Source organism: Phyllostomus discolor, chromosome X (assembly GCF_004126475.2).
Source record: "Phyllostomus discolor isolate MPI-MPIP mPhyDis1 chromosome X, mPhyDis1.pri.v3, whole genome shotgun sequence".
Classification (NCBI taxonomy): Eukaryota; Metazoa; Chordata; class Mammalia; order Chiroptera; family Phyllostomidae; genus Phyllostomus; species Phyllostomus discolor.
This window is the reverse complement of record NC_050198.1, coordinates 101,044,796-101,116,646: the sequence shown is the minus strand read 5'-3', so window position 1 is coordinate 101,116,646 and position 71,851 is coordinate 101,044,796. Positions and strand designations below refer to the sequence as shown.

The 71,851-nt window shown below is 37.8% G+C and overlaps 1 pseudogene; it reads left to right on the top strand.

The window, feature by feature from the left end:
• The first annotated feature begins 11,115 nt into the window (after nt 1–11,115).
• On the top strand, nt 11,116–60,846 carry LOC114504911 (annotated as a pseudogene).
• Nucleotides 60,847–71,851: the final 11,005 nt, after the last annotated feature.

Genomic DNA, 71,851 nt, shown 5'->3' with positions numbered 1-71,851 from the left:
TCTCTCTCTCTCTCTCAATAAATATATCTTCAGGTGAGAATAAAAAAATAAAATGAAATTTCTCCAAAATGGCTCATAAAATTCCATATCATCTCTGGTAAAATTGGGCTAGGTAAGCTTACACATTAGCATTATTGTTAGAAAACATGAAGGGAACAGGTGTTTAACCTATAGGAGACAAAGTTGTAGATTGAGAAGACCTGATGAGAACTGGACAGTCTACAAAGGTGATGTCTGGGGAATTTCATATCTTCAAAACTTGGCTAAGGCACAATCATCACCAATTAGGAGCTAGACAAATCCTCCTGATTCTGGACTGGTGAAACTCAGTACAGTTCTCAGGAACTCCAAGACAAGAATAAGGAAGATGTCCATAAAGAATTCTGAGCCCTGGTGGATGTGAATCAGTGAATTGAGTGCCAGACTGTGAACCAAAAGACTGTGGTTGGATTCCCCATCAGCACACGTGCCTGAGTTGCAGGCTGGGTCCCTGGTTGTGGCTTGTGAGAGGCAACCAACTGATGGTTCTCTCACACATTGATGTTTCTCTCCTTCTCTTTCTCCCTCCCTTCCCCTCTCTCTAAAAAAAAAATAAATAAAACTTTTTTTAATTAATTTTGAAATGGTGACTGTGGTGGACAGAACCTAAGATGACACCCAATGATCTCCCCTTAAGTGTGGGTGCATTTGTTACCTGCATCTAGTCAACAGCATATAATATAACTAAAGGGACTTGGAAGATGTAATTAAAATCTCAGATCAGTTCATTTTGAGTTAATCGAAAGGGATTACACTAGCTACACTTGTCTTAAGCAGTTGAAAGCTCTTAAAAAGCCATCTGGGTCCTTCCCCAAGTGAGAAACTCTCCTTTCAGGCTGGATGAAATAAGATGTCCATATAGCAAGGTAGTCTCGAAGAACTTCAGGCCAACAGGAAGAAAAATATCAAACAAACAAAGACTTCAGTCCTTCCAATGCAAGGAGATAGATTGCCAACAACCTGAGCTATACTGAAGGCAATCCTTCCTCAGTTGAGCCTCTGGTAAGATCAGAGACCTGGCTGACATTTGGATTACAGCTTGATATAACCCTGAAGCAGAGTACCTGGTTTCAGCATTTTCAGACTTCTGACTGATCGAAGTTGTGAGATAATAAATGAGTATTGTTTTAAGCTGATAAGTTTGCCATACTTTGTTACATAGCATTAAAAACTACCTAAAATCCTGAAACACCAATCCAAAAGAACCTATGCACCTCAATGTTCATAGCAGCACAATTTACAATAGACAAGTGCTAGAAACAACCTTAGTGCCCATCAGTAAATGAATGGATCAAAATACTGTGGTACTTTTACACAATGGAATTCTATGCAGCAGAAAGAAAGAAGGAGTTCCTACCATGTGTGACAGTATGGATGGAACTGGAGAGAATTATGCTGAGTGAAATAAGCCAAGCGGTGAAAGACAAATACCATATGATCTCACATATAAGTAGAACCTAATCAACAAAACAAACAAGCAAACAAAATATAACCAGAGACATTGAAATGAAGAACAAAGTGACAGTAACCAGAGGGGAGGGGGAGAGGGATAAGGGGGGAAAGAAAGGAAAGAGTTGTCAAGACACATGTATGAAGGACACATGGACAAAGCCAAAGGGGATAGAATTGAGGGTAGGAGGTGGGAATGGGTAGGGTGGCAGGCCGTGGTAGGGCAAAAATGAAGACAACTGTACTTGAACAACAATAAAAAAAACTAATACAACCCTTGCTGGCATAGCTCAGTGGATTGAGCACGGGCTGTGAACCAAAGTGTCGCAGGTTCAATTCCCAGTCAGGGCACATGCCTGGGTTGCAGGCCATGACCCCCAGCAACCGCATATTGATGTCTCTCTCTCTCTCTCTTTCTCCCTCCCTTCCCTCTCTAAAAATAAATAAATAAAATCTTTAAAAAATAAAAAATAAAATCAGAGTAGTTTAAAAAAAATAAACTAATACATAGTCTTGAGGCAAAATTTGTCCAAAGGATACCATTTTGAGGAGACATTCTGAATTTCTGAGCTCCTGGGGCCAACTTAAGAATGAACTTATAGAACATACCCGTCAATTCTCCACATAGACTTTTCCACTTAGAGAAAACACTCAAGATAGTAGACAAATAAACAGATCATGGAAGCAAATGTCAGAAAGCAGAAAACAATTTCACCAAGGAACGACACAAATCTGATGAGATTACTATAAACATTCCAAGGGACCTCATTTCTAGGAATATAATAACTCAATGCTGAAGGGACCAAAGAAGATATCAGAACCCAATTCAGCATGAACTTACCTCTTAGCTAAGGGCTGGTGGCTATTGAATAGGAAGAGATACAATGGGTCTCAAGTATGTGCACTAGATTTGAGGGTCCTAGTCTAAGTCAGTGAGGACTTTAACTGAAACTCAGTACATCTTCTATTTCTGTCAATTTCCTTCAGTCAAAGACAGCTAGGAACACACCTGTAGTTCAAAGAGTTTGAGTTTATTACTAGGTACAGCAAAAGAGAACAAGCATCATGGGACACTTCATGGTATCTCAGAGGCTATTTAGAAAGGACTAATAAGCCCTGGCTAGCGTAGCTCAGTGGATTGAGCATGGGCTGTGAACCAAAGTGTCCCAGGTTCGATTCCCAGTCAGGGCACATGCCTGGGTTGCAGGCCACAGCCCCCAGCAACCGCACATTGATGTTTCTCCCTCTCTCTCTCTCTCTCTCTCTCTCTCTCTCTCTCTCTCTCTCTCTCTTTCCCCCTCCCTTCCTTCTCTAAAAATAAATAAATAAAATATTTTTTAAAAAAGAAAGGACTAATAAAATGTGGAATGGTGTTACAAGATTTTGTTGATATTTTAAGGAAGCAGGACTTCTCTTTGGATTGGATGATGTCAGAAAGTGATGCATCCATCATTTCTGTGTTTAGGTGTCTTAGTAAATCTTATCTAGAATTAAAATGACAAGAGTAAGACTAAATGTGTAATTGGTAAAGGAACATTAGTCTCTCATATCACTGAGATGGGAATATGACCATGAAGTGGTCATGTTTTTGACTTGGTCCATATGGTGAGTGGCCTTATGTATATCAGTGTTCTATGACATTATTTATTATAAAAGTAACATATGCTCTAGATGAGAGTACCAGTTCAGCTCCAGGATGTCAGGGAATGCTTTTCTGTTTCTGAGAACTATACCAGTGGTAACCTCCTTATCAAGTTGAGGTTCAAGTCTTTGCTGTTTCTAGAGTAGACTTACTTAACACATTCCGTACTGCTCACAAGTTTTCTTGTGTTTCCCGCGCCATCTGTTAAGGACCGCTCATGAGTTTTCTAGTGTTTCTCGTGCCTCAATCCACAAGCAAAAATGAAGTATAAACAGTTTCTGCTATCAGAAGAGTCTCACAAGCCATGGGAAGACGAAGAAACAATTCCCAAATGAAAGGAAAGGAGTAAGCCTCAGAAAGAATGCTAAATGAAATAGAGGCAACTCAACTATCAGATACTGAGTTCAAAGCAATGATTGTCAGGAAGCTCAACGAGCACACAATGAGCTACCAGAAACTAGAGGGAAGCTACAGTGAGCTCACTGCAAACGATATCAACATGAAAAAGGAAACAGAAACTATCAACAAGGGCCAAGAGGAAATGAAGAACAGTTTCTGCTATCGGTGGCGAGAGACTGGATAATGGATGACAATAATGAAGGCTCCCTGGAACCAGAGACAAATCTGTCCAGCCCTTCCTCTGGGGGTGCAAGGAGAGCACCTTGTGAAGATCCACCCAAAAGGTTGTCAGGTGATACGAAGCAGCATGAACCTACGTGTATTCCAGCGAGTGGAAAGAAAAAATTTCCTACGAGAGCCTGCAAAGTTTGCGCCACCCATGGAAAAAGGAGCGAATCTAGATACTTATGTAAATTTTGTTTGATCCCTCTTCATAGAGGAAAATGTTTTACGCAGTACCATATGTTAAAAAAGTACTAGGAACTTTAATTGTTTAATTAGTTGTTTAATTGTTTTTGTAAATAAAAATGTTATAATTATTGAAAAACAACACCTAAAGTGCATTATGATCTGTAGTTATGATGATTTAAATAACATGCAGTTTGCCCCAAAACGTGCGGTCCCTGGCGTATGTCTTAGAGATTTCTACGTGGTACACAATGTGTTAAGATTGATGTTTTTTGCTGTGACAGATGAAAATATATGAAGAAAATGTTTGTCCATTAGTCTAGTCAAAAGTAAAGGCAACAGCCCTGGCTGGTATGGCTCAGTGGAGCGGGCACTGGCCTCTGAACCAAAAGGTCACCTATCCAATTCTCAGTCAGGGGACATGCCGGAGTTGCAGGCCAGTCCCCTGCGAGGGGCATGCAAGAGGCAGCTAATCAATGTTTTCCTCACACATTGGTGTTTTTCTCCTTCTCCTTCTCCCTCCCTTCCCCTCTCTCTATAAATAAATAAATAAATAAATAAATAAATGCAACAGTTTAATGCTGAAGAAGAGAAAACAAAAAGTTGATTATCAGTTATCCACTATCAACTTTCAGCAGCAAAGCACTACTACTACCTTTCTTACTCTTTTGTGTTCCACTTAATTACTTCACACTTTCACATAATAATAAAAAATTGCCTGAGCAGCAATCAGAATTCAACATTTTTTAATTTACTTCATTGAGTGGATGTTGAAAATAAAGTTTAACTTACTTCTGTAGTTATTGTTTACATATTTGAATACACCATTTTCATATGTTCAATCCATGTGTGTATGTTGTCTCTAATAAGAGTACTTTTACTTGTAAAAGTAAACTCTCATCATTTTATTATATTACTGTTTCAAACTTAGAAGACGTTTTTGATGGCAACTGGAGTCAAAAGATAAAAGTTCTGAGTTCCTCCTAAGCGTTTTGTAATTGTACTATAATACTTTCTTATTTTGTAGTCAAATTACACTAAACCTAGTTTTACCAAAGGTTTCCTCTCTCTATCTAGGGGAAGGACAAGAGATAAATAAGATGAGCTCCAGTTCCGCCTCTGCTATAAAATATGAATAATAATGCTTGCCTCTGAAGATTGTTGCAAGAATAAAGGCCGAGAATACTAGTGAAGCAATGGCTGTGAAAGAGAGCAAAGCAAGGCATTGAAGTTAACTATTGCTAGACACTTCACTGATCTTCCATAAAAATATTAGATCATTATAACCTATTAAAGGCCATACTTACATTAAGTCATATGAAATTGTTATTTATCTTTTTGGGTTGTAGAAAAATGTATATATAGATCCCAGAGCAGTTGATCTAGTCAAGTCACCTTAGCAACCAAATAATAAACAAGAGTAAGCAATTTAGTTACAAAGTGATTAACCTGCCAAAAATCAGTCTGGCTTGTAAATCTGAAATCAGGTTTATTCCAAGTGTTTTCTCTAGCTCTTTGCATTTCAGCCTAATGACATTTTAGAGTATACAGAAACAGGAAGCCAGTAATGCTTATGCTGAGATCATCTTTGGTTCTTTTCCTTGATCAGATCTCTTACAGCTGTGGGGTAACTTATACCAGATTCTCATGGGGAGAAAAATGCTTACTGATTCAAGAAGTTACCATAGAATCTGGCAGCTTCCAATTGTTTTCCAGTAATTCAATCATTTATCTCATCACCCCAGTGTGAATTAGGCTTGGTGCGGAAAATGTAGAGATTTTCACATTTATGCAGAATCCTTGAAAGTTATAGAGAGGACAAAGATGCTGCCACTTCATATTACTTGTATGCAGATATTATTTTAAGGTACTGAAATGTTATTCAAGAAAAATGTTTCCTAACACTAAAATATTCAATATATCCCAAATCAGCTATTTCTTTTTTTATTATTATTTAATTTTATAGAGGGGGAAGAAAGGGAGAAAGAGAGGGAGAGAAACATCGATGTGTAGTTGCCTCTTGCACATCCCCTACTGGGGACCTGGCTGGCAGCCCAGGCATGTGCTCTGACTGGGAATTGTAGCAGCAACCCTTTGGTTTGCAGACCCACACTCAATCCACTGAGCCACACCAGGCAGGGCCAAAACCAGCCATTTCTAATATATGATCTATTCAGGCTTCAGCATTGAAACTTCATCCAGTCACATTCTTAATAAAGAGGCATTACTTCAGCAAAATTCTATCCTCATTACCAGAAATGTTGGTGAATTTCATGGATTTTAATATATAGGCAAGATATCAGATCACCAAAGATCATATTGATAATATCCAGTGTTGGTGAGGATGTGGGAATAAGCTATTTGGACAATGTTTTGAAAAACAATTGGCAGTATCTGGAAACATTTTCAATGCATATGCCCATTGACCCATTTCCACTTTTAGAAAATGCTCACTTAAGGGTTTGTGAGTATAAGGATGCAAAGAAACTCAACAAGATAGTTCTTCATTGTTGCAAAACAATCCTAGGGCAATTGCTGCTACCTTAAATTAAGGCAGCAGGCAAATTAACAGGACCCTAATTCAATAAAACTACTGACTTAGCACCATCAGCTATTTGAAGCCCTTTACATCTAATGTATGTGAACCTAGCAACTACCTGATCATGTGGAAAGCACAATTAGAAATAGCTGCCCTTTTTCTTTTAGTTTCTCCTTGTTTACTGATGAAGAAACAAATATCCAAAGTGTTGTAATTTGTCCATGTGAATTCCTGAAAGACCTGAGTTTCTTCTCCCCTCACCCTCCACGTTGCACTCTATATATAGACAAGAGAGTCTCTGGAATATAATCAACTATACACAGAAAACCAGAGATGTTGAGAATACTAACATATATATTTTATTACATAAAATGTTCATTATACACTAAATATTCTCAAATCCATGTACCCAAAAGCTTTTTCCTAAACTTCAAATTCATATTTCACAAGTACCTGCTTAACAACTTTACTTGAATATTTCACACAAACTCAAATTCAGTATGTTGGAAGTTGAACTTAACATCTTCTCTCCAAACTCTCTTTTCTGGTGATCAATGGCACTACCATATAATATGGTTGCTCAACTCAGAAACCTGAACATTATCCTTGATTTCTCTATTTTCCCCAATGAATCATCAATTTTTGATAATTATATCACCCAAAAGTCTCTTAAATTCATCCACTTTTCTCCATTCCCACTAACATCACTCTACCTCAGGTTGCCATCACTCACCACATCCCAACTGCCTCCAGAGAGACCCCATCACAAAAGACTGATTCTTTCACCATCTCCCCAGCTCCTGACCTTTCAGTGGTTCCCAGTAGCTTTTAGGACAAACACATATTTCCTCATATGGTTTGTAAGTTCCTGCATGACTTAGACCAATCTTTTGTGTTCAGTTTCATCTCTCATGAATTTGCATCTCGGACTCTCATCTCTGGCTATAGTAGAGATCTTTTTCCAGCTCTTAGGCTTGATTATATGTATCTCCGTGCCCCTCTGACAGCTTGACTCTTCCCAGTACAATACTTATACTACTATTTTTGAAAATATCTGTTTGCTGTTGTGTGTTTACCACTATAATGCACAGATAAATTCAGAACAGCAGGAACCACATTATCCTTGCTATATCCAGCATGTAGCCTGATACATAACAGATAATTGATAAATAGTTGTTTAACTAATGAATAAATTCACTTCGATTTTTGGTGTCTGAACCTAACATAAAGTTAATGGATTTTCAGTTCAAGACCCAATTAACGCTTTCATTCATCTTCTGCTCAGAAAAATAATTATCTCTGAAAAAAAAATGAATATCCTTCCCCCACCTTTGTTTTTGACCTAGTAGGCTTGGGTTGTGGGTATAACTGTTTAAGGGTGGAAAGACTGATAAAAAATGTATTTCATAGAAACTGTGAGCTCAAAAGAAACTGTTAATTTGGGGTGATCAACTGGCAAATTTACTGCAGATAAATTCAAACTGTTTCTTCCTTTCCCTTGATTCAAGCCAGAGAACTTTTGTGCATTTCTTTCTGAAGTGTTTGTGTCTGAGGAGACTCTTTCTGCCTTAAAATAAGGCAACATGTCTCTTCTCAGGGTGTCTCACGTTTCTTCCATTTTCTTGTAGCCCCAGTTCTTTCAGAGCAGATGCCCTTAATTTGGGGACAAATTTAGACTGTACATGTCTAAAAACATATTTGGCTCAGAGGCAGGTTTTCCAACATTCAAAGGACACCTTTAAGTAGTCACCTAGGGAGGATAAAAAAATACATTTTCATCAGTCTTGAAAGATATGGAAACCAATTTCTTCTAAAAGTCAGTTGTGCATAAAATTTTATTTCTCTTTTCTCTTCAAACAGGCAAATTTACCAGGGGCTTCATAAATATTTTTGTAAAAAAAATATTACTGAAAATAATGAATACAGAGCACAAATAAGCCAATTTTACTGACTACAGAACTTGGGCAAATCACTTAGTGTCTTTGAATCTCAGTTTATTCATACGTAATGTACAGAAGAAAATAAATATCTACTTTAAAGCTTATGGAAATTAAATGAAAAATGAATGTACCTGGTACATAGTAGATTCACCATATATCACGATCATTATGATCATCCAGCCATATATATCAGAAATCCTAGAGTTGTCTTTAATGCTTCCACCTTTATTATTCACCATACCAAAGCAAGCTCCAAGTCCTGTTGACTTCATCTTCAAAATATCTCTCAGATTCATCTCTTCTCTACTTCTACTATTACAATATATGTTCACCCTCTTCTCCTTTCTTTATATTGCAACAGCCCTGGAAATGTTTGCTTTCCTCCTTCAATGCTACCAAATTCATCTTCCTCTAATGCAAGCCTAATTGAGTTTTTCCCCCACTTAAAAATCGAGTAGTCCCCCCTACTTTTAGTAGTTTCTCATTTGCTACTAACTCAGATTCAATATTAAGCTGATCTTTAATGTCCTTCATATTCTTTCTCTCTTCTAACTTTCCAATTTCATCTTAGCCTAACTTTCCCTCTGCAATGAAAGAACACAGGTCAACATATCTCTGGGCCATGGTTCAAAGGATATATGGTAGGGGTTCCATGTTTAATTCAAACAAAAAGCAGGTAGTCTGAACCACAAAGATGTATTTTACAAGTCATAAATACAAATTTCCTAAAACTCAATTGCTATGGTATAGAAAAGATGTTTGCAAGAATGATATTTTAAGTTTTGGGGTTATGCTTTCCCCTCAATTTTGAATGCTCCTCCTCCTGTCTGTTTTTCATCTTTTCATTTTGAGCTTATCTGAATTTCATATTTAAAAATCTAGAACAAAGGCTATTTCTTCTGTGAAGCATTCCTAAATCTTTCAGAATAATTAATCAACCCTGAGAAACCTGGTTACTAAATCCAATATGGGCCTCTCCAAGTGTGCTTTGTATTAAAGTTCACGTGTATGTTGTTTCTTAAACTGCAAAATCCTTAATGGTATGGATAACGTGGAGCTCCAAGAGAAATCTAAAGTCTATCCTTTTCTTTTTTTTAAAGATTTTATTTTTTATCTTTTATTTATGTTTTTAGAGAGGGAAGGGAGGGAGAGAGAGAGAGAGAAACATCAATGTGCAGTTGCTGGGGGTCATGGCCTGCAACCCAGGCATGTGCCCTGACTGGGAATCGAACCTGCGACACTTTGGTTCGCAGCCCACGCTCAATCCACTGAGCTATGCCAGCCAGGGCTGAGTCTATCCTTTTCTAGAACTAATAAGAATGGCTTCTCTCCCCAACACACACAGACAGGGTATATATGAATGGATTGATATACACAAAAACTTTTTTTGTTTGACTCAGAACTGGAGAAGTATTTCTGCAGTAGGCTTGCAGGAAAAAAAAAGTCATAGAACTTTAGTATTACATCAGCATTGGAAAAGGGCCCTGAAAAAATCCTGTTGGGAGTTTGGCTAACAAATTTCTAGTTCCCATACCAGATGCTATATACTCTTACATGACTTCTGTTAAGCTTTGGTGATGATGCCTGTATTCATGATATGGTAGCCCAAAGCAGGTAGCTTGTGAAGTTTGAAGTCTGGACTGATTGTCACAATCATTTCATCTGTATCTTTCTATCACAGACAAAAACCCTACTAACTCCAAGCAGGCTATGGATACTCAGCTTGAGAAAACAATAGGGTTCCTGAGTCATTGTGTCTTTCCATTTTGGTCTAGTAGCATCCCATTTCTTTCTTTCACACTGGTTATATGCTGGGCTTTAGTCTCAGAGGCCAGTCTGAGAACAATAGAGGCTGTAGATTTAGCAATGTTGTATCACTATGAATCAGTAGCTGGAAATGGAGAATCAGTTCACTGGGAAATAGAGAAACAGTTTACAGGAGTTTTGCATACTGAACCATAAGATCATCTCCCAGAGCTAAGCCTTTGGGTGCTTTCCAAAGTACAAATAAATGTCAGGCCAGTGTGGAAGAGTTTCTCAGCAGGGACTCCAGATAATAAATGACTGCTTAATGAAGGTCAGGTGCTAGGCTAGGCAGTGAGGGGAATCATTTCTCCAGAAGGGTCAAAGCCAAGTGACCAATCCAATGCTAGCATGAAGAGGAAGAAGTCAGATGGAGGTCACTAAACTGCCATCAAAGACTTAGGTAGGCCAGAGAAAAGCATCTCAGGGCAAGATGTTATAGAATCAGTTGACAAGAATAAGTTTATGAGCTGTATGCCCTCTTTAACTAAACAATATTGCTCTCTTATCTCAGATACCAGGTATTGGTTGCTTTACAAAATCCTTGGTGCTTTAGATTTTTTTCAGCCCTTCTGTTAGAAACAGAGTTTTATGTTTTATTGTTCTCAACCACAGCGGTGGTTCCTCATAACTGATGTGAACAAGTTACAGAAGGGATGTCCACAATCTTTAACCAAAGTGAGGACACTATACCACAATCCCAGGGGTGCAAATAGTACACAAAAGAGAAAACAAAAACTAGTGCTATAACACCATCTACTGGAAAATAAAAGAAAGTACCCTACCTATTACCTGCTGAATTGTTCAGAGCAAATAGTCTCTAAATAAGAAAAGAGTTTGCTACCTCAAATGTTCAGGCAAAAAATTCATCAAATAACATGAACAAGCTAGGAAACATGGAAGCACATAAACAAAATGAAAAGTCTCCAGAAATCAAACTGACAGTCATGGAAGACTGCAATTTAAATGACAGAGATATTGAGAATGCAGTTATGAAGATGCTTAAAAGGATACAAGAGATCTCAGACAGGCAGTTTAATGAGTTCAGGTATAAAGTCATTTAATAAAAGAAGTACTTCACCAAAGAGATTGAAACTATAAAAAAGAACCAAACACAATCTCTGGAGATGAAGAAGTTAATAAATAGGATGAGAAATGCATTAGAAAGCATTGGGAACAGAACAGACCAGATGGAAGAGAGAATTAGTAAGTTCGAAGAAAGAAATGTAGAAATGGCCCAGGGGGAGGAAGAGAGAGAACTAAGAGTTTTTTTAAAAAAGGAGTTCTGTGATAATTATCTAAATCCATTAGAAAGAGCAACATAAAAATATTAGGCATCCCAGAAGAAGAGATGGAGAAGGGGACAGGAATTGATGAAAACACCCCAAGCCTATGGAGAGAGCTGTACTTAAGAATAGAGGAAGCTAACACCTAATTATACCAATACAAGAAGACCTTTTCCAAGACACATTTTATTCAAACTGGCATAAAGTAATGACAAAGAATGTTCAAGGTAGCCAGGGGAAACTATAATCTACCACAGAAATGCCATTTGATTATTATCAAATTATTCAGTAGAAACATTAGAGAGATGCAAGATGGAGGAGGAGTGAGCGGAGGCTACACTCACCTTTTCCCAGGACCAATCTGGAATTATAACTAAATTGTGGGAAAATCATCCAGAATAAACAACTGAGCAATAGCAGGAGAGAAGCCTTATAACCATGGACAGACAGAAGAAACAACTTCACCACAATGTGACTGGTACAGAGTGCAGAGGAGACCCAAGAGGGCTGGGTGGGCTCTCAGGGGTGGCAGCTGAAGGGCTGGAGGGATATTTTAGGGACTACATGTTTCTCATTGAGAAGTGTGGGGTCTGAACCCCAAGCTGGGCTCCCCAGCCTACAGCACCAGAGCCCAAAAAGTACCCAGATAACATCCAGCTATGAAAAGAAGCAGGGTTTCTCTCTGCCAGGGACAGATGGCTGGAGACACAGAGAGTCTTTTAAAGGGACAACCCATAAATTTTAATTTGTAGTCACTTACCCTGGGCTCCAGCAAAGGAAGGACAGAGTGGACTAGAGACGCTTGAGGAGAGACCAGGGATGGAGGCTTTGGGGAGAGAACTGATGGAGAAGCCACCAGGATCCTGATGCTGAGTCATCCCCTATACTGCAGGAGCCATCTTGCTCAGGGTGAGCACTCCCCCGAGTGGCATCAGCTTGAGGGGAAGCAATAGCCACACCTGCAGGAATTACTCTGGTCCACCCTGTGGTGTTTACCTGACTGCTGACTACAGAGTGACTAGATTAACAACTGAAGGAGTCAGCCACAGATGGTGGATCCTTGGTAGTCACAAACAGGCTGCCTAAGGCCAGACTGGGACACTACCTGACATCACCAGAGGCAAATCCAGAAAGAAAAAAACAGTGGTAAATATTAGAGGCTACCGAGACAAAATCCACCATGGTCTTCTTCATGATTTGTGGTATTTTATCTCCTACATAGTATTTTAACATTCATTTCTTGTACTTCAAGTTTGTGCATATTAAGTCACTAGATTTTGTGTTAGTTTATTTAAAATCCCCTGTTTTGCTCCTCCTTTCCTTTACTCCATTTCACCATCTTCTTTCCTCTTATTTTTGTTTTAAATTTTGTTTTCTCTCTTGCTACAACTTGTTTCCATTCTGCACTCTATTTCTTCCCTTTCCAGTCCCTCAAAACCATTTTTCTTGTCATTGGTCATCTCACATTCTTTTTCCACTCTTAAAATACCTACATTCTCTCTCCACCTTTATTAATATTTGCTCATTGGTTGTGGATAGGGTGGTTGTTGTTACATTTCTTCAATTTTACCTATAGATCTTCACTATTTTGGTATTTCAAATCTAAAATTTTACCATTCCCTTCTTCTATTCCATTCTGCCTCTCTCCTGCCCTTTCTTTCTTCATCTCAAATGTTAATTTTTCCCTGTCTTAGCCTGGTTTTTGTTCTTTATTCTTAATACTCCTCCCTCTATCATCTCAAAATCTCTTCCCTTTTCATTAGACATCTCAAACTTTTCTTTATTTTTCCCCACTTACTTCCATCATACCTATATTAATCTTAGCTCATTTGTTGTTGATAGTGCTGTGGTGGATCTTTTTCTCTAATTTGGTTCCTTTTTTATTTATTTACTTATTTTTTCCTTTTTCTTTCTCTATATCACTTTATTTTTTAAAATTTCTCTTTAAACCTTATAGTATATGTTTCCCTTCTCCATTCCTCCTTCTTCATTGCTTCATTTACAATGTAAATTTTACTTTCTTTCTCTCTTTGCCTAGCTCCAATTCCTTACTCTTATTATTGTTCCTCCCTCTGCCATCTCAAAATCATTTCTCCTTCAGTTAATCATCTCATATTCATTTCTCCTGTTTTATAATAGTCTTAATCTCTTCACACCCTTATTACTACTGGCTCATTTGCTGTTGATAGTTTGAATGTGGGTGGGTTATTTTTGTGGCTGTGGGTTTGCTTCCTGGGCTGTGTAGTTTTGTTCCACCAGCACCTGCACAGCAGCAATCAAGATATGGTGGGTGGAGAGACTCTCAGTCAGCCAACCAGAGGGAAGGACCCACCAAAAAATAACCCAATAACAACCAAAACCCAATTACAACCACAGAGCCCACATAAATGGCATAAAAGGTCAATCCCAGGAGCATCAAGTTCAGGAGATCAAGGAGAGAGACTACACCACTGAATCTCACAGCTCTCCTACCACAGAAGTTCACCCACAAAGACAGGGAGTCAAAGCACATCATTTTAAGAAGCAGAACAAAAAAGAAGAGTCTCCCCTAAAATAGGGAGACAAGTAGACAACCCCCAATTGAAGGGGAAGGGGGGATTCTCAGAAAGAGTGCTAAATGAAATAGAGGCAAGTAAACTATCAGGCACTGAGTTCAAAACAATGGTTATAAGGAAGCTCAATGAAGTCAGTAAGAACTACAAAGAACTACAGGGAAGCTACCAGGAACTTACATAAGCATGCAAAAGGACATAAAAACTATCAATAAGAGCCATAGGAAATTAGGAATACAATTTCTGAATTGAATAATACAGTAGAAGGAATTAAAAGCAGGCTAGATGAAGTAGAGGATAGAATCAGTGAGGTGGAGGACAAGGTAGAAAAAAGTCCCAGAAAGAGGAAGAAAAGGAAAAAAGACTCAAAAAGAACAAAGAATGGTTAAGGGGAATGAAGGAAAACATGAAACATAATAATGTCTGTATAATAGGAATACCAGAAGGAGAAAAAGAGGAGCAAGGGATAGAAAACCTGTTTGAAAAAGTAATGACAGAAAATTTCTCTAACTTGATGAGAGAAAAAAACAATCATACAAATCCAGGGAGCAGAGAGGATCCCAATCATGATGAGCCCAAAGACGCCCACTCCAAGACACATGATAATTAAAATGGCAAAATTCAAACTCAAAGAGAAAATCTTAAAAGCAGGAAGGGAGAAATAGCTAGTAACATACAAGTTAGCCCCGATAAGGCTATTAGCTTATTACTCAGCAGAAACACTACAAGCCAGAAGGAAATGGCAAGAAATATTCCAAGTAATGAAAACCAAAGGCCTGCAACCAAGACTACTCTACCCAGCAAGGCTCTTCATTAAATTGGAAGGCAGAATAAGGAGTTTCTCAAGCAAAAGAAGGCTAAAAGAATACACCTCCATGAAACCAGCATTGCAAGATATGCTAAAGGGACTGCTTTAAGAAGACGAAGAAAAAGAAAGAAAGAGGAACACAAGAACAAAGGGGAAAATGGCACAGAATAAATACCTCTCAATAATAACCTTAAATGTAAACATGACCCACACATATGCTGTCTACAAGAGACCCACCTCAGAACAAAAGATCTACATACACAGACTGAAAGTGAAGGGATGGAAAAAATATCCCAAGCAAATGGACATGGAAAAATAGCTGGGGTGGCAATACTTACATCAGACAAAACAGATTTTCAAAGCAAAGGCCATAAAAAAAGACAAAGGAGGATACTATATAATGCTTAAGGGAACAATCCATCAAGATGATACTACCCTCATAAACATATATGCACCCAACATAGGAGCACCTAAATATATAAGGAAAATCTTGGAGGAATTCAAGAAAGATATGGACAGCAACACAAAAAACAAAAGTCCAGGACCAGATGGCTTTATTGTTGAATTACATCGTGCATTCAAAAGGATTTAATAAAAAAAAATCCTTCACAATTTCTTTTTAAAAATTGAAGAGGAGGGAATACTTCCTAATGCATTTCATGAGAGAGGCCAAAATTACTCTGACACCAAAACCAGGCAAGGACAACACACAAAAAAGAAAATTACATACCAGTAACTCTGATGAATATAGATGCAAAAGTCCTGAACAAAATACTATCAAATTAAATATAGCAATACATTAAAAGGATCAACATCACAATCAAGGGGGAGTTCATTCCTGAGATACAAGAATGGTTCAAAATTTGCAAAACAATCAACATTATATACCACATTAAAAATTTTTTTAAAAATATTTGATCATCTCAATAGATGCAGGAAAAGCATCTGACATGAGACAATGTTCCAGTGCCAAGAAAAGAAGTCCCCATAACTTTTGGCTGTGAAACCTGTGGGTGGCTATTAAAATTTGCAGGGATTGTGGCTGAATGAGGCAGAGGCTGCTGAAGTCCTAGGTGTCCCTCTGAAAGGGCCTACACATGGAATTACTCTGACTTACTTGCTCTGCATTCAAGCTTTGGGGAAGCAGCTCAAATATCACGGGGGCATATGGGCAAGGGCTAGAGGAGCAGCTTTCATTTAGAACAAAGTGCTGGCAGAAGGCCATTGTTTCTTTACTGAGAACACTACCTGCCAGTGAAAGGGAGGGGGTACCATATTTAAGTCTCCATCAACCCAGCTAACATTGTTTACCCTTCCTGGGTGATTCACTGAGACTACACCCGACCCAACTTGAAGGCCCACCCAAGCTGCTTCTAGTGGCTTTTCTATATAAATTTCCTGTCTTGGCTTGTAAGGTGGGCTTTCCTAAAATCTCTCAAAGCTTCACAAACCTCAAAACAAGCATCTTCTGACCTGAGCGTACCCCATAACTCTTGCTAAGTGGCCCCAGGTTCACCACTAGCAGAAGACAGCCTTGGTTCCCAGCTTGGCCTCTCCAGGTACCTCCAAGCCCAGCACCAGTAGCAGCTGTCTACAGGAGAATGGAGACATTCCATTCCTCTACACAGTAGCTCCTCTGCTGTAGTCACTGCTGGTCCTCATAGATGATCAGTCTGGTGGTCATTCCCTCTCACTGATGTGTCAACAGCAATCAAAGCTCAACTACAAGAGAAGAGTGCACAGAGCCTACATGGGGGGCACAACCCAAGTGCCCAGCTCAGGTCATTGCGGGGGGCTGTGCCACTGGACCCCACAGGACAACTACTACATTAGGCCGTCCTAGCAAGACTGGAAGACATAGTAGCTCTACATAATACATAGAAACAAACACAGGGAGGCAGACAAAATGGGAAGGGAAAAAAAAAAAAAAAAAACATGTCCCAAATAAAAGAAGGGGAGAAATCTCCAGGAAAAGAGCTAAATTAAATGGAAGCAAGCAAACTACCAGACAGAGTTGAAAGCAATGGTTATAAGGATGCTCAAAGAACTTAGTGAGAACTTTAACAGCATGGAAAATGAAATGAAAACCATAAAAAAGAACCAGCAAAAAGGAAGAACACAATATCTGAAATGAAGAACATGATGAGGTCTGTCCAGAAAAAGTTCAACCATCGTTAATGTATGAGAATGGTGTGTGATATCATGATATTAGTGTAAACTGGCAGCCAAGGAGAGTGGACTGGAATGCGCATGTGTGAACAATTATGACTTCACTGTACTAATCAGAGGGGGTGGTAGACACTGTTGAGTGAGCATGTGTACTGTGTGGCTGTTGCATTCAAAATGAGTGAATAGAACAATGAATCTGCATCAAATTTTGTGTTAAGCTTGAACATTCCTCTGAGGAAACTATTTGGATGATTCAGAAGGCTGCAGTTTGGGAAACTGCTGATTGGCAACTTTATCACAACAATGTGCCCACTCATGCATCTTATCTCATGCAGAGTTTTTCTTGTAAGACATCAGATCACCCAGCTGACTCAGAGCCCTTAGAGCCCAGATTTGGTGCCCTGTGACTTCTGGCTTTTCCCAAAAGTAAAATCACCTTTGAAAGGAAAGAGATTTCAGGCAGTCAGTGATATTCAGGAAAATACAACAGGATAGCTGATGGCGATTGGGAGAACTGTGTGAGGTCCCAGGGTGCCTACTTTGAAGGGGACTGAGGCATCATTGTCCTATGTACAATACTTCTTGTATCATGTACCTTCTTCAATAAATGTCTCTATTTTTCATATTACATGGCTATATACCTTCTGGACAGACTTCATATATGAGAAATAATACATAAGAAGCAGATTAGAGGAAGCAGAGAATCCAATCAATGGTTTGAAGATAAGGTAGCAGAAGACACCCAATCAGAGCAGAATAAAAAATAATTTTAAAAAATAAGGAAAGTTTAAGAAACCTCTGCAGCAATATCAAGAGTAACAACATCCACATAACAAGTGTACCAGAATGAAAAGAGAGAGAGAGCAAAGGCTTGAGAACTTATTCAAAGAAATAATGATGGAAATCCTTCCTTATCTGGTGAAAGAAAGACACACAAGTCCAAGAAGCACAAAGAGTCCCAAACAAGATGAACCCAAAGAGGCCCACACCAAGACACATCATAATTAAAATGCCAAAAGTTAAAGACAAAGAGAGAATCTTAAAAGCAGCAAAGGAAAAACAGTTAGTTACCTACAAGGGAGCTCCCATAAGACTGTCAGCTGATTTCTCATCAGAAACTTTGCAGGCCAAAAAGGATTTGGTGTGAAATATTCAACGTGATTAAAAACAAGTACCTACAACCAAAATTACTCTACCAAGGAAAGCTATCATTTAGAATCAAAGGACATATTAAGATCTTCCCAGACAAGAAAAAGTTGACAGAGTTCATCACCACAAATCCAGTCTAACGAGAAATGTTATATGTACCACATTTTCTTTATCCAATCATGTATGGAAAAACACTTTGGTTGTTTTCATATCTTGGCCACCACAAATAATGCAGCAATGACCATAGATAGGTGTGCATATATCTTTGTAAATAAATTTTTTCAAGTTTTTCAGGTGGATACCTAGAAGAGGGGTTGCTGGATCATATGGCAATTCTAGTCTTAATTTTTTGAGGAGCCTCTATACTGCTTTCCACAGTGGCTGTAGCAGTTTACACTCTGAGCAGCAGTGAATGAGAGCTCCTTTTTCTTCATAACCTCTTCAACACTTATTATTACTTGTCTTCTTGATAAGAACCATTTTAACAGGTGTGATGTGGTATCTCACTACAGTTTTGATTTGCATTTTCCTAATAGCTAGTGAAGTTGTGCTACATGTATAATGGAATACTACTCAGGGAAAGAAAATATGAAATACTGCTATTCACAAGAACACGGATGGATGTTGAGAATATCATGCTAAGCAAAATAAGTAAGACATAAAAAGTCAAGAACCATGATTTCACTCATATGTGGGGTATAAAACTGAATGAAATAAATGAATAAACAAGAAAAACAAACAAAAATCCCAAAACATCATATACACAAACAACAGTATAGTGGTTATCATAAGACAGGTATGTGGAGTGGGTTGTAAAGGGTAAATCGGGTCAAATATATGGTGACTGAAAAAGATTTGACTTGGGTGTTTTATCATATTTTTAAAAAATAATGTTTTGAAGAAGGCCATTTTGGATTAATATAATGGAGTGCTCTATTAGCTTCATGAATTTGCATGTTCAAATTTCTCCCGAGCTGTGAGAAGTTCTCAGCCATTATTGATTTAAACAAGCTTTTTACCCTCTTCTCTTTCTCCTCTTCCAGAACTCCAATAATTTTGCTAGTGGGTTTTTGGATGGTTTCTCATAAATCACATAGATCTTTTCCACTCCTTTTTATTCATCTTCCAGTTTTTCCTCCACAGATTACATTATTTCTAGTTTTTTACCTCATCTCACTGATTCTTTCTTCTATTTGTTCTACTTTGCTGTTGATGTTCTCTGTTTCATTTGTTCCATTTCATACATTAAATTTTTCTGCTCCAGAATCTCTAGATTCATTTTTATTATTTTTATCTTTTTGCTACATTTCTCATTTTGATTAGGTATTTTTCTTGGTTCCATTGAATTATCTCTGTGCTTCCCTATAACTCCCTGAGTTTCTGTAAAACACGTATTTTGTATTCTTTTCAGAAAATCATAGTTCTCTACATACATGGGTTCAACTACTGAAAGATTTTTGTGATCATTTGTTGATGTCATACTTCTTTAAAGTTTTCATGTTTCTTGAAGTTTTGCATTGTTGTTTTTACATTTGAATTAGCAGTTTCTTCCTCCAACTTTTACTAACTGCCTTCATTGCAATAATACCTTCCATGAGTCCTGCTATACGACTCTGAGGCTTTCTCATACGCATGCTCCACACTTCTTACTCCCTCTTGCGGCAGAATTCTTAAGCTCATTTGTCTTTCCTTGATCCTACATTGAACCAGCCATCTGCTGATATTTTCTCTTTTGTTTTCCTGAAGGTGGCAGTGTAGCTTAAGTTTGTGGTTTCTCTCTTGCATGCAAACCATGGTCTACTCTGTGCATGCCTTATAGGTCTAGTAGAGCTTCCTCTTATCACAGCCATCAAAAGTGTGAACAGGGGACCAGCTGGAGAATGTGGGGTATGTGGGTGCCTGTATGTTTGTTGGGTGGGGGATCCATTGGTAAGGATTTCCCACAGGGACTTAAAGGCAGGCTTCCTGATGGAGTCTAGAATGCAGTCAGCAGGAACCATGTACTTCTAATGCCCTCTGGAAATCTTATATGCCATCCTACTCATCTGCTCTTTCTTCCTACTTATAAAGCTTTTGAGTCTCTTCACAGTATGCCATACAACTGTGGAAGCTGGACATTCACTTATTGATTTTCCCTTTCCCCTGCAGACAAAATTAAAGGCTATCTATTTTAACCCTAAACTCTGCCATCTTGAGGAGGGATGACGATGGCAAAAGCAAGCCATTACCCACTTCAATGCATGCAATCTAATTTTTATTGCTCCAGTGGAGTGCTGGAAATATTTCTCTGGAAACCTGGGCATCCATAAAGGCCCTCTCATTTGTAGATGACCATCCAAGTTAGGGTTTGGCAGGCACTCCCAGCCTGTGGCCAAAAGGGGCCAGAGCAACTTCACAGTCTCTTGTAGGTTCCACACCTGGTACTAAAAGTCTGTTTACCTATTACCCAATACCCCAGTAAGCAAGACTCCTCCAGGTCCCTCAGTGTCCCACAACTCTCAAAGAGATACTTCTGTTTGTGATGGATACTGAATTCTTGTTGTTGAATGGGGAACAAATATTAAGGATGTCTTATGCCACCACAATTCTGACATCCATTCTCCCTCTTTCTATGTATGTATGTATGTATGTATGTATGTATGTATTTCACCTCCTCTCTCTCTCCAACCTGTGCCATTGCACCAATCATGTGTCTTGAAATGTGTGCAAGAAATTTATTTAGTAGGCCATTTAATAATTCCAATAATAATCAGTATTCTTTTTCCAAGCTGTAAAGAATCTGTAGTCTATATACTCAATTCTGTCCACATACATCTAATCTTTCTATTAGTCCCCAAAAAAGTCTGACTGCATTTTTATTCTTTCTTTCTCTTTCATCTTCTGTCAACAACAAGCCAGAACACACTTCTTTTCTTGTCCACTTTTGTAAAATGCCTTTTGGATTTCCTTCTTACTCTCCTTTTCACTGCCTCTTTAGTCCCCTAGTTTTTCCTTTATAATCCCATACCTGAAATATTTGTAGCAGCCTTTTGTTGTCCTCCATGACCTCAGGTGTTTGGCCTGTCTTATTTTTCTAAACTTTCACTAGGTCACTCCTTTCTTTATTCAGGTTCCTGTGATGACTTCTTATCATCTATGATATCAAGTCCCAACTCCTTTGCCTGCCTTTAGAAGACTTCCTCAGGCTATTCCACCTATCTAACACATTCCATTTCTCCAATACCATGCAATTATACCACTGCTCTTTCTTATACTCAGCCTCATCTCACCACTGTTGATACATTCCATGTTTGTTTCCTTTAACTCTTTGGTCACATTGTTTCTTTGCCCCAGAGTATCTACTGTCTTTCTTTAGCTTCTCTGATATTTCTCCCCCTTAAATGACCATAGTAAGTCCTGCATACTCTGTACATACATCATTGCCCTCAATATCTCTTTTTTGTAAATTTTGTGCATCATATATGTCTGTGATTCTTATGCTTGTCTCTGTCCCTGACTCAGGATTCTAAGCAAAGCATCTGTGAAATACTCCTTGACTCATATCTGTGAGCACCTACTGCAGTCCCTAGACACAAAAAGTATTCAAGAAATATATATTAGATAAATTGAAAAGCTCCTAGTACAGAACTGAGGGCACAGTTTCCATTATTAAAGACTTAGACACTTATTTACAATGATCTGATAAGACACCAAAGAAATACCAGTTCATCAAAGTCAAGCTCTTTGCCATGCACAGATTTTAATGCTTTGCTGTGTCTAGAACATCAAAGTGTAATCAGCACTACAACTTTGATATGAATGGGAATTTTGCTTTGGGGACAGAAACTAAGTTTCAGCATGTGTCTGAGAACTATCTTGGATTGGTTACCTGAATTATTAGGACTTTTGATGTGGGACCTGGATAAACTATGATTTCTCAGCAAGACACTGGGTCCATTCAAAGTGATAAATATGGTTAAACCACTGAAAGAATTAAGAATTCTGTGAAAAATACAGAAAAACAAATAGCCAGTTTGCCAGTTTTGTGAGTTCTACCTCTTTAGAGTTTAGGAAATAGCCTCAACTCCTGAAATTGCATAGGTTAATCCAGGAATGGCCTTTAGCATTATATTCTATATAGATATGAGCACTAGTAGAGGCCAACACCAGGACCTTCAGCCACCACTACTTATCCATGTTGTCAGAGAGCACAGACACTATCATGACTGCAGTGGGAGCACCAAGCAGCACAGAAAGAAACCCATGGAATGCCTCTCAGCCCCAGATGGAGTCAGTGGGATCTTTGAAAGTAATTTCCTTTATTTAGCCAACAAATATATGGAAGACCATTTTTATAAGTTTTTTCCTCAAGCAATCTCAGACTTCAGATATCTTCTGGAGAGAATGCTTCTAACAACTTTTCTGTAGATCAAATACTTTCAATCTTGGGTCCCTCACTGCAAAACTGACAACAATGAGCAATGATTCATGTTTAAAAAAACCACAATAATGGAAAATTTATTTCCATTTTCTGGAAAACAAACTTGGTCTAAAATTTATAAGCTATAAGTAGCAGCCCTTCTTGCAAAACTTCAGAATCTGCCACTCCAAGTTTAAGTTGCTGATGTCAAACAAGATATACTGTATGCAAAAAAAATGCAATATGTAATAAGTGATGGTCTACATGATATGATTTTTCCCCAAGTGATATAAATTCTTAAAATCATCACAAACTTCTACTGGTTTATGATTGTTTTGGTCAGGACACTAGCTTCTAAAAGGCTAGTATCTTTGAGGAGGCAAACTTATTTTTAATATCATAATGTGAATATATTTAAAAGTTATGCTCACTTTTTATATTCTTAGCTGAGTGTACAATAAAGGAAGGAAATAGGATAACTAGAATAAAGACAGAGAAGAGAAATAATTATTTATTTGGAGTATAAGCCAAAGCTGGGTGGGGGAGGGAAGCCTAAAAGGGATAGGTAGCAAGGTTAAAAAGCCAGAGGAGAGTGTAAAGATTTCTCGCAAACTAAAATTTGAAAGACTAGAAGAGCATTTGCAGGCAAAATAACAATGATAAAAGAGAGAGATAAGGAACTTCTATAAATGGGTACAATTTTGTGGAAATTGTAAAAATTAGAGTTCCCCAAACTTCCAGCATTCTCAACACAGTTCAAGTCATATAAAGGAACTCAGAGAAAGTAGGATTTTCATCTAAGCATCTCTCTTCAGCATTCTCTGTTAAAAAGTGCTACTTCTGCCACTTAAATTCAGGATATACATGCTGCTTCTTTTGAATGCTAATGATGTCTAACCAAATAGAAAATATCAATTAAAAAGAGGATATTATATAAAATAACCAGCAGAAATTACAGACATGAAAAGTACAAGAACTTTGAAAAGAAACAAAGAAAAGCAAACAAAAACTCAGACACATCCAACACTATGTTGGTTACCAGAGGGAAGGGGGTGGAGGCTTAATAATGGGTAAAGGGGGTCAAATACATGGTAATGGAAGAATATTTGACTTTGATTGGTAGGCACACAATATAATATACAGATGATTTATCATAGAAATGTATACTTGAAACCTATGTAATCTTATTAAGCAATGACACCTTAATACATTTAATATTTTTTATCCTCACTAAGGATATGTTTATTGATTTTAGAGAGAGAGGAAGGGAGAAAGAGAGAAGCATCAGTGCAAGAGGGAAACATTGATCGGTTGCCTCCCACCCATACGCTAACTAGGGATGTAACCAACAATGTAGGTGTGTGCCCTGAACAGCAATCAAACTTGCGACCTTTTGGTCTCTTCAATCAACTGAGCCATGCAGCCATGGCACACCCCAATAAATTTAATGTTAAAAATTCACTAGTGAGAATTCCAGCCAAGATGGAGGCGTAGGTAGATATACTGTGCCTCCTCGCACAACCAAAAGAAGGACAACAACAAATTTAAAAACAAAAAACAACCAGGATTGCTGGAAAATTGAACTGTATGGAAGTCCAACAACCAAGGAGTTAAAGAAGAAACATTCTTCCAGACCAGTAGGAGAGGTGGAGACAGGCAGCCAGGGCAGAGAGGACTCACAGCAAAGCAGTGGCTGGAGGACTGGGTGAGACAGCGGCTGGCAGAGCAGGCAGTCCCACACTTGCATGCGGGTAAACTGGGAAGAATACTGGAAAGCGAGACAGACCGCACAACCCAGGGTTACAGTGTGGGAAAATAAAGCCTCAAAACTTCTGATTGAAAAAACCTGTGGGGGTTGAGGTGGCGGGAGAAACTCTCAGCCTCACAGGAGAGTTCATTGGAGAGACTCACAGGGTCCTAAATGTATGCAAACCCACTCACCTGGTAAGAAACACCAGGAGGGCTCAATTTGCTTGTGGGTAGCAGAAGTAACTGAAAGCCTGCAGAGAGTTGAACAAGAACCATTGCTCCCTCATGGACCCCTCCCCCACATATAGCGCCACAACATTGCCCTGCCCTGGTGAATACCTAAGTCTCCACCCCTTAGAATGTAACAGGCGTGCCAAGACAAAAAAAAATGGCCCAGATGAAAGAACAGATCAAAGCTCCAGAAGAAATTCAACTAAGGAATGAAGATATAGACAACCTATCAGATGCAGAGTTCAAAACACTGGTAATCAGGATGCTCACAGAATGGTTGAGTATGTTCACAAAAATACAGGAAAAAGTGAAGGCTATGAAAAGTGAAATAAAGGAAAATGCACAGGAAACCAACAGTGATGGGAAGGAAACCGGGTCTTAAATCAATGGAGTGGACCAGAAGGAAGAAATAAACATTCAACGGGAACAGAATGAAGAAACACAAATTCAAAAAAAATGAGGAGAGGCTTAGGAACCTCCAGGACAACTTTAAATGTTCCAACATCCAAATTATACAGGTGCCAGAAGGAGAAAAGAAAAAGCAAGAAATTGAAAACTTATTTGAATACATAATGAAGGAGAACTTCCCCAATCTAGCAAAGGAAACAGACTTCCAGGAAGTCCAGGAAGCTCAGAGAGTCCCAAAGAAGTTGGACCCAAGGAAGCACAAACCAAGGCACATCATAACTGCATTACCCAAGATTAAAGATAAGGAGAGAATCTTAAAAGTAGCAAGAGAAATGGAGACAGTTACCTACAAAGGAGTGCCCATAAGACTATCAGCTGAGTTCTCAAAAGAAACCTGACAGGCATACAGGGCTGGAAAGAAGTATTCCAAGCCATGAAAGGCAAGGACCTACATCCAAGATTGCTCTATCCAGCAAAGCTATCATTTAGAATGGAAGGGCAAATAAAGTGCTTCCAGATAAGGTCAAGTTAAAGGAGATCATCATCACCAAGCCCTCAGTATATAAAATGTTTAAGGGACTTATTTAAGAAAAAGAAGATAAAAAATATGAACAGTAAAATGACAACAAGCTAACAACTATCAACAATTGGACCTAAAAACAAACAAACAAACTAACTAACTAACTAACTAACTAAGCAAACAACTGGAACAGGAACAAAATCACAGAAATGGAGATCACATGGAGGGTTATCAGTGGGAAGGAGGAGGGGGGAGAATGGAGGAAAAGGTACAGGGAAGAAGTAGCATAAATGGCAGGTGGAAAATAGACAGGGGGAGGTTCAGAATAGTGTAGGAAATGTGGAAACCAAAGAACTTATATGTATGACCCATGGACATGAACTGGGGTGGAGGACTGCAGGGGGGTGTGCAGGGACGACAGGAATAAAGGGGGGAAAGTGAGACAACTGTAATAGCATAACCAATAAAATATATTTTTAAAAATTCACTAGAGAAAATCAATAGCTGATTTTAATTATCAGAAAATCAACAATGAAACTTGAATATAGATCAACAGATAGCTGAAGCACACACAGAAAAATTAGTAAAGAAAACTGGACAGAATATCAAAGAAATGTGTAGCATAACTAATTGTACCAACATGCATTGAATAGGTATCCTAAAAGTAGAAAAAGTAGATAAAAAAGTGGAAAGAATATATGATGAAATAATGGCTAAAAACTTCCCAAATTTGATTTTTTAAAAAATCCAAGATTCTTAATGATATTCATTTAGGACAAAATTAAAAGTATTCACATAGAGACATCAGAATCAATGTGTGACATGCCAAAGACATAGAGAGACTCTTGAAGGCCCCAGGAAAACAACAACTTATCAAATACAAGGAATACTCAATAAGGTAAAAATCTGACTTCTCATCAAAAACCGTTGGGAAACAGAAAACATTGAGATGACACATGAAAGTATTGAATAAAAACAACTCTCATTAAAGAATTCTATTTCCAGAAACATCTTTCAAAATAAATAAAAATTAAATATTTCAAAGATACAAAAATTGAGATAATTCATTATTAAGAATAGATTTATGGGAGGGTTGGGTGGGTGGGCTGGACTGGGAGTAAAAGGGAGAAAACAGTACTTGAACAATGATTAAAATAAACAAAGAATAGATTTATAACTAAACTCAAGATGAATAGAAGGAAGGAAATAATGAATATTAGAGTGGAAAAAAGATGTACAAACATAGAAAAATAATAGAAAAAAGTTAATGAAAAATAAAAGTTAGTTTTTTGAAAAGATCAACAAAATTGTCAAACATTTAATTATATAGACCAAGATAAAGAACAGAAAACCCAAATTTCTGAAATCAAGAAAGAAAGGAAATCACTACTAATCTTAATCTATTTATTTATTTTTAGATGGGGAAGGAGGGAGAAAGAGGGGGCAGAAAACATCAATGAGTGGTTGCCTCTCATGTGCCCCCAACTGGGGGCCTGGCCTTTAACCCAAGCATGTACCCTGAGAGGGAATCAAACCAGCAATCCTTTGGTTTACAGGCCAGCACTCAATTCACTGAGCCACACTAGCCAGGGCCCTATGCTATAGTCTATGTTTCATATTATCTAAAGTAAATAAATTTATGAAAAACAAGCCAGTATAAACCTGAAGATTAAAAATAAGTGTAATTTTTAAAGATTAAACTCAAATGTTTCCCCCTTCTTAAATTAGCACTGTCTAAAATTGTTTTTGGTCATGTTATTTTATTGTAAAATTTCAAATAGAACTCTAGGAGAGCATGAGTTTTTCTATTAATCAAAAGAGTGTAGAGGTTAAAAAAGATTTAAAAACCTATCTGAATATTATCATATGACTTATAGAAAAGATAGGTCTGTATGTGTGTATATCTGTGCATTCAATATACAACAAGAGATTTCAGAAGAATCACCAAAATGTGGCAGGATTTTGAGTGACTTTTAAAACTGTCTTCTGATTACCTTTCTGTACTATTTTGATTTTTATATAAACTTGAACTATTTTATAATTTCGGAAATATTTTAAGGCTAAATGTATTTTGTTATATTTGAATAAGGAAATGTGGCTATGATGGCTTGATTTATATTTTTCTTCAAAAGAGCTTCATTACTTTTCAGAAGGAAAGAAGTCAGGGTGATTCTCTAATGAACAGTCTTCAAAAACAATTAGGAAAGGTTTTAAATTGTGATATCTGGATATAAATATAGAAATTTTTTTTATTTTCACAAAACCTCACATTCTTTTCTGTCTCCAGGGTGTTCTCTGAATCAAGAGAACTTCCCTCCAACATCATATGGTGGTGGTTTAGTACATTTATTAATCAAATATTTATATAATTTATAACCAAAGACACTGAAATAGAGGACAGGCTGACGGTGACCGGAGGGGAAAGAAGAGGGAATTTAAGGGGACAGTGGGAAGGGTTCACAGGAACAAACTTAAAGGACACATGGTCATAAGCTAAGGGGAGGGTGGTAATGGGAGGGAAGTGGGGAGGGTGGGAGGGGGGACTGGATTGGGAGTAAAAAGGAGAAAACTGTATTTGAACAATGATTAAAATAAAAAAAATCATATAATTTTTAAAATTATATTTATGCTCAATGAGATATACACATAAAAGTAAGACAATGCCATTGCCCTTCAGGTTTATATATTGGATGGAAAATTACTATTACATGTTCAAGTAATAGTAATGTCTTCTTGCTTAAGTATGTATCGACATCATGTGTGGTAGAAAGAATACTTCTAGTTGGAATGATTATGGAAGGTTTCCCAAAAGAGATAAAATTTGAGATAGACTTTCAACCACAGAAAACAACAGGCACTTAGAGGAAATGGCTCCTGCAATGGCAAAAGAAAAACAAACCTAAATTGAATTTTACAAGCTACATGGTGTGAATAGGGTATTATAGGTCATCTGAACATACAAAACAGTAAAGAGTGAAAGATGATTTCAAAAATCTTAACCTAATAGCTTTGAAAATTGTGGAAATTTCAGAAAGAGAAACTAATTTAAGGGAAAAGCTAACAACATCAGTTTTAAACCTGATTATGATCTTCAGATAGAAATAGTCAAGTATATATTGGTTGTTATTAATGGACTAATGGACTAATGTTCAGGACTAGATATGGGGGTATTGATGTCATCAACAACAATTGGTTATTTGACACTATTTTACTTATTGGACTATTTTGGGTATTCTATTTTTGAGAATCCAAGAGAATAAAGGCATGTGTAGGAGAGTGGTGAAAAAGCCTCGACAGAGAGTCGATATATAGTGATGGGAGGATAAATTAGAAGAAAAAAAACAGAAACTTATGATCATTGAAACAGAGGAGAAACAAGATTGTATGATCCATAAATAATAAAAAGAAGAATAGGGTATTATAAAAACCAGGGTGATCACCTTCATAAAATGAAACACAAAGGTCAAAGAGTGTGAAGAAGGAAATAATTGGAGTTAGCTTAGAAGCCAGACATGATGAAAACCTCAAGGAATTGATTAGGGCAAAAATGATACTAGGCTAAAAATAGTATGAGTGGTAATAAAAGCAATAGCTGTACACCGTATTTTCTATACAGTAGTAGATAAAAGGCATGTTTGCTGGAAAAAGCAACAGACTCATGCAATTGCTTATTTTTGTGACTAAGAGATATTTGTGTACATTGAAAGAAATAAAATAACAGAACAAAGGCTTTTACAGTGATGAGATATAAACTCACTTATTTTCAAACAAACTTGAATAGAAAGCTAAAAGCAAAGCTAAAACAGGTTTTGGCTTCCTGTTTTGAATAGGTGTGATTTACTTCAAAATCCTGGCTTACCCCTAACAGAAACTATTCTTGAACTGCTAGTCTTCTCACGGATCCTGCAATACACTAGCTAAGCTAAGTAATTTCTCCCTTAAAACAGCACTGGATCCAAACATGACATCTAATCTGTTGTGGGCTTCCTAACTGTACCACATTGCATTCACTCCAAAAACTTATTATTTGATAAAAATGCCATGTTCATGCTATGTTCTCATTTAATCTGCTTGTATCATTTTCTCTGACTAACATCTGCCCACCTTTCCAGCACAGGTAGAATAAATGCCACCCATTAAGGAATGAGATGATTTGAAGGGGTTTTATGGGTCAAAAATATGTTCCTGTGCCAAGTTTAATATAATTCGAAATTTCATCATTAGACAGTCAATTTTTGGACCTTAAAGGGCTTTATATTATTTTCTTGGAGACTCTGAAATAAGGAATATATGAAATTATTTCCCTCTTACAGCCAGAAATTGAGGCTCTTTGAGTAGAATTATTGCCTGGGAAAAATAGGACATGGGATTAATTAGAAGGAAAATATACCTCAGGGAGAAACTCAAGCAAATATTGGAAAATCTGAAGTATGATTTCTTCAGCTCTGTCCATCTTCTTCCATAAACACGCTTGCTTGAAATTTTTATTTTCTTCAAGTGATTGCTTTATATTTCTTTCTTATAGCCTCTCTTCTATATCCCTTACATACACTAGGGGGCACTACAATGACAGGAAGGGGAAAAAGACTCCAGAATCCAAAAAAGGGATCAGAGATCCCGTCTTCAGCTTCTTCGCCATAACAGAGGAAGAAACTCAGGCCCCATTAAGGAGGTGTCTTCTCCCAAGTCACAAGCCATTTAGTGCCAGAATCCAGTCAGTCATTTATCCACACTCCAAAACCTCCCCTTCTCTCCAGTCCCTCAGCCTCTTTCTTTCACCCACTCCATTCTCAGGGTTTCACTTCCTTCCCAAACAAATTCAATTACATTTATTGCCAACACCCTCTGAGCTCTCATTCCCTTACCCTCCTGCTCCACCATTCCTTCTCAACATGTACATTGGGACAACCTAAAATATTGCTGGAGAAAATCACCTACAGTAAAAATTTTGCCTTTAAGAAATGTGCAGTCTCCAATTTTATCTGGACTGCTAAATGGGAATTCTCTTCATTGACTAGTGTCAGTTCTCATTTTCTTTCATCACAATGAAAATCAACAAATACCTCTCGGGTCCAAAAGCCCCTACTTTCTTCAGGCAATCTGACCTCATTCCTCACAGAGAAAAATAAAGCTATCATGAAAGAACTTGTCATCATATACACATTTGCTTACCTATGACTATGCCCACCTTACCTCCTTTCCCCCAGTCTCAAATAAACAGCCCTCCTCCCAGACTCAGGTAATCCCTCAGTTGTGCTTTCCACTTCTTCGCCTTCAATCCACCTTCAATCCTTCACCCTTATCCTTCTCTTCTCAACTTTTCTCTTTTTTTTCTGTCTCCTACCATGTGGCCTACTCATGTTTCCATAGCCATTGAAGTTTTTCTCCCCTAACATAATGTTAACAAGCCATAAAACACATAGAGTACTTACAATGTGCTTGGTACCTTTTTTTAATGATTTATATAACGTAACTAGTTGAACCCTAAAAACCATCTTGTGAGATAATTCACTACTATTATTACTTTGCAGATGAGAAAAGGGAAGGACAGAGAGGTCAAGTACCTTGCTCAAGATTGCACAGCTAGTAAATGGCAAAGCTGGGTTTCAAATCCAGAGTGTCAAGATCAAGAGTCTGCACTAATAATCATTATGCTATACTACCAAAGTCCTCCAATGTCTGGTGTTCCTTTTTCCTCCTGGTACATCCAAACTTTCACAAGAACAATGTAATTTCACTATCTACATTTCACTACTGCCCTTTCATTGGTAGCTCACTACAACTGAGGACACTACCCCATCACTCCACCAAAACTGTGCTGTCAGGTGATCAGATACTTTCCTGTTCTTATCTATTTTGACCTCTTTTTTATGCAATATTGTTGACCATTTCTTTCTTAAATCTTTGTTTTTCCTTCATTTCCATCAGACTCTTTCAAATTTTTAAAATTTTATTTTTATTGTTTATGCTGTTACAGTTGTTCCCGCTCTCCCTTTTCCCACCTCCACCCAGTCCCACCCTCGATGATCCTCAAGCCAATCCCCACACTGTGGACAGTGACTCTTTCCTATGTTATTCCTACCTCTCTGGCTGCATTCTGTCAGTCTTCTTTGGAGTACTTTCATCCACCCATCTCAAATATCAGCATCCGTTACTGTCCCATTCTCTGTGATCTCTTGAGTTCTGGAATCAAGCAGTCCTGAATTTAAATCTAAGTTCCACCATAGACCAACTCCATTACCCTGGGGAAATTGCTTCCTCTCATAGAGTGTTGTGGGAAATAAATTGCATGATGGATGTGAAGTACTTATCATAGTTCCTGACATACAGTAGATACTTAAAGAATATTATTTTCAGTGTTGTTATTATAACCACCATCATCACTATTACTATCTCATTTATAGTTATGGACTCTGTTAAATCCTCTATGATGATTATTTCCAAATACGTATAGCTTCCCCCCTTGAGTTCTAGACCTTTAAATTTGTATCGGACTGTCCCACACACATTTTCAAATTTAACTAGTCAAAAACAGTATACATAATTATTGCTCTCCACTGAGAAACCTGTTCCTCCTGCTGTACTACAAATCTTTAAAAATTCAGCAGGTGACCCAAGCCAAAAACTTCAGTTTTGCTCAATCTGTTCCTGATTTTTTTGCTTACCCACTACATAAAATCAGTCATTAAATCCTGTGAATGCTATACATCACTTGTATTTCAGATCCATGCTAAATTGTTTTTTAATAAATTCACCAATGTAGTATCATCTGGTTCACCTCAAATGTAGCTTATTCTAGTGTTAAAAGGGAAACTCTCAAAGTCGGGGACCTGTTAGCTTAGCAGTCACCTCAGCTAAAATGCACATTTCTTGCTTTATAATATGCAAGCCTACGTTATGCAGATCAATATTATACACAAGTAGTGGGCAGAATTTAAGCTCAATTTCTTGACTAATGATCAAACCAATACAAGGATGGGTAAAAGTATGTTTACAGTTGTGAGTGTGTAAAACACAGTTTATTCTTGTATTGTTATTTATAAATTATTGTATTATTTATTTGCATTACAGCTTTAAAACTACTTCTTCCCACCCTTGTAGTATATGCTAGTTTACCTCTTGCAGGGAAATCCAAGAGACATAACACCAGATCATTTGCAAACTTTTTCTTGAAATCTCCTCAGGCTTAGAATCTTTTTTGAGGGGGGCTGTTGAATCGAGTTCTGTCTCCTTACTACTCTGTTGTAGCAACACAAAGTTGCATAGAGTTGCCCATTCGTACTGGACTATTTCACATTTCTGTGCCAAAAAGTAAGAATTTACATGTTAAACTGAGGAAAAGATGAGTTTAGTCCAAATATATACATACATCACTCAGCAAGAGTATCATGCTAATTTGGGCTGCAGCAGAATGAGGTCAGGGAATACAAATATGGCTTTCATGGGGGCTCCACCCTTCAGGCACTCAAAATCAAGTCAGGTAGCTAAGAAATGTCCACATGTGATGACTAATGAGTATAGAGTAAACTCTGATGCTGGGGTGAAAAGGAAATCAGTGAAGACAGAGTGACTTAAGAGATAGCTTCTGGGCGAGTAAGGCATGTTGAACAACACATCTCTGTGGTCCTTTTAACTTTTCTTTCTCTAAGATAGCAATTTTTCAAGTGGTGTGCCGCAATAATTTTTAAAACTTGCAATACCTGATTATTCAGTTGGGGGCACTGACCTATTTTCCCTTAGATTGTCAAATAAAAACATGGCAACACCCAAAACAATAGCCATCCAGTGTGAATGAACCAAAATTATACCTAATTGTTTTGTCAGATTAGCAAAAGTATACATATTTTTTGGTGAGCCACTGAATTTTAGTAATTAGTTTGTGTGCCATGAGATGAAAAAGGCTTAAAATCACTACTCTAAGATAAGATTTTGTACATTGGGCCCTGGCTGGCGTAGCTCAGTGGATTGAGCACGGGCTGTGAACCAGGCATTGCAGGTTCGATTTCCAGTCAGGGCATATGCCTGAGTTGCAGGCCAGGTCTCCAGCAACCGCACATTGATCTCTCTCTCTCTCTCTCTCTCTCTCTCTCTCTCTCTCTCTCTCTCTCAATTTCTCTCTCTCTTTCTCTCTCCCTTACCTCTCTAAAAATAAATAAATAAAATATTTTAAAAAAGAATTTGTACATTGGATGGTCTCACAATGTTTTTAAAACTGTGAAATCATTTGTAGAATGTTGTGCATTTGCATTTGGGGGAAAGTCCACTGCTTCCATCACATCCTCATAAGAGTCCATGACTCAAAAAATGTGAATATTCACAGCTCAGAGTTTCAAGAGGGATTCCCAAGACAGTTTTTGTGCATTTAACATCACTTTATTTACCATCTACTAAACGTTTATCCCAACATCTGCCAGAACATGTGTCTTGGGGAACAGACCTTCATGCTCTATGCTTAAAGCTTCGTAAACATTGCCCATAGGCTGGGAAGGGGAGTTAATTAGTGTTAAGGTGACAAGAAATAGGAAGAAGCATCCAAAGTTTTATCTGAGCTTTGAAATTCACTATAACAAGTCATTACACACCTCTAGGTTCCATTTTTCCTTCTCCAAAAATGAAGGCCGCTAAATAAAGATAATGAAATCTCTACCTGCCCACTTCGCAGTTATTTTCAGGATCCAATGAATTTAGACGGAAAAAGCAGTAAAGAGCCCAGGCTTAGAAGCCACACATTCCTAAGTTTGAATCCCACTTCAGACATCCTTTAGCTGGTTAGCTTTAGGCAAATTAATTGTCTGAACCTTCACTTTCTAATCTGTAAAAGAGAAATGACATCCCTTACTTAGTAAAGCTTTGGGGGTTGCAGCAATGAGATAATATACATAAAGAACTTAACACAGTGTTTGTGTATAATAACAATACCGCAGATACATGCCCTACCTTCACATCTACGTTCTATTGGAAACTGCTATTCGAAAGGAGGGATAGCTGCCATTTATACCTGATCACAGATAAGAGTCATTTCCTGGGAGAATTGAAAAGCCATGTGCAAAAGAATGAAACTAGGTTACAGTTGGTCCCCTTGTACAAAAATTAATTCAAAATGGATCAAAGACCAAAATATAAAATCTGAAACAACAAAATACATAGAATAAAACATAGGTCCTGAATTTATGGATCTGGGTCAGAGAAAACATTTTATGAATTTGACCTAAAGGCAAGGAAAGTAAAGCAAAAAGTAAATGAATGGAACTATGTCAAACTAAAAACCTTCTGCACAACAGAAGAAATTGGTAACAAAATGAAACACAAATGATTGAATGGGAGATGACATTTGCAAACGACAGCCCTGACAAGGGGTTAATATTCAAAATATGTAAAGAATTCACACACTCAACACCAAACAAACAAACAATCAAATTAAAAAACAGGCAGAGGACCTAAGTAGATACCTCTCCCCAGAAGACACGCAAACAGCCATCTGATATTTGAAAAGATGTTCAACCTCACTAGCTATTAGGGAAATGCAAGCCAAAACTACAATAAGGTACCACCTAATACCTGTTAGAATGACTATTTTCTTTTTTATTTAGAATGACTATTTTCAACAAGACAGGTAATAAGTGTTGGAGAGATTGTGGAGTAAAAGGAACCCCCCTTCACTGCTTGTGGGAATAAACTGGTACAGCCACTATGGAAAACAGTATGGAGGGTCCCAAAAATATTAAAAATAGAGTTACCATGTAACCCAGCAACTCCTCTTCTGTGTGTCTACCCCCAAAAAAAAAAAAACTTGAGAACATTTATTTGCAAATGTATCTGCATTTATTTGCATATAGCTTCATTGCAGCGTTATTCACAGTGGACAAGACATGAACACAATGAAAGTGTCCTTTAGTAGAGCACTGGATAAAGATATGGTACATATATGAGGTCTATCCAGAAGGTATCCAGCCATGTACTGTGGAAAACAGAGACATTTATTAAAGAAGATACAAAATACAACATTGTACATAGGACAATGATGTCTCAATCCCCTTCAAAGTAGGCACCTTGGGACCTCACACAGTTCTCCCAATCACCATCAGCTGCCCTGTTGTATTTTCCTGAATCTCATCGATGGTCTGAAATCTCTTCCCTTTCAAAGGTGATTTTAGCTTTGAGAAAGTCCAGAAGTTACTGGATGCCAAATCTTGGCTGTAGGGGGGCTGAGTTACCTGGGTGACTGGATGTTTCACCAAAAAACTCTGCATGAGACGTGATGCACAAGCATGTGCATTGTCCTGATGAAGCTGCCAATCAGCAGTTGTGCATCACTGTGGACCTTTGAATCATCTGAATGGTTTCCATGGAGGAATGTTCAAGTTTAATGCAAAATCGGATGTAGATTCCTTGCTGTACTCGCTGAGTCATTTGGAATGCAACGTCCACACAGTACATATGCTCACTCAACAGCCTCTACTGCCCCCACTGATTAGTATAGTGAAGTCATCATTGTTCATGCATGTGCACTCCAGTCCACTCTCTTTGGCTGCCAGGTTATATTAATGCCGTGCCAACCATTCTCATATTAACAATGGTTGGATGTTTTTCAGACAGATGTATACTAAGGAATACTACTCAGTTATAAGAAAAGATGATGTACTTCCATTTGGCAATATAGTATGATGGACCATGAGAATATTATATTAACTGAAATAAATTAGTCAGAAAAAGCTAAGGACCATATGACTTCACTCATACAATGGATATAAAACTGAAACTCATAGACACAAACAGATAAAAGTATGGTGGTTACCAGAGGCAATGGGGAGGGAAACTAGTAAAAGGTACAGGGAGTGAACTATATGTTGACAAAAGATGGTTTAACTTTGGATGGTGGGCACACAATGCAATATACAGATCATGTATCATAGAAATGTGTACTTGACTTACATGACCTTATTAACCAATGTTGCCTCAGTTAATTTAGTAAAAATAAAAAAAATAAGAGTCAATCTTTGTGCCCTCTATATTAAATGTTTATGTATAGTATGTGTGGATTGTCATCTGCTTGGAGACAGAGGGAAAAGGCTTGAAACAATAACTGCCTAGAATCCTAAACTAACATCTGTAAGATAAGTACTGTTATTATCCTCATTTTACAGGTGAAAACACAGAGCCTCAGTGTGGTTAAGTGATTTTCACAGGGTCACGCAGCCAGTAAGTGAGAGGATCAAGACTTAAAACAAGATTTCCTTGGCCTCTAATTTCCTTATTCCTTGGATTTATGGGTTATCTATTCTAATGACTTACCTTGAACATGCACCACCTCTGATATGCCCAGCCTTGGTTTGAATACTCCCTGGGGGTACCTACTCTTTTTTTTTTTTGGTACTTACTCTTTGTATAGTGTTCTTATTCTTTTGTTTGTTTTCCCCGCTCTTCATTTTCCCTGACCATGCTTTGGATAAGCCTCTATTGGAACCCTTAACTGTTTGAGCTACCACTACTTACGATTAAGCTTTAGCTGTACACAGTAGGAAGGCCAGGGGACTTTTTAAGGCTAATAAATAAACCACAGCCACAATGAAGCTCTTTAATTACCTCATTCAGCCACACTTGTCACATATGAGGATTATTGGTGTGGACTCTACTCCTACTGGTGACTATGCAGTACTCAGAATGTTCTAACTTTCCCCTCTTAGTTAACCAAATACATTATAGCAGAGTAATGAAGATTCCATTTCTTATCCCTGTTCACTATTTTATATGAAAATCTTAAAAAAGTCAAAGAACATTTACACATGACCCATGGATATGGACAACGGTATGGGGATTGACAGAGGGAGGACAGAGGGTGGAGCTGGGTAAAGGTGGGAAAAGGGGAGGGGGAAGGCAGGAACAACTATCATAGCATAAACAACTTTAAAAAAGAGTCTTAAACATCTGGCAGACCCATCCCAAATGCCTGAGAATGTTAAATTTTGAGCTTGAACCCAGAAACAAAACCCAGATGGCTTTCCCTACAAACAGTTCTCTCATATGCACTTTTCCAGGCCGTAATTTGGCTCATAGTTGTGAGAGGTGCTACCTTGAACTGACAAAGCAGACGTATTTGCATAAAATGTGGCTGGTCTTTAGCTGACTGTCTTTGCCATGTGTTTTATGTAGCTGATATAAGACAGAGAGTCGACTCCAGAAATTATGGTGACCTCTACTGATTATGCTACCCTCATCTGCACAAACATGTTGTTGCCCAAATATGTCTTAAGCTTGTTTCCCAGCCTTGAAGATAAGCAGTACTAGGCCATAGAAATTCATGCTGATTCTTACCTTGAAACTTAGATTGGTTAAAGAGCTGGAAGGAAGAAGAAGAATGCTGTTAAGATATAGGCTGCAGCCAAGAAACAAAACTAATTGGCCCATATGGTAAATGACCCTTATGACCTTAGCCTCATTAACTCATACTCTGAATTCTAACCCAGAAGAGCCAGCACACCTTCGAAAAATAAAGAAACTCTTAATTGTAAAAATTGCAAGATAACATTCCTACAGTTTGTGGGGGGTTTGGCACCATGGATAACTAATACACAATGATTCCCAGCCATAGAGAACTCAATCACTTATCCATCCCAATAGAATCCTGGACTATCAAGTTGGAACAGAGTCTGAATGATTATCTACTCCAAGGTCCTTACTTTACAGATGGAGAACTGAGGCCCAAGGAAATGAAATATGTTGTCCAATTTATATATCTTGTTAGCAGCAGCACTAGGACAAGACTCAAGTCTCTTAGTTCATAGTTCAGTACATACACTACACTGCATTTCAGTACAATGATTCTTTATTCTCAGAGGACATAGGGGTGATTTAGAAACATACAGTGAATTTAACAATGCCCTGGAGGACATAAAGGTATTACAGAGGCTAGTGAGAATTCCAGGGAAGGCAGCTACTTCAAGGATCCTGAGGAAGTTACTATTTCATTATCTTGTAATTCATGTCAAATGCATTACATAAGACTTGAGGTCAATATTCACACTAACCTCAAGTCTAAAGTTACTTTTACAAGCAAGAGCAAGTAAACCAGAGAAGAAAGAAGTAGGGACTGCTAAAACCAGAATATAACCAATATTGTAACTTTCTTCAGGAATGTCCCAGCCTGTCAACATAATGGTTCCCTCATGATCTAGGCAGTTAGAAAACAAAAAGCATGTAGTATCTATCTCAAGTATCACCAAAGAAAAACAGAAGCCCTATTGATTTGTTAAAAATAACCTTCTCCCGGCCTATTTTTAGCAGCTAATGATTATGAACCACAAAAGAAAGCTTATTGACCCTCCTAATTGCCTATATATTCAGACAGGTTCAGACAGTAGAAGAAATACATTTGGTTCAAAGTTACTCTCCATTTAAAATCATTTTTTATTCCTCTTGGTGTACCTCTGCTTAGTTGTCCAATACTATCAAATTATCCTATATCATGTTGAGGACTTTCTGATGAAGAGATGCCCTTCCTATGAAACAGAAGGTGGATGCAGGAAGCCATGCAATGTGCATGTCCCTAGGATAATAGGTGTTATTGAGAGACATCATTTTTGTCAATTTTGTGACCTGGCACACCACAAGTGATCGACTATATTTGTTAAATGAAAGAATGAATTGAATATATTAAAGAGGAATGGACCTAGGTCTGTGTTGTGGCCATGACAAGGTGGGTTTGACTGGTAAAAACTAGTCCACCTTGTTAGAAATGAGAGTTTGTCAAAGGGAGCAAGGAAATAAGATGTAGTGAAAAAAGTGAGATGAAATCACTGAGGACCTTGATGCCTTTGCCCGAGTGTAATATTTTTCAGTCAGTAAGAAGCTATTTGAGTTAGTTGATCCAGGAAGTAATATTATGAAGTGTCTATTTAGGAAAATTTTTCTGGTGTTACTGCAAGGAATGTATAGAAGAAAGTAGTCATCCCTGGCTGGTGTAGTTCAGTGGATTGAGCGCGGGCTGCGAACCAAAGGGTCGCAGGTTCGATTCCCAGTCAGGGTACGTGCCTGGGTTGCTGGCCATGACCCCCAGCAACCACACATTGATGTTTCTCTCTCTCTCCCTCCCTCCCTTCCCTCTCTAAAAATAAAAATAAATAAAAATCTTTTTAAAAAGAAAGAAAGAAGTAGTCAGAGGAAGGGAGACTTCAGAATTGTAAATTCTTAGTTAGACAGGAATTTAGGATTATCTAGTCCAGCCTTCCAACAAGTGCTAGAATCATATTTACCACCTTTCTGATCAAAACAGAGTCAGTCACCTTTACTAGAAAATAAGCTCCATGAATATAAGGACATTTTCTATGTTTTTCATTTATGGAAATAACCATAGAGTCTGACGCAAAGCTTGGAAATGGTAGGCACACAATACATATCTGTTACATGAATGAGTGAATGAATGAATGAGTGAATGAATGAATCCAGTTAGTGTTTACATACTTACAGTGACAACATGCTAACTTGTTCAAAATTATTCCAACAGAATAGACATCTGTTGAAAAATCAATCTATGTTACTTGGCAAAAAGCCTGTCTTACCTGTAGCTTACACCTAATAACTTTACTTCTGTTCCCTTGAACCTACATAAATGGCAGCGACAATTGCCATCATCTTGGAAGCTATAAAATATTTCCAGCCTTGAAATCACAGAAGCTTGGAAAAGGGTGTTAATAAGGAATTAGGTAAGAGATGTAAAATATATTTTAAGCTTTAAAAGGCAAGTATCCTGTTAACATCCCCAGTGTTAAAAAAAACTGTAATATAGTAGACACTCAATAAATATTTAAGTGCTTATTCATTGATTAACTAAACATACGGTGAATTCAAGAATGAAGTCAGAGAATCAACCCAAGGTTTTGGATTTTGGTGAATGGAGGTACCTTTGCCAAAACCAGAAAAGTAATGAGGAAGAAGACAGTTAAGGACGTGGGGAGGGATTAGTCCCACTCTGAAATGTTTACCTATGATAATAGCAGTATCTCTCTAGTTCACAGCAGTTGGTTACAAATGACTGATAACATTCTTTGCAACAATGAAACTTACTGAGTCTATGGGAGTCAAAAGAAAGCAATTTCAGATTTGTCCACATGTATGATAATCCAACTGTGAAAGTAAATGTGCCATTCAAAGGTCACAATTATTAAATGGGAAACAGGGTTTAAAACTGAAGGTAGAGAAATAGAAACAAGAGGAACCAACAGAAAAGATCAAGAACAAAACAATAATAGTAAAAAAAGGAAACCCAAGATATTGTTTAGTCATAGGAACCAAGTTAAAAATTTATTTCAATAACTTTAAGAAGAAGTGCAAAAACATTAAATAAACACTTTTCAGTTGTACTAAAAGGCCACTGATCCCCAAAAGTGTTATTGAGAGACACTATAACATAGCAGTAAATAGCACCAATGCTGAAGCCAGACAACATAGGTTTGAAACCAGGCTCCATCGTTTACTCTCTGTTGTCACTTGGACAAGTTTCTTGATTTGTTCATAACAATTTTCTTAATTGTAAAGCTGGGAAAGTAATGATAAATAGTAACCACCCTACTGAGTTGTTATGAAAATTAAATGAGTTAAAGTACATAAAGCACTCAGTAAACATTAATGGTGATTATTATATGGACAGCAAGGAGATGAACTTAGTTAAGTATTTTCAGGAGTGAGCAAATAGAAACGTGAGTGTTTTGGTAATGAAATAACAGAGGGAGATAGCAAGAGAAGACAGAGAAACAAGAAAAGTGAAAACTTTTCAGAATGTGTGGTAATTGAGCATGTACAGAGGGCAGAGGCCAAGAAGTATTTTTGAGGGGAGAGGTGGAATCAAATAGGGAATGAGACTGAAGATGCAGCTCAAAAGATTATTCTGGAAGAAGAAGGGGATTAGTTATAGAAGTGAGAGACAAAATGCTAGGATTATTTAAAAACAATGCTTCTATTGAATAGTCAGTGAAGAAGCTTACAGAAAATGATCTCATTCTTCCCAGAAAAAGTAGTCAAATATCAAAAAGAAGGGGCTAGGCCTGGGTGCCCAGAGTGTTACAATGAGGCAGGTGTACACAGAGAAGCAAAGGGCCTCACTGGTACTTCTAACTTATAATAATGAGTTTTACCCACTCATTTTTGGCTCTAATTGAACACTGGTTGTGCATGCCCAGAAAAAAAGGTTATTCAACTGGAAATTTATATAAAAGGACACTATTTATAATGTTTCTCTATATAGTAATTCATTGCATATGTCAAAGAAAATCACAAGCCAGTCCAAGAAGACTCAATTAGAACTGTATGGTTCAGGCAGTAAGAAACACTTGGCACATTTTCTAAGTGAAATGCAGGTGTGTTAATTACCCTTCTCAGATCTGCACCAGTGTGGGCAATCCCTGGAGGAATACTTGGGAGGACATGTCAAAAGCTCACTGTTTGAAAAGAAGTGTACTTGTTCTGGGCAGGGGCGGGGGGCGTGGTTCTAAATTTTCTGATTGTTAGTTGATTGTTGCTCTTCTCCTTCATTTCCTAAATCATATTTTTCCACCTGAGTCATCTTCTGCCACTGAACCCTAGACCAAAAAAAACACACAATAAATATGCATTTATATGTCAACAACTTTATGGGAATAAATATCATGATATGTTTGGATAGGTGTGGGAATATATTGCCAATGCTTCTCCCATGGCAGGATTTTCATTAGACCACACCCACAGGCAATGATTGGTTGAGATTATAGTTTATGCGCACGCTAATCCTTTCCGTTTTATAAAGGTCAGACTCAGTGTCTAATCAGGCTTATTTAATTTTATTTTTATTGAATTTATTGGGGTGATATTGGTTCACAAAACCATACATGTTTCCAGGGTAAAACTCAACAAAACATCTTCTGTGCTCTGTATCATGTGCCCATCTAATCATGCTTATTTTAATCTGGCCTAATGAAAATATTCTTTCCAAACACTACCCTGCTGAAAGCATTCAGTGGCCCTCCATGCCCATTGACATTAGCCTGGAAATCAAAGGCCTTCACAATGAGGTCCCAAAACACTTATTTTTATTGTTGTCCCCCATTTTTCTCCTCTTTTCCCTCCTCCACCCAGCCTCTGCCACACCCTGGCCTTCACTACATTGTTGTATGTGTCCATGGGCTCTGCATATATGCATGTATGTTCTGTGCCTAAACACTTTTCAATCTTCTTTTCCACTGTTCTATTTTATCTTGTAGATTACCTATTCCAAACTGAAGTATGCATTAATTTCCATACATTCTCCAAACTTTTAATCCTACATGCCTTTACTTAGGCTGTTCTTTCTGCCTCAAATCTCATTTCTACCTCCTCAGCTCCCTGTTTCTGCAGCCCCAAGTTCTGCTATTACTAATGACATAGCTCTATCATCACCCTCTACATAAATTCTTCTCTAGTTCTGCTTCTATTCATCTTCCAGAAACTAGAAAACTGGAAGTGCTCTCTCTCTCTCTCTCTCTCTCTCTCCCCCTCTCTCACTCCCTCTCTCTCTCTCTCTCTCTCTCTCTCTCTCTCTCTCTCTCTCTCTCTCTCTCTCTCTCTCTCTCTCTCTCCGGCTCTCTCCCCCTATCTCTCTTAAAACCATTATTTTTATCTACAGCATATGGTTCTTCATATATGCCTCCCACATAAGGTTGTTACCAAGGTCCCTGCACCCAAAAATATGCTCGTGTGCTTGTTCTAAACTTTCCTGCCATTGGTAAAGGCATGGGGGATTTATAGAATAAGAGACAAGTTTGAAAGCATTAGGAGACCTTTTAGAACTACTCAGGCTATACACAGCATATGCACTGATCGTGTCCTGAAAGCAACCCCAAAACTGCGAAGACTAAATCTGGGCAATGGCATAAGTAAAAGACACCAATCCATTCTATACTGGGCTCCTAAGCAGGTAAAATATACAAAGCATAACTATAATAACGTGTGGCTAGGCCTAGGAAAGAGATTTATGAAGTGGCACAAATAAGTCTTAGTCAATCCATCCACAGGTAGATCTCTGCTCTCAAATATTTCTGATGTCAGATGTTGAGGAGGACATAAAGAATAAGAATTGTACCTGGTTATAATAGTTGCATTGGAAGACAACGCTAACAAAAAGGAACTATTAGAAAATTTCACTAGAATTCTGATGACATGCTTCATGGCTTATTGAGTGGGGCTAGATACAAGCAACACTGAAGTGTGTATTAAACTTCCTTGGAAAGGCAAAACCTAAGAAAGAAGGAGCTCCCACCCTTTGCAACAACTTGGATGGAGCTGAAAAGCATTATGCTAAGTGAAATAAGCCAGGCAGTGAAAGACAAATACCATATTATCTCACCTTTAACAGGAACCTAAACAATAAAACAAAGAAACAAGCAAAATATAACCAAAGACACTGAAATAGAGAACAGGCTGACAGTGACCAGAGGGAAGAGAAGAGGGAATTTCAGGGGAGAATGGGAAGGAACAAATTTAAAGGACACATGGACAAAAACTAGGGGGAGGATGGTAATGGGAGGGAAGTGGGAGGGTTGGGTGGGTGGGCTGGAATGGGAGCAAAAGGGAGAAAACTGTACTTGAACAACAATTAAAAAAAAAAAAGAAAGGCAGAACCTGACTTAGTTCTTGAAGCCTGGATTGGGTTGGGTTGAAGAGAGAGAACTATGCAGGGAATGAGAGAGCACTTGAAGGAGAAAAAAAAAGACCTCAGACCTCCAGAACCCTAGGCCACAGAAATAATTTAAAAAGGGGGCAAGTTTGAGTTTCAGGCTGGTTCCTATTGGGAAATAGTAGAGAAAGGGCATAATTTCTCATTGTATTCCAACACCCTTTGACTCAGCTCATTCTCATATGTTTACAGACCACTTATTTGTCCCTGGGACTCGGCAAGGCAACAGTGGGCATGTTTAGAATATTCATTAGTGTGCTTGTAAACATAAGAGATTTTTTTCACAAAGGGCTCTAATAAACAGAAGAAAACTCAATGGTATTTTTAGGTGCTATGAAAAAAAGCTCAGGGTAAGCAGGCTTGCTTAAGATAGCACAATACAGAGTGAAGACTAGGAGTCCAGAGGTGAGAGAAATGGAACTAATATTTATTGAGTACCTACCCCAGGCCAGGTCCCATGTTCCCTGTCTTCACAACCATCATCTCATTAAATTATAATATTATAGGGAAGGTTATATTATCCTAATTTTATTATACAATGGAAAAAATAAGAGATTTTGCTGGGACAAGTTGAACAATTCACCTAAGATTAAATTACTAACAAGTAGCAGATCAGAGTTCATATCTGAATTCCGGTCCATTTGATGAAGAGTAGTCAGGTGACCAATTCATATCAGTTTGCCCTGAACTATTCTGGTTTTTTAAAACTGAAAGTCCTCAGTTCTGGAAATACCCTCTGTTCCACGTAAACCGAGATTGTTGTTTACCCCAGGACAGAAAAAATAATGTACTTACCCTGAACAAGTCACATAACTTCTCTGAACCTCAGTTTCCTCCTCTCTAAAATACTGAAAACAACCTCTGCCCTACCTACATCAACAAGGCTATCATAAAAATCCCATGGAAAAGTAATGTCAAAGGCCTTTGGGTACTATAGAGAACTAGACGAATGAAAGGAATTAGCGATATTCTTTCTTCCTTATTTTCAGATAGGATGAAACACAACTATTGAGTTATTTAGTTAAGAAAGATTCTGAATATATACACACACACACATACACATATACATTTTAAAATGCTGCCATTTAGAACTAACATGTACTTTATGGCTTTGGATGTTGGATCAGGTTTTGTCCACACAAAGTTATTGTATATTTAGGGAAACATGAAGCCTATAATAATAAAGATCCTACTATATGTGATTTATGTTCCCATCTTGGCATTGCTTTTTTTTCTTTTCTGAATATTTAGTTGACATTCAGAAAAGTTGAGCTAAATGCAGTCTTTTTGATAAGTACCTAAAACAAAGCAAGTACGCTGATGGGTTGATATTACCTTAGCAACTTGTTGGAGTAACTAGTCTACAATTCCATTTATCAACCCAATAAAACTCTGATTTTTGTTGCTCTAGTAGTAAGAAGTAAGGATGGGACTAACTTTTAAGTTTCTTTTTTTTTTTAATAATTGGCATTCTTGCCCTGGCTGGCGTAGCTCAGTGGATTGAGCGCAGGCTGGGAACCAAAGTGTCCCAGGTTCGATTCCCAGCCAGGGTACATTCCTGGGTTGCAGGCCATAACCCCCAGCAACCGCACATTGATGTTTCTCTCTCTCTCCCTCTCTCTCTCTCTCTCTCTCTCTCTCTCTATCTATCTATCTCCCTCCCTTCCCTCCCTAAAAATAAATAAATAAATAAAATCTTTAAAAAAACAATTGGCATTCTTTTTTAAGATATTTATTTATTTATTTATTTATTTATAGGGGGAGAGAGAGAGAGAGAGAGAAACATCAATGTGCGGTTGCTGGGGGTTATGGCCTGCAACTCAGGCATGTACCCTGGCTGGGAATCAAACCTGCAACACTTTGGTTCCCAGCCCGCGCTCAATCCACTGAGCTACGCCAGCCAGGGCTTTAAGTTTCTTGAGGTAGCATCTACTTCTGAGTCATCTCTCTATCCCTGGTATATGCACAATACTTGTTCATAGTGGAAGTTCAGTACATATATAATGAGTGGAATCTTACTTGGGGTGGTGAACGCACAATACGGTGTAAACATATTTTGTTGAATTGTGCACCTGAAACCTGCACACTTTTGTTAACCAGTGTCATGCCAATAACTTCAATAAAAAATGAAAAAATGAATGAATGAGTGAGTGAGTGATGCCTGCCTATACATATACACGGTTATAAAAAGGTGGCCTTTGTATAGAAACAAAAAAAAGATGGCTACATATTTTGACTTGAGAAACTCTGAGTAGGTTGCCTTCCCTAAATTATCCACTCTCCTCATGCAAGCAAACCTTGCCTCAGCTTTCTCAGTCTGCATAAACAATCCAAATTAATTGGTTTGTGCATAGTTGTCATGTTCATTTTCTGGAGTTCTGTTAAAATGCAAAAGTCTTTAACATTTTACCAAGGATTTATTTTTTATTGTTGTTCAATTACAGTTGTCACTAGATTATATAATTATGCAAATTCTGGGCTGTACACTACAATTTTTCAAATTTAATCTTTATTATATTTTCCCATTACCATTTACATTTTTTACTTTCACATATCCCCTGACACAATCACATTCAGATAATGTAATCTTAATGATTTTACAGTATTAGCTTTAAAAGTGCCCTTAGAATAACCAAATCCATCTATTCATCTCCTTTAAAAAGGAAACTGAAGTCCAGGAAAGAGAAGTGACTTCACTGAGGACCCCAGTAACTCTGAAAAGATCATGTATGTAGGTGGAAAGACAATGCATGCTCTAAAGTGTTAAATATTTCTTATTGTTATTAGTATTTTTATTAATCAATGGTAAGCCTATAATGATAAACTAGGTTCTTTTGACACCCAGTTCAGTGCTATATGCACTATTCTACATAGCTGCTCTTCTCATACAAATGGGTAAGATTCCTGAGGACATAAAAGGTGGGTTAAGTTAAACTCTGTCCTCGTTAAACTGAAATGGCATGATCTCCATTCCTAAATAAACTGTAGATTTAGGTGACTAATTGGCAGTGACTTGATCCTCTGTCACAGACTGCATCCATCCTTCCCAAGTAGAAGGCCTTTCATCCTCTACAATAGTTAGAGAGCTGGGATTTTTTATCATTTATTCTATTACAGTTGCCCCAATGTTTTCCTTTTTGCCCCCCTCCACCCAACCCACCCCTCTCACCCACAGTCAATCCCCTCTCCATTGTCCATGTCCATGAGTCATACATGTTCTTTGACTAATCCCTTCCCCTTCCTTCCACCATCCCCCCTCCCCAGTAGCTGCAGTCTGTTCCATGTTTCCATGTCTCTGGTTCTATTTTTCTCATTAGTTTATTTTGTTCATTAGATTCCAGCTATAAGTGAGGTTGTACGGTCTTCCATTGTGACTTTGAGATACAAGACTCTTCTGTCACAAATTTGAGCAGGAGGATGGCTTTACTGTGTTGACATGTAAAGTACTTTATGAAATCACAATTAAACCCACCCCTACCCTGGTGCCACACATACTGTTCTGCTTTCCCTCTCGATATACACAGAGTATAGGAACTTTTTGACTGGGGAAGAGCTGTCAATGCTGATGTGAAAGATTCCAGGATCACCATGGAGAAGGAGCTAGCTGCTCCTCTTGAAGAAAATAATCCTTGCAACTATAGCAACTCTTTCACCCCAACTCTAGAAGACCTCCCAAGACATTCAACTAGCCTGAGACTTCCAATCTTGTTACCCATTGTCCCCAAGACTCTACAGCAGTCCATAATTTTTATACACTGCTTACAAAGAACCCTGATTTAGACTGATATAAGCAAAAACTCTGAGTGGAGTTCACCTAGCCCCTTGTCACCCCACTAGAGGATCTCCCTCTACCATTGCTATTTTAAAAATGTGACTGCTCTGGGGCAATCTATAACTTAAGTGGAGAATGAGGGAAAAAAGAAGCTATTAAAAGTACAGTTTAAGGGAGTTGACTGGGACCCACTCCCAGGTAGAACTGCCATTGGTTATACCTTTAACCAAATATGTCTTTCCCCACGCTGCTCCATTGAAGTTTTCACTTCATTTTGTCATGTAGTCAAAAAAACCCACCAAATGAAAATCCATATGGTTTAACAAAGCATCCTCTTGCAATTCCTTCTAGGAAGGCTCAGAAGCAATTCCTCACTTACATTTCTGAATGCATTAAATCGCATTGCTTTCATCTAAAGCTTTTTTTTTTTTTTCATGGAGCTCTGCCACCCTGAAGGTGGAAAAGTTAGGGAAGTATGGGTGAAATTTTGAAATTCAAGAGAGGAGTAAACAGAATTCTGGAATATAAAAACTTTAAGTCTGGACAGAAGACCTATTTGTTTCTCCCCATCCCACTCACCCAACCTGTAGAGAGTAGTATACAGATATAGGATGCTGAAGGAATGAGGCAGGGAATCATGGGAGGGGACTGAAAAAGAGAAAATACCAAAGAGCAACTTCACACATTGAAAAGTTTGCCTAAGGCCAGCCCTCACTCCAGAACAGGGAGAAGGAACATCTCCGTATCTACTTCTTTTTGGTGTTGTTGTTGTTGTCATCATTGTTGACACTATTACAATGTTCCCCATTCCTATTCTCCCCTCCTCCACCCAGGCCCCAATCCCCAGGTTTCACCACATTGTTGTCTGTGTCCATGGGATATGCACATGTCTATATACGTTCTTTGGCCAATCTCTTCAAGTTACCTGCACAATACTCCACTCTGAGACCTGTCAGTCTGGTCCATGTATCCATGCCTCTGGTTTTTCTTGTTCTTTAGTTTATTTTGTTCATTAAAGTCCACATGTCAGTGAGATCATATGGTATTTGTCTTTCTATGACTGGCTTATTTTGCTTAGCATAATAATCTCCTGGTCTAGCCATGCTGTCACAAAGGTTAAGAGTTCCTTTTTTATAGCTGCATGGTATTCCATTGTGTAAATTTACCACAGCTTTTTGATCTTCTCATCTACCGATGGGTTGTTTTCATATCTTGGCTATTGTAAATAATGCTGCTGTGAACATAGGGGTGCATATACTTTTTCTGATTGGTGTTTCGGGTTTCTTAGGACATATTCCCAGAAATGGGATCACTGGGTCAAAAGGTGGATCCATTTTTAGTTTTTTGAGGAAATTTCATACTGTTTTCCATAGTGTCTGCACCAGTCTGCATTCCCACCAGCAGTGCACTAGCATATTTTTGTTGCTATATCTCCTAGGGCAAAAGAAACAAAGAAAAAATAAATAAATGGGACTATATCAAACTCAAAAGACTGTATGGCAAAAGAGGCCATCAATGAAATGAAAAGAGAACCCACTATACAGGAAAACATATTTGCTAAATGATTCATCTAATAAGGGGTTAATTTCCAAAATACATAAAGGCCTTTTACAATTCAACAGCAGGAAGACAAATAAGCCAATTTTAAAATGGGCAAAGACCATGAATATGTACTTCACCAAAGAGGACATACAGATGGCCAATAGACACAGGAATAATGCTCAACATCACTAATCATCAGAGAGATACAAATTAAAACCACAATGAGCTATCACCTCACACCTGTCAGAATGGTCATCATCAATAAATCAACAAACTAGTGCTGCCAAGGATGTGGAGAAAAGGCAATCTTTGTCTACTTCTTAAGTGCACTCTCACTCCCATCTGAGTCTCAAAAGGTAAGAAGATTTCCTTCATTTTTACAGCTAAGTAGAATTCTATTGTGAAAATGTACCACAGCTATTTTATCCACTCACTTACTGGTGGGCATTTGGGCTGATTTCAAATCCTGGCTATTGTAAATAATGCTACAATGAACAAAATGGTGCTATATAAAATGGTGCTCAACATCACTAATCATCGGAGAAAGCCAATTAAAACCACAGTGAGATATCATTCACACCTGTCAGAATGGCCATCATCAATAAAGCAACAAACAAGTGCTGGCAAAGATGTGGACAAAAATGAATCCCTGTACACTGTTGAAGGGAATGCAGACTGGTCCAGCCAGTATTGCAAACAGTATGGAGAGTCCCCCCAAAAATTAAAAATGGGACTACCTTGTGACTCAGTGATTCCACTCTATGTATATATCCAAAGAAACCCGAAAAAGTAATTCATAAGAATATACCATTCACTCCTTTGTTCACTGCAGCTTTATTTACAATAGCAAAGATATGGAAGCAACCAAAGTGCTCATCAATAGACAAGTGAATAAAAAAGCAATGGTACACACACACACACACACACACACACACACACACACACAATGGAATATTACTCAGCCATAAAAATAATGAAATCATGTTTGCAACAGCACTGATGGACCAAGAGGCTATTATGCTAATTAAAATAAGTCAATCAGAGAAAGACAAATCCCATATGACTTCACTGTGAAAATAAAGTTCAATAGAAACAAACACACACAAAATAGAAACAGACTCAGATACAGAGACTGATGGTTGCCAGAGGAGAGGGGTGGGGTGAGGGCCGGATGAAAATCATGAAGGGATTGAGAAGTACAGATTGGTATTTGCATAATAGTCATGATGACATGAAGTACAGCTTAGGGAATATAATCAAAAATACTGTAATAACTATGTGTGGTGCCAGGTGGGTACTGGTAATATCGGGAGAATCAATTTGTAAAGTATATGGTTGTCTAACCATTATGTTGTATACCTGAGACTAATATAAAATAATATTGACTATAAACTATAATTGAAAAAAATTTTAAACTTAAATATAAAATAATAAATATATTAGTTGAAAACGGAAAGTACAGCATTGAAAATGTAATCAATGATATTATAATAACTATGTATGGTATCAGATAGATTATAGACTTATCTGGCTAATCACTCCATAAGGAATATAAATGTCTAATCACTATATTTTACACCTGAAACTAATATTGTATGTCAACTGTCACTGGAAAATAAATTAATTTTTCACAATCTGGGATCATGCATATAAAGAACACATTCCTGTTTACCTGAGGTGGAACATAGAAAGTGGGAAAATTGGTGAAATAAGTTTACAGTTGTTCACATGGAAAATAATATAATAATTAGTAAATAATAATACAAGAATAAACTATGTTTCATGTACTTACAACTGTAAACCTACTTTTCCCCACCCTGTATTCATAATGAAATATTATGCAGCCATAAAAAAGAAGTAAATCTTTCCATGTGCAAAAACATGGATGGAACTTGATATTATCTTAAGTAAAATAAATCATAAAAACATACCATATGATCTCACTCACATATGGAATAATAATAAAAAACTCATAGGAACACAGAACAGATTGGTGGTTGCTAGAAGTTATAGTCGAGCGTGGGCAAAATGGGTAAACAGAGTCAAAAATACGAAGTCTCCATATTAATTCTTAATTTTTTAAAAGATGGTAAAAAGAAAGTAAAAGTACTATAGAATAAGTGATAGAATTAATGATGGTATTTCTTTTATTTTCAAATTAAATAAAATTGAAAGTAAAATTAGTCATCCCTGCATTAAAATTGTACAGTGTAATAAGCAGAACTTTGTAATCCTAAGTTCAATATCCAGCTATATCTCTTCTTACTGGGGTGATATTGGTCAAATAACTTCTTTTAGCCTCAGTTTCCTAGGATTAAAATGAGTCTACTAATATCTGCCATTTAGAGTTTTGTGAGGATTAAATGAGATATTAATACTATATTTAGCACAATTTCCATCTAGTGCTCACTAGATGGTTTGTTTGTTTGTATATCTATTTATTTGCATCTCTTTTCTATAACCCTATGTCCTTTTATGTCACAGGTCAATCTTCTGCCATCTAAGTAATTTTTAGAGTACTTTCTCTATTCTTGAGGGCAAAAATAAGTAACTTCCTTCTGAGGATGGCCAACTTCCAATCTATAGTCTCTCTTTGGCAAAGACCCTGAATGCCGTACTGTACACATCTGTATAAATACTTAATTTTTTCTCCTTTGTCTGGTGAAAGCAGGGCTCCCCATTTCAGGGTTCCAGTACATGTATCTTTATTTAAACCGTATTCAGTGAAAGGAAGGAAAGAGAGACAGACACACACAAGGAGGAAAGAGGTTTGGATCGTAGCACCACATTTATTCAGAGGACACAGTGCCAGGAAAAATGTGCACATTAATTGCAATTTGTTTTTTCCGTTTATTTGATTTTTTTCAAACAGGAATTTCTTGTTTCCTTAGATACTAATTAAATATCAGTTACTGAGAATTAGCCAGTGGACTTTTGATGTGGTAATGGATGACCAAATATTGTATTTATTGCACCCCCATAGCAGGAAACTTAATAGGGAATTTTGGGTTCAGTGCAGTGACTGGTTTTGTTTTCATGCATATATATATTTGTTTCATATGCAGTGGACTCAAAAACATACGAAGGGAGGAATTAAACTTAGTGTGGTTGTTTATTTTAAGATTTGAGTCTATCTTTTATTTTATAAACTTCCTGTGCATCAAGCTGATTAACAGCATTGTTGGTTCCAAAGAATTGTCACTCTTTAAAGCATATCATTACTCCATCTAACACACAACCTTAACCTTAAGCCTTTGGTTAGATTCAAATTTGCTCATTGTCCTCAACCACAAATTCTAATTCCAGCTGCTTGAGCACTATGCCAGAAAACAGACTGAAACATGAAAAAAGTCAGTTAAACTAGTGATTAGGTATCAGATAGAACAAAAACCATTCCAAACTTTCTGCCTGGATTCTGAGTTGTTTTTGTAACTGAACTTAATTACTCTGGTCAGTAAGAGAATGCAAAGTGCGGATAGAAAATTGTTGAGGCAAAGTCCTGGAGGACTAACCAGAAAGTTAATTCTGGCCAGCATTGGATTAAAGTCCCATTCTTTTCAGTATTTCGGCTTTTAACAAGGCCAGCAATAATATGGACCATCCTCGTTAAGTACACAGGAACAACTATGTGGCTTGGACATGTATATAGATGATGAATTGTGGAAATATCTACTAAGCAGTAAGCCAACTAGGTTGGACAATTCAGTTGTCCCTCACTGGCAAAGACAACTGTCTTTAAAGGAGACATAGCATGGTAGAAAGAACAGGCATTTAGAGTTAGGCAGAACTGACTTTGAATTACTTTTATTATAAATGTGACCTTGAGCAGGTTATATAATCTTTCTAGGTCTCAGTTTCCTCATCTGCAAAATGGGAATAATCAAACCTATCTTAATTCAACCAATAAGAAAAACACTAATCACTTCAAAAGAAAATGAGCAAAGAGCACAAGAAGTTTACAGAAGAACAAAATCTAAATGACTAAAAAGCATGAAATTTCCCATCCCTACTAACAATAAAAATGTAGGAATTAAATGGATGGAACTAGAAGCAAAGAGTGGAAAGAATCCATAATATTTCATTAAGGGAATAAATCATAATTTATTTGAGCTTTGTCCTATTTTTTGTCCTTTAGGTTTCCAACGTTGCTATTACAAATAATTATGTGATGAGTGGCTTTCCAAATTAATGTTTATTAGGATTCTGACTTTTCTCTTTGAACAACTTCTTAGAAGGTAAATTTCTTTGTCAAATGTTATGGGTTATGAATTATTTGAAGCCTTTTGATATTTTTGTCATTTTTCTCTTTTCAAATTACCCAAGATTCCAAAAATATTAATACAATATTTTCAAAGGTGTGGTGAAATGAGCATCCTTTCATACTGATGAAATGTAAACTGGCACAAGTTTTCTGGAAAGCAATTGCAAAACAATCACTACAAAAAAACATTTTCATGATCAGAACAATATAGCAAATCTCGGAAACTGTGTGTAGCAATTTTTTATTGCATATATCTCCCCAGGAAAGGGAAACAAAAGAAGAATAAACAAATGGGACTACATCAAACTAAAAAGTGTTTGCACAGCAAAGAAGATCATTGACATAATAAAAAGACAACCCACAGAATGGGAGAACATATTGACTGATACATCTGATTAGGGGTTAATATGCAAAATTTATAAAGAACTTACAAAACTCAACACCAAAAAAACCCCAAACAATTAAAAATGGACAAAAACCCTGAATACACACTTATCCAAAGAGGGCATACAGATGGCCAATAGACATACGAAAAGATGCTCAATGTCACTAATCATCAGAGAAATGCAAATTAAAACCATAATGAGATACCACCTCTCACCTGTAAGAATGGCTATTATCAATAAATCAACAAACGACAAGTCCTGGCAAGATTGTGGAGAAAGGGGAATGCTTGTGCACTGTTGGTGGGAATGCAGACTGGTGAAGCCACTGTGGAAAGCAGTATGGAGACACCTCAAAAAAGTAAAAATTGATCCGCTTTTTTACCCAGCTATCCCACTTCTGGCAATATATGCAAAGAAACCCAAAACATTAATTTGAAAGAACATAAGCACACCTATGTTCACTGAAGCATTATTTAAAATTGCCAAGATATGGAAGCAGCCCAAGTATCTATCAGTAGATGAGTGGATAAAACAACTATAGGACATTTTTTTAATGGAATACTACTCAGCTGTAAAAAAGGAAAAGTTTTACCCTTTGCTACAGTATGGATAGATCTGGACAACATTATGCTAAGTAAAATAAGCCAGTCAGAGAAAGACAAATACCATATGATCTCACTTATATGTGGAATGTAATGAACAAACTGAACTGACAAGGAAAATGGGGACAAACTCACAGATGGAAAGCAGGTGACAGCTGTGGGGGGGTAGGGGCTGGATGGATTGAGCAAAAAGGAAAAGGACTCATGGACATGGGCAACAGGGTGGTGATTGCTGGGGGGGGGGGGATATAAGGGGCCTAAAAGGTAATGGAAAAATACAATACAATGCAAACAAAGAACAATAGCATTTTTGTTATATGATAGCAGGATGGCTGTGAAAATTAAATGAGCTAGTTTGTTCATTGACTTACACAGAGTAGGTATGTAGCATTTCCTTCTTTAAATTTTAGTTTACCATTTTTGTTTTATTTAACTCATATATTGTAACTACAGTCAAAGTAATGACATCCTCCCCACCCTCTGCTCCCAAAGTTCTGAATCCTGCACATTTTTGTAGTTCTAAATCAGAACTCACTTACTTCCAAATTCATCTTTTCTCTGACATTTTTTCTCCTCCAGGATCCTTCAAAAGATATAGGAACATAACATAAAAATATGTACAAAATCATTCAGAATCAGGGAAATAAACATGAAAACCACAATGAGATATTACCACACAACAATCAAAATGACTAAAATTTAAAAAAATAGTGACAGCATTAAATGCTGGCAAGGATGCAGAGAAAGTGGATTACTCATACATTGCTGGTGGGAATGTTAATTGTACAGTCACTCTGGAAAAGTTTTGCAGTTTTTAATCAAAGTAAACATGCAATTACTATACTACTCAACAATTGTACTGTGAGGCATTCATGCTTGAGAAATGAAAACTTATGTTCACAGAAAAAGAGTCTGTAAATGAATATTCATAGCAGGATTGTTCATAATATTCAAGAACAGGGAATTGTCTACCTGCCATTCAACAGATGAATAGTTGAAAAAAATAGGTACATCCTAGGCATGTGATGTATCCATACCTTGGAATAGTATTCAGAAATAAAAAAGAATAAACTATTGATACATGCCACAATTTAAATGAACATTGAGGGAATTATGCTGAATGAAAAAAAAGATAAAGTCAAAAAGTTACATAATATTTCATTACAGTTATATATAATTCTGGAAATGACAAAATTACAGAGAAGAACAGATTAGCAACTGTCCGGAGTTAAGGATTCAAGCTGGTGTGGCTATAAAAGGTAGTGTGAGAGAGTCTTGCTAGATATCCAAAATAAGACAGGTCTGTATTTTAATTTTTGTGATTGAAAAGGAAATCCACACAGGTATAAAGCTGTAGAATACTTATTATGCAGACACATATAAATACACAAATGACTACAAGTAAAACTGGAGGTTGCTAAGAAAGATGGGTGCATTGTATCCATGTTAACACCCTGGTTGTGATTTTATACAATAGTTCTGCAATACATTACCATTGGGGGAAACTGGGCAAAGTATACGAGGGATTTTTCTGTATGATTTCTTGCAACTTCATGTACATCTCAGAAATTTAAGTTAAGTTAAAATAATTTCATTTAAAATAATTTAAATCAAATTATGGAATATATGTGTACATACCATAGGCCCTGCATTACCCTATAAATTCCATGCCCTTGTAGACATTGCTTCTTGGTTCCCACAACTCCCTGTAACCAGGCAATGTCTTCTCACAGACAACATCCCAACACAGAGTTGATCCCACCAATTTTAATGTATTTTATTTTATTGGAAAGCAAGACCCTCTACCAACAACAACAATTTTTATTACAGTGATAGGGCTTGAGGTCTTTCGTTGTTGTTTATTTTCTAATTATTCAATAGTGTTATTATAAAAATATTTTGAGCCCCTACAATTTTCTGAAAACTGTTAGAATATGGAGCTAACAGTAAAAACCCAATAGCTATTCCCCTCTTACAAGGCATTATTGAAAGCATTTTAGCATCATGATTTAAAGTGGAAAAATGGAGACAACTATACTTGAATAACAATAAAAAAGAAAGAAAAAAATAAAGTGAGTTGAGTCCCAGCTTCAACCCTCACTAGCCTTTGGGTCAGTTATTTAATCTGTTTCCTCATTCCAAAAAATAGAGATAATAGTACATAAATCATAAGGTTGTTATAAAAATTAATCATGTAAAATGATTAGTATGGTATCTGGAACAGAGTACGTACTCAATAATGTTACCCATTTTTTCTAGTGCTGATATTCTCTTGCTAAGCTCCTAGTATATGTGCTACTTAAGTGCTAAAGTATGTAGTAAAAAAAAGAGAGATGTTAATATATTAGTCTCCCAGGGATGCCATAATAAAGTATCACGAACTTGGTGGCTTAAAACAGAATCCTATCCTCTAGTAATTCTGGAGGATATAAGTCTGAAATCAAGGAGTTGGCAAGGTTGATTCCTTCTGAGCACTCTGCGGGGAAATCTGTTCCATGTTTCTCTTCTAGTTTCTGGTGGTTACTGGCAATGCTTACTGTTTCTTGGCTTGTAGACTCACCACTTCAATATTTTCCTCTATCTTCACGTGGCGTTCTCCCTGTGTATCTTTGTCCTCATACTCATATCCCTATCTTCTTATATGGACACCACCAGTCATATTAGGTTTAGGGCCCACCCTACTCCAGTATGACCTCAGTGTAACTTGATTATATCTGCAAAGACCTCGTTTCCACATAATTCACAGATTCCTGGAGTTAGGATTTCAACATGTCTTTTGGGGGGACACAATCCAACCCATAACATTAGGAGTGAGGATAATGGCTGATACTGAAATAATTATGAAAAGCCTTTTGGAAGAAGTGGGACCTGAGGTTTTGTTTGAACGGGCAAAAAAGGGTAAGCAATGGGGAAAGAACAATGGCAATAGCACAGGCAAAATGAGATGAATAAATTTACTTCTTTTTTTAACTCTTTCTATAGTTTGTCTCTGTGACTCACACTGGACTTTTATTAACCCATTAACTTGTTATTAGATTGACAGCTTTTGCTGGGTAGAGGTAGTTATTTCTTACCTGTCTGTCTCCCCTGCATTGTCTTTCTTTGGCATGGAATAAAGCATGTACTTAGTAAAAAAGCCTTCTAAGCTGAACAGAATTTAGCAATGTTAGCAAGGAGTTAAAGACTGAAGCAGTCTTCCAGCTAATGCAGATGGCTTCTTTCTCTGTAAGGTCTCCCCAAAGATAAATAAATCTGTTTGAAAGGTCAGATTCATATATTACAACTTTTGTGAAAATGCAGTAGAAAGAGTTCTAAGGGGCTGAACTGGAATAACTTTGAGAATGGCCAATGTAGTACTTCCCATCACATTAATTGTTAGAAGGGTTTTTTTAAAAGATTTTATTTATTTATTTTTAGACAGAGGGGAAGGGAGGGAGAAAGGGAAACATCAGTGTGTGGTTGCCTCTTGCACGTCTCCAACCAGGGACCTGGCCTGCAACCCAGGCATGTGCCCTGACTGGGGATTGAACCAGTGACCCTTTGGTTCACAGGCCAGCACTCAATCCACTGAGCCGCACCAGCCAGGGCAGAAGGGTTTTTTATTTGTTAATTTTTTTGCTTGTTTGATTAAATATTTAGATCAAATGTCTTTTTCTGAAATTAAAATCCATTGGCCTTACCTTGGGGCTTTGAGAATATGAAAATTAAGTGCTCTTACAAAACCGTAGTCCAAAAGTGATATTGAGTGGTGAAATCCAAGGTAGAGGAAGGGCAGTCAGGGATCCACTCAGCAATCCCAGAGTAAATCCTTTCTGTTTACATCTCTGAGTGCTGGACATAAACATTTGACCTACTCTATCCTTGTAACTTTTTTGAGTGTGATTAGGAAGGCACAGTAGACAAGATTTCTGTTTGATTCAAATCCAGACACAAGCTGCACAAATATATTTACACTCATAAGATGGATAACTAGGTCAGTGGTTTAGAGTTGGGAAATATGTGCTCCTCTCTTCCTCTCCCCCAGGGCCTCTGAACACTGAAGTATGACAGGAAACAGATGTGAGTTCCTTCCTGGGGTGTGTGTGTGTGTGTGTGTGTGTGTGTGTGTAAATCATGTCTTTTCTTTCCAGGGGAGTCCAGACAGCCTCATTTACACTACTTTTTATTAGTGTGAGTATATATAACAGATGAGGGAAAGGATTAAATGAGCTGCTAAATTTACAAAACTGGTAGAATCTTTTCTAAAGTCTAGATCTCCCTTTAAATTATCCACATAATGGACAGAAACTCTGCAACATGAGAAAATAAAGTTACATGTGCAAATTTGCAGGGAACCAGCCATAATCAACAAGCTACTGGTCATAGGAAAAGGACATTAATCTCAGAAGCCTGTCTCAAGAAGTTCATTAAATCTCTGGTACTATTTGGTGTTTTAGAACCATTAAGCCTGAGAAGGAATGAAGTCACAAACTAACGCTGGGCAGATTAGCCAGATTTGGCTTTGTTTCTAGAGCCACCATTCAATCCAATAGCTCTCCCTCTCAGAAGCTGTACACCCTGCATTATACACCTAACTTTAGCTTTCAAGTCTACCACTCCTCTTTCCTCAAGGAATATAGTATCAAAATTAAAGGTCGGCTGCTTACTTGCAGTCATAGTGCATACTAGAGTTGAAACTCACCTCCTCCCACATCTATCTTGGCCATTTCCTTAAAAAAAAAAAAAAGACATGATTATATCACTCAGTGGTACTGTGTTTCCATGACAACATAGTAATCAGTTGTGGCTTTGGCCAAGTATTTAATAATGGAATCACATTTTGGGTGATTGTTTTAAAATTTAATTGGGCATCAAATGAAATAACTGATTGGGAAGATTTTATTGCTACCTATAGGAAAGGAGACTTAGTTTTTGCTTCCTACTAAACATTGTCCTCCCCCTTCCTTAATTACATTCCCATTTTATTTACACATTCTCTGTGGGATTTGTCAACAAACTGTAGAGGAGAAATGTCTAAAAATCAGTATTACATGATTTCAAAGGGTAATTTTATAAATAGTCAGAGGTCAACATTAAGGTTTGCATAACCTGTTCATCTTATTTGAGTTTATATGAAGTCAATTTCACTATTTCATTCAGTGAGAATCTCAGTCTGGGTATAACCAGAATATCCATCCCAGCAACAATGGCACAATAAATTAGGCCATTGGAGCTCTGTTCTGTAGGAGAATTTGATTAACAGGTACTGAAAAAAGAAAAGTAGTAAGGAGAAATGTGACACTAAGAGTTAGACCAGCAATTTTCAACCTGCAGAGGAGGCACCCCCGCGGCGTTGGGGACTTGGTGCCGGCCAGGGATGCCAGTGTTGGCAGCAAGGCCCGGAAGGGGGTCGCATGGGGAGCCAGGGCATAGCTGGGACCATGGAAGAGCAGAGTGACCGCTCAAGAGGCCACTCAAAATCTTGGTGGTGGGGGACTTGGAGTGTGGCAAGAGGACACTGCTGCAGGTGTTCCCCAGGGATGCCTAAACCAGGTGTCCTGTCCCCGCCTTGCTTGAGAACCACAGTGGAGCTTTGAGATAGATATGTACCACATTGAGCTCAACTTGTGGGACACTTCAGGTTCCCCTTGCAGTGACAACCTCCAGCCCCTGGCCTAGCTAATTCAAATGCTGTGCTCATTTGCTTTGAAATTAGCTGACCAGAAACACTGGACTGTTTCCTCAAGAAGAGGCAAAGGGAGACTCAGGAGTTTTGCCCCAATGCCAAGGTTGTGCTGGTTGGCTGTATACTGGTTGTGTGGACGACCTGGCCACACTGAAGGAGCTGTCCAAGCAGAGATTTATCCCTGTTACATGTGAGCAGAACACTGTGCTGGCCAAGCAGGTGGGGCCTGTCCTACATGGAGTGCTCCTCCGGTCCTCTGAGGGCAGTATCCGGGATGTCTTCCACATGGCCACAGTGGCCTCCCTTGGCTGCAGTCATAGGCAGCTGCACGGTACTGACTCACGCCAGGGACTGGAGCAATCTGCTCAGCAGTGAGGACAGCCAGACTCTGGAAAAGGAGCCAATATGAGATACACAAGGATCCAGCCAAGAGTTGCAACCTCATGTGAGGAGCAGCAGAGCAGCAGAGTGTCAGCAGGGAGATGAAGAGCACAGCTGCTCCCCTGCCTGCACCCTGCCTTCCTGACCTCTGGATTTGGCCTGGGACTTCAGGGCGGGCTGAATGAGGAATTCTAGGTCAGGGACCCGAGGCAGAGGAAGCCACCATTCCCCATACCGTCATTCCCCTCCTCTCCACAGGAAGTGAAGGGAGCTGGCAGGGTAGGCCTCTGGGCCAGAAGCTGGGATAGGGTGGGTGGTGGGGAGTTTGGGAAGCTAGCATCAAGCACTGACCTTCGTTGAGCCTCGGTATATGAAGGGCAACTTCCCTCCTCACCCCCAGTCCCATACCCTGGTCCTGGCATCCTTCCCTAAGGAAAGTGTCCATTCCAGGACCGTTCCTTCTCCTCTCCTCTCACTTCTGCAGCTGTTCTCACTCATTTTAACCTCCAGGCAGCATGCACTAAATTAAAAAGCGGGTTGAGAAGCCCTTCCCTCCACATACCCACCAGTCCTAGCTCTTCCCTCCCCTCCCAAGAGTCCCCAAATAAAGCCCCATCTCCATGGAATAAAAAATTGTTTAAAAATGCAATACCTGACCACTGAGTGAGGGACACTGACCTCTTTTCCCTTAGATTGTCAAATAAAACATGACAACAGCCAACACGTGTAAATGCACCTTTCAGGAGAAACCCATATCGTAATCACAACTCTTTGCCAAGACAACACTTTGTCACTCTTTACGCTAAATGATATAGGACCACCAAAAACTTCAGGTGATACCTAAAGGATAGCCTCATAGGACGAAAGTGAGACCAAGTATCAGTTACACAATCTTTCAACCAAAGCATCTCCATGTGATCTATTTTCTACATTGAGTTCTATGTAAACTTGTTTGAAGAAAAGATAATGCTTTTAAACATTGAAAACCCCTAGACTATTAAAACTTCTCTGGTCATCAGTCTTTTTTTCTGGTAAAACTGGGATAATAATAACATTTACCACATAACCTATAATAACCCATTATGTTGTATCTTGTGCTAGTCTACTTCTCACCAGAAAAACAGGAGCTCCCTGAGAATAGATAACTGTCATTCATTCATAAAATAATCATTGAATGTCTATTTGTACCAGGCACTGGGTATAAGCAACTAGGTATTCATGATGAGCAAATTAGACATGGCCCTTGCCTTGCTGGAGCTTACTTTCTAATCATTTCAAAGTCTTTGCAACAGCCTACAAAGCCCTATATTATGGGGTTTACTCAATGTCTCTGACTTCATTTCCTGCTACTCAACCACTTGTATTTTATCTACACTGGCCTCTATGCTGTTTCATGAAAACTTCAGGCATGATCCAGACCTAGGACCAATGCACTAGTTGTTCCCTCACCTGCAATGCTTTGTGCTTAGATATGCATATGGTGAACCCCCTACTGTCTTCAAGTCTGCTTTAGTGTCACTTTCTTAAATGAAGCTCATCCTGACTGATCTATTTACAATTGCAACTCCCATTCCCAGCACTACTTATTTTCCTCTTACTAAGGTGTAATTTTTTGCTCTGCAATATTTCTCACTTTCTAAATACCATATGACTTAGTGGTTTAATATGTTTATCATTTATTATCTGTCTTTCCCTACAAGAATAAGAGCTCCACAAGGACGAACACAATTTTGTATGCTTTGTTCAATTAAATGGATGATAACAATGATTGGCACACAGTAGGTTCTCAATTACTAATTATTAAATAAATAGACTCCCAGAGACCTCTTCATACTTCTCCTTTCATGTGCCTTTTTGTACAGATTCCCTTATTCTGGTATTTCCAAAAACTGTATTTTCTCTTTCCTGCTCCTTTTTCTCTCCGTTTTCTGAAATATATATATATATATATATACCTCTCTTGTGTTTCATCCATTCAGAGCTCTGTTTTCTGTTAAGAAATCAACCAACCCCTCGGAGTCAAACAGAAAATAACTTAGAGGATATCTTCGCTTACAAACCCAAATAAATTAAGATGGTCGGGAAGATTTCAGGAACAGCACAAAGCTCCAGTGGGAGTTATTTTGGGCCAAGCAAACCTTTTTCTTGCAACAAGTTCATTCTATACTATCACTAGGTAGCAGAAAGACAGCCTGGTGTAACGGAAACACCCTGGGACATAGATTCAAGAAGCCATGAGTTTAGTCTTTCCTGACCACCCATTTGTTTGTGATTTTTGAAAATTTACTTAAGTTTCTCGATTCTCAATCTACTTATCTCAAAAAAGGATGGAGAGTAGTAATTGTTTTGTGGAGTTGCCAAAATGAGAAAACCAGATCATATAACAAATACACTTAGCACATATTAATCTGTTAATAAATTATAACTATCATTTCAGCACAATTTCTTGTCATAAAATTTTTGCACATTACTAGTTCCCCCCTCACAAGTTTGTGAGTATTTAATCACATAACAAATTAAGACACTAGAAACTGTTACACAAAGGATAATTGATTAGTTAAGATACAGCTATTAAGACAGAAGGCAAAAAAGGGCCATCTTTTAATGTAAGTCTGACAGTATAGCAGTATGAAAATTAATTGCCAATTAGGTCTATATAGGTCTATATATTAGAATAGGATGTGTTATAAGAAAGTAGGTGGTATCTGACAACTCACAACTCAAACTGCTTCTGAAAAGATTAGCAAATTTTTCGTTAAGAATTGCATTCTGATTATTTATCTGATAGAATCATTGTGTGAAATCTTTTCTTTGGATAAATGTCCCATGTTGTATTCTTTTTTAAGTATATTTTATTGATTATGGTATTACAGTTGGTCTCATATTTTTTCTCCCTTTTATTCCCCTCTGCCCTACATACCCCAACCAGCATCCTTCTCCTTAGTTCATGTCTATGAGTTGTACATTTAAGTTCTTTAGCTTCTCCATTTCCTATACTATTCTTAACCTTTCTCTGTCTATTTAGTACCTACCATTTATACTTCTTATTCCCTGTACTTTTTCCCCCATTCCCCCCCGCTCCCACTCCCCACTGGTAAGCCTCCAAGTAATCTCCATTTCTGTGATTCTCTTCCTATTCTAGCAGTTTGCTTAGTTACTTTTTATTTTGTTTAGGTTCAGTTGTTGATAGTTGTGAGTTTGTTGTCATTTTACTGTTCATATTTTTGACCTTCTTTTTCTTAGATAAGTCCCTTTAACATTTCATATATTAAGGATTTGGTGATAATGAACTCCTTTAACTCAGCCTTACCTGGGAAGCACTTTATCTGCCCTTCCATTCTAAATGATAGCTTTGCTGGATAGAGTCATCTTGGATGTAGGCCCTGGACTTTAATGACCTGGAATACTTCTTTCCAGCCCCTTCTTTCCTGCAAGATTTCTTTTGAGAAACCAGCTGACAGTCTTATAGGAATTCCTTTGTAGGTAATTCCTCTGTTTCCTTTTCTCTTGCTGCTTTTATGATTCTCTCCTTCTCTTTAATCTTGGGGAATGTAATTATGATGTGCCTTAGTGTGTGTTTCCTTGGGTCCAAATTCTTTGGGACTCTCTGGGCTTCCTGGACTTCCTGGAAGTCTATTTCTTTTGCCAGATTAGGGAAGTTCTCCTTCATTATGTGTTCAAATAAGTTTTCAATGTCTTGCTCTTCCTCTTCTCCTGACACCCCTATGATTCAGATGTTGAAACATTTAAATTTGTCCTGGAGGTTCCTAAGTCTCTCTCTTTTTTTTCTGGATTCTTATTTCTTCATTTTGTTCTGGTTGAATATTTATTTCTCCCTTCTACTCCAAAACATTGATTTGAGCCCCAGTTTCCTTCCCTTCATTGTTGGTTCCCTGTATACTTTTATTTATTTCTCTTTTCATAGCCTTCACTTTTTCCTCTATTTTGCAACTATACTCAACCATTTCTGTAAGCATCCTGCTTACCAGTGTTTCAAACTCTGCATTTGATAGGTTGGCTATCTCTTTATCACTTAGTTCTATCTTTGGAGTTTGATCTGTTCTTTCATTTGGGCCATATTTCTTTTTCTTGGAGCACCTGTTACATTGTTAGGGGTAGAGCCTTAGGTATTCACCAGGGTGGTGCAACCCACATGGCTGCATTGTGATGCAGTCTGAAACAGTGTTTCTTCTTTAACTCTTTGGTTGTCAGACTTACATATAGTTTGATTTTCTGGCAGTTCTGGTTACCTCTTTTTAAATTTATTGTTGTCCTTCTTTTGGTTGTGGGAGGAGGCGAAGTATATCTACCTACACCTCCATCTTGGCCGGAAGTCCCATGTTGGATTTTTTAAAACCACTTTGGAGTGAACTATCAGAATGGGTAAAAGTCTTCAAAAGACTCATAGCTACAATGATATTAGATTCGTCTAGCTCTCTAGACCAGCGACATACTTAGTGCCCCATATTTTCTCTTCTCTGTAAATTCCTGCTTGATTTGATCTCCAATTTACCTGGAGATTGAAAATTTTACCATCATTTTTATGTTCAATTTTATTCATTCACTTATTTATTTAACAAGAATTTGATAGACACTATATGCCATGCAGTGAGGATGCAAAAACATTTAAAATAAATAATTGACAAATAGACAAAGAGTAGGAAAAATATTTCCAGAATAGAACACTATCAGATACAAAAGTTAAGAGGCATAAAACCTACAAGTCTTTCTAAAAGGTGACTGCTCTAGCTAAATGATGGAGGAGAGTTAGACAGGGACTTAAATAAGCCATAATAAGAAGCCTATAACTAAATAATGAAGAAATTTTTTCATAGAATTCTTTTTTTCCTTCTGATTGAATTTATTCAGATGACACTGGGTAACAAAATTATACAGATTTCAGGTGCATAATTCTACAACACATCAACACATCATCTGGACACTGTATGGTGTGTTTACCACCCATGTCAAGTCCCCGTTCATCACCATCCCCCCAGACCCTTCTCCATCTCCTCCCACCCCACCTCCTCTCAGCAATCACCTCACTGTTGTCTGAGTCCATGATTTTTTTTCTTTTTTGCTCAATCCTTCCCCCCCAACACTACCCAGTCTCCCCCAACAGTTGTCAATCTGCTCATCAAGGAAATTTTTGTTGTTTTTGTTGAATAATGTAGATTGTTTATTGATAAGTAAACTTATATATAACATATTCTTAGATTAAAAATCAAATTATAAAGTAGTAGAAATAGTATGATCATATTTTGGGTGGTAAACACACAAAGCAATATACAGATAATATGTCCTAGAATTGTACACTTGAAACCTATACAATTTTATTAACCAATATCACCCCAATATATTTGATTAAAATAATAATAAAAATAAATCAAGAATAGCTATATTTATTAATACTTAAAACTTTAAAGGAATCAAAAATGTTAACAGTGGTTAGATTATGAATGATATTTTATTTTCTTTATACCATGCTATATTCTCTGAATTTTTAAAATAATATCTAATTCCATATTTTTTAACTAAATCATTTCTACTTTCAAAAACATCAAGTGGATTTTAAAACTACTTTTCAAAAAATATATAATCTTTATTGTATTTTTTCCATTGGCATTTAGTCCCCTTATATCCCCTCCTCTAGCAATCACCACCCTGCTGTCCATGTCCATGAGTCCTTTTTCTTTTTTTCTCAGTCCCTCAACCCCTAACCTTCCCCCACTAGCTGTCATCTGTTCTCCATCTATGAGTCTGTCTCTGTGAAACTACTTTTTTTGTATACACCCAGAAGGAAATTTGGTTCCCCTAATTACAGTGGGTCTCTAACAAAATAATTATAATGATCCCTTTGTTTCTGTATCACATTATTTTATTTTTCTGCCCATATATATTAAATTGCCTATCTCCTCCTATTCATTTTCTTAATCAGTATCTGGAGAATAAATAGTCCTGATTTTTGCATTCTATCCTAGTTTTAACTGAAGGTTAAGAAAGTTAAAAGTCAACAGACTCCTGAACAAAAGAAAATGTCAGAAGCTGTGACATTAAAGTAACTTTCTTACATAAAACAAGTTTGAAAATGTTTTGTTTTAGCAAACCATGAAAATGTTACCAAAATGCTAAAAATTTATCTATTTTAAAACTACTTTTTCGTAGACATCCAAGAGGAAATTTGGTTCCCTTGCTCTAATAATAGTATGGTAGGGAGGCGGGCCAGGTAAAGCATTTTTAATGATTAACTCATAATATCTGTAAATAAAACATTTTCCAATAATCTTTAAAGAGCAAGAATATATCCCAGGATATCTTAAAAGATAAATATAACTACATGTTTTACACAACAACTTGCATCATTTGGGTAAAATAGGGAATATACTTTTATATAAATTTATTCCTCATTAAGAATAGTTGAAAGAAAAGTTTGTCTTAAAAAATAAAAATAGGAACCCTTGCTAGTGTGGCTCAGTGCTTGGGCATCATCCCACAAAAGGCTGCCAGTTTGATTCCCAGTCAGGGCACATTCCTAAGTTTTGGGTTCTGTCCCTGGTCGGGGTGTGTCCAGAAGGCAACTGATCGATGTTTCTCTCTCACATCAATGTTTCTCTCCCTCTCTTTCTCCCTCTCTTCCACTCTCTCTAATAAAAATAAAAAATAAAAATTAAAAATAGCTAAAGGTTCTCAAATTTCTAACTGTAGTCCAGATTTGTTTCCTAAACTCTCATGTATCCAACTTCCTCCTTGACATTTCCACTTAAAAAATATTAACAATTAAAATATAAAAATGGGGCCAATATTATGTATACTTACATTGTAGTAATGTTAATTTTGTCGCTCTTGCTCTTGCTTGTTTTAATCCATTGACATAAAGACCTCAGCACCATATTAAGTCACACTATAACCTACAAAATTTGACAGCCTGGGAGGAATAATGCATCATTGCTCATTTCAAATAAAATGTCTAACAGAATAGTATTAAATATTGTAACTTTGAGCTTAGTCATATAAAACAAATAATTTATATTACTAATTGTAATAAAGAACATGTTCCAGTACATATAGACTTTACATATTCTTTAGAAGCCCACAAAATCCCAGGGTGTCTTATCACTCTCTATTTCAGACCCTGTAACATAGACACTAGGTTTTCTAAGTAAGATTTCCACAAATCTGAGAAGGGAACATTGATCAACTGACCAATTTTTTTTCACTATCTGTGCCTTGTATACCTTTATACACTTCCTCTGTCAATCAGGGAAGGATTTTGGTTTTAATTATTCCAAGAGCCCCAGTTGCTACTTCAGGTAGCAATATCACTGATTTCATATAGATATCACCATCTGAAAGTTTACATTCAACAATCTGTCCATGTAGAATAGCAGTTGTTTTCAGCAATTGATGTGGATGACTATAGTAAATGAAGGAAAACACACATATTTTGGCTTTAAAATATGAACATTACTGACACAGAAAAGTTGGCATTTGTTCTGCCTGTCACTACCAGAACCAATAAGTAGAGACAAGGATTGAATCTTTATGGACACTTCATTCAAATGCCAGTGATCTGAGAAGATGGCCAGTGTATGTACCCTTAAAATTCATCTTAATATCTCATATCAAGCAGACATTTTTATAAAGAGAAGAAAGGATAGGTAAGGGGTTTGGAAAAAAGTGTAATTGGATAAGAGTTGCAGTCCGGTAGTGATTTTCCTAATACTTCTTTATTTGTTGATAAATAATTCTTTACCTGTATCACAGACATTCCCTCTGTGGAATACAATGGCTCAGATACCATCTTGATCACTTGTAGACCCCCTGGTGCACAAAGGTTGAATTGCTTGTCAACCTCTTGAAGTCACATGATCATGTATTCCAGTTCCTGGAATAACAGCTTTCCACTTAAATTAGTTACTTAAGCCTATCAACTATGACTGAAGCTAAAATCTTTAACTCTTCAGTTCCCATCACTACTACATATTTTAAAGTGGCTGACACTAATCAGTGTTTTCTCATTGCAGCTCCAGGTCCTCAGCACTACATAAAAGAGCTCTAAACAATGGAGGTGTCAGGGCAATTTTGCCATCTCTCACTGGGCTTGCCTGGGACCTGAACAGAGCTCACATCCACACTGTTCTTGGCTCTCCACACTTAATTTTGGTATCCTATATAGACTCTCAAGCCACCCTAATTCAGCATGGCTATTTGAGGCTTTGCATGTTTCCATCTCAGAGTTGACAGCTCGTCAGGTCCCACCCTGTTACAAGGCTTGATAAGAATCTATTCTTCTGAATCACACCTGCATCCAGGGAATACTAGGGAGATGACAGAGTTTCTTCATAGTGTAGGCAGAAAACCCCACCCTCCACCTGGAGAACAGAGCTTCCTGGCCCAGGTGCAGAACTAAATGAAGGAAAATGTTGCAAGCCAAGGTCACTGAGTTAGCAGGTACACCCATGCACCATTTAGCATCTGTCTTGGCGGGTTATGAAGCTTCTCACACCATTTAGGCATGTCTCAATAGTCTATGGTACCTTTAGAGTGTCCTTTCAAATAAGAAGTCCCTCAGAAAACCAAAAAGGGCCCTGGCTGGCATAGCTCAGTGGATTGAGCGTGGGCTGTGAACCAAAGTGCCACAGGTTCGATTCCTAGTCAGGGCACATGCCTGGGTTGCAGGCCACGGCCCCCAGCAACCACACATGGATGTTTCTCTCTCTCTCTCTTTCTCTCTCCCTTCCCTCTCTAAAAATAAATACATAAAATCTTTAAAAAAGAAAACCAAAAAGGGTAGACAGTTTTATGGATTTAAACTGTAGCAGTCTTCCAAGAAGCCCAGTAAAGAAGCGAGAACAATGGGGAAAAAATTCTTTGTAATGCTTTATAATGACTCTATCTTCACATACTCCATAGTATTGCTCAGATTCAGAATAGAGCATAGCTGCCTTCTGTGGTCAATTTCAAGGCCATTCAGAAAGAACAACCTGGGAGAAGCAATCACCTTCCAGACACTGGTACTCATACATGAGTATACCGCTGGAATAGTGGCTCAGTACCTAATAAGAGCTACTCTAATCATAAATGTAATACTCCAAATGAATAGTTTTGCACCTTTCCTCCCAACCCAACCAACATCAGCCTATGTAGATAATGATTAATAACAAAGGATCTGAAGTCCAACTGATTGAGCTCAAATCCTTACTCTCATACTCCCTAGCTGTGTGTCCTTGGGCAAGGTTTTCATTCTTTTTTTAAGATTTTATTTATTTATTTTTTAGGGAGGGAAGGGAGGGAGAGAGAGATAGAGAGAGAGAGAGAGAAACATCAATGTGTGGTTGCTGGGGGTTATGGCCTGCAACCCAGGAATGTACCCTGGCTGGGAATCGAACCTGGGACACTTTGGTTCCCAGCCTGCGCTCAATCCACTGAGCTACGCCAGCCAGGGCTCAAGGTTTTCATTCTTATACATAAAGGGGGATACCTATTTTAAAGAACTGTAAAAACTAAGTGAGGTAATCCATGTAGACAGCCTAGTACAATGTCTGATATATGATATTCAGTGCATTTAAAGGTCTGCCTCTCCCTGATTTGATCTCACATCATAAAAGGCTGATGAAACAATTGGCTGAAGAACTGCATATTCCTTCACTGTGAACAAAATGACCTACAACACAAGGACACCTCAATCAGGAAACTAAGACATGTTTATCCAGAGAAAATACTTCAGTTTCCTAGATAGTGGACAGAAGACCTAACCCTCCTCTCTACTACCATTGTCATATAATGTCCCTGGATTGCAAATAGCAATCATTCCATTTGAAGATCTTTCTCTATGCTTCCATGGACTTGGAGAGCTCTGAAAACTCCACTCAGTGTTTTGGTGTTTTGAAATACATCCCCTCTGGAGTTAACCATGATTCTGTTTCTGTAATATTAAACACCGTAGTGGGAACCATTGCTGATAAGGCCCATACCTCCAATTCCCAAAGACTGGGAGTCAGGATGCAAGACACTGTTAAAACACTCCAGTTTTACTTTTTTCTGTCCCCCTGTTTAGCACATTGCTCAGGACTTTGGCTGGAATCATATGTGGAATATTTGAACTGTGAAATTTTCTTTCAACTAATGCAACACTTGCCTGCAGATAGCTTAAATTGGGACAACTATGGGGAAAGCCATCCAGGATCCCCTTGTCCTGGGCTTCTCCACAAATATTCACTGTTTAGTGATGCTTTCAGCAAGTAAGAACACGATTTTAATTGCACCATCACTCTGACTCCCTGGGTACAGATCTTTGCCAAGAGGGTTTGATTTTTTTCCCAAAACCAAAGCACAAGCATTTTTAAAGTTTCCTAAGTACACCCTCCAGCAAGCAATATTCTGATTTTAAAAATGAGTACAGATTCCTGAAGGGATGGGTATTGGCAACCCCTTTTCTACCCCAAGGAGTCCAAGTACTTCATGCCACTTGCATTTTTGTTTTGCTTATCAAGAAAATTGCTTTCCTGAGACCCTTACCATACCTGACTTAATTGATGTAACTTCTGTCTAGTTTTGACGCTTCCCATACTTACAAGAAATCTTCCTCTAAATAAACATGATCCCAATGAGCAGTATGCATCATTGCAAACTGTTTCTATCATTGTGGAGACACAAGGATTGCCTGCTGGCACTAGGACAGGTTAGTAACATGCACTCAATGGGGAAGAGCAACCTCTGCAGCCCCAAGGCATTATCAATCTTCTACCTTTGCAATCTCCACAGAGCAGCTCGGGTCCTGGACCAGTGAAAACACAAAGAAACTATGAGATGGGAAAAGTTTAGAAAAGTCTGTCTTTAAAGGTTGGCAGAGAAATCTCAACACCACTACCACCACAGCAGAATACCATCCACAGACACTTGTCTAGACTGATCACTAGCTGCTCCAAGTTCTCTTGTCAAGTTTTCCCCAAAACTCCTACTGGCTTGGATTAGACTTACCCACAGGCTGAGTCTTAAACTTAACACACTCCAATTTGTCATGCCCTTTTCTGTTAACCTGGTAGCTTAACCTGGCAAGACCTCAATTTCATT